A 72,089-nucleotide genomic window follows, 5' to 3' on the forward strand; every position below is an offset into this window, starting at 1 on the left:
GTTTTTATGTCGTACAATTGACAGAAGCAGCTCGATTCGGGCAACCAATGTCACTTTGACGTTAGAAATATCGTAGATACTCGTAGATTTTATTGGGATCACAGCGGAATCGAACGTCAATTTGGACATGACGTTTAGTGATCGATCTTTTAAAGATCTTTCCAAGATCTTAAACGTGTCTTAATCATTCTTCGAATCGGGCCGTTAGTCTAAAGACCCAAAGGCCACAAAACACGTTCCTAGCGTTAAGACTTGACGCTGACCGCATATAGCGACTAGGGACCGTGCGCGTTGGAGGGTCGGCCATCTTGTGGCCCGAATCGGAAACATAAACTGCACGTACATTGACACTTCACGCCAAAGCAAGTGATGCCATCTACCGTTTTCGTACATGTTTAGGGTTCCGTACCCTAAGGATAAAACGGGACTCTATTACTAAGACTCCGCTGTCCGTCCGACCTGTCACCAGGCTGTATCTCACGAACTGTGATGTTAGACAGTTGAAATTTTCACAGATGATGTATTTCTGTTGCCGCTATAACAACAAATACCATAAAGTACGGAACCTTCGTCGGGCGAGTCCGACTCGCACTTGTCCGGCTTTTTTATGATTAGTAGGTTCTGCCATCTTGTAGGCTACATTGGAAGCATAAACTTCACAGTTGCACATCGCGCCAAAAATCTGACGTCTCCTGTGCTGCCTCCTACAGTTTATACACGCTCCCTATAGTCATCCCCTTGCTGGACCATAGTTCAGAGCCGGTAACAGCAACCAACTTTTAATATGTTACTGGGCACCATGCTCAGTACCGTTATTGGGATCCTAAAACTGCCGGTAGATGTCTGTCAAAGACTTTTGTCAATAGCTGTGCAACTGTTGTTTATTTTGGTACACAGTGTATGAAATTAATGTAATATTAAACTCAGTAATTCGCCTTTCGAGATTACACAACTTTTACATGTATTAGCACGAAGATAGTGCTGCCATCGTATAGCACTATCTTCGTGTAATCTCTCAGGCGAATTACCTCGTTTAATAATCATCGAACGTCACTTACAGGTAAGTTATTATTATTTCCTTTATTTCTCTTAATTCTTAGACTGAGGTTTTTTACAATATGGATATAAAAGTAAAATATAAAAATACATTAAAAAAAAATACAAAACACATATAAACACATTGTAAAAAACCTAACCTAGGGTGCCGCCAGCAGCGGGGCTAGGCCCAAGCTGCCGGTGGTCAGGGCCGCAGGGAGAGGAACCGCCGGACTATCCGCGCCGTGCTCAAGATCACCGCCTTCTGCATCTGACCCTTGATCCAACCACCTAGCGAGAGTCTCTCAAGGTGTTGTTCGAGACTCTTCGCTATGAGACCGTTCGCTGAAACAACTATCGGGACAATGATCGTCGAATCAACATCCCACATGGCGGTTATCTCGTGAGCCAAGTCTAGGTACTTACTAGATTTGTCCTTCTCGGCTTTCACGAGATTCTATATTATATTATTATATTATTATTATTATTATTATTTGGTTTAAGACAGGCAGCTGATGCTGGTACGTCTAAATCAGAGTTCACTACACGATTTCACTGCTTAGATAGTCTGTCAAGATTGTTTTTAAATTTGTATTTAGATTTGTATTTGTTTTTAGATTGTTTGTGTTGTTTTTGATTGATTGATTGATTGAGTTCGTTTGATTTTCTATTTAATCTGCTTACATTTGACACCCCACATGTATACATGCAATGCATATGTTTGGGTGCAATATAGAGTTTTCACACTGGGGCGGGAGTTATTTTAATGACGTCATTACGCTGGATTTGATGTTCTGCGTCACTATCTCCCGACAGGTTTGGGGTCCCAATACCACGCCCAACGACATATTAAAATTTTATAGCGATTACCGGCTCAAAGGGACTACCGCAAACCACGTTCCAGGTGTTGTCTCCCTGTCATACTTACGTACGAATTTACAAGTGCGACAGAGAGGCAACACGTCGAACATGGTTCGCGGTAGGCCCCCTGAACTATCTCTTCTACCGTTTGCCGTAAGGTATTTTACTAATACATCTACTTATATTTTAACCCGCTTTGGCGATTCGCCATTTATCGAATTTTAGTGTAAAAATTATCGTACGGATGACAAAAATATTGTACTCCTGTCAAATAGAAAATTGTAATTGGCCCCGCGACTTTCGTCTAAATTGCGCAATAATCAGTTTTACATTTGTGTATTTTTGCGATAGATCTAAACGATTTACAGGAAATTTCGACATTATTTACTTGAACTAAGGAGCCAAACACCCAAAAAGTGCTAATTGTAGCCTGTTTCTGAGGGAAAGTGTAATGTTTAGCTTCAAATACTAAACTTTTTGGGTGGCGTCGTCCAAGGCCTGAAATTCTCGTACTTTTGCGCACGATAATGCTCTTTGGGACGTAAATAGTACCGGACCTCAAATTATCGTACGTGCACGATAATTATCGTATAACGCAGAACATGTACGATACGTACGTGCGCGATCATTATCGTATAACGTAGAACATGTACGATACGTACGTGCGCGATCATTATTGTATAACGTAGAACATGTACGATACGTACGTGTAAGATCATTATCGTATAACGTAGAACATACACGCTCGGAGTGTGCGTTTAGTGGTCGAGGCGTAAAACCCATAGTAGGGTTTCAATTGTGATTTTAAACGAATCCGAAGCAGTCCCATTATCGTCTATATCTTGTTTCTGTCTCCTGAGTAAACTTTCTAACGATTAGTTTGCAAATTGTGCCGATTGAATGAGCATGGAGTTGAATTACTCGTGTATCTGCTTGGGAAGGTATACAGTAATGTTCTAGTATAGGTAGTATTTTATACAATTGTGATATAATATAGAGCTTTTCAGTCGAGTACCTACTGTGCTTAAGAGGCTGTCAATACCTAAAGCGCGCACACTGTCTATTTGTATCGGAGTAAATGAGATAGCACTGTCGCATGTTACTGGGCCTGGGCAAGGGAATAATATGAAAATTATTTAAATAAAACAAAGTGGATTATTAGTGTAATATTTTGCTCGTTAGCGGTTTAGATATAATTGTTTTGAAATTGTGATTTTAATTGCAGACCAGACAAACAATAAAGACATAGAACCGTTTAATTGTGATTTTAAGACCAATCTTTGCAATTATTTTCTATCGAGCCGATTTCGTTCAATCGTGTATCGAGTCGGTCTTTGAAATATAATTAATATGAACATATATTTTTCTTACTTGACTAAAACAAATAGTCTTTCTTAAAAAACTGTTAAAGTAACATCAATTTCAAGGACATTGGGTGTTGACAGCCCCTTAAGCAACGAATCCTGCTGAGTTGCCTAGCCACGTGATTGGTCAATGTTTTTTTATAGTTTACTACAGCGTATTGAAAGGAATATTATAGTTGAATGGGAGCTCATACATACATGGTAAGTATGCAATTATAGTTTCTAATCTTAACGAACCTCAACGAGTCTCAAACTCTCAACGAGTTTGCGGAGTGTTAGGGTCGGCAACGCGTATGTAACAATTCTGGAGTTTCAGGCGTCCATAGGCTACGGAGACTGCTTACCAACAAGCGGGCCGTATGCTTGTTTGCCACCGAAGGTGTGAAAAAGGTTCTTTTATGTCTGGTTTACAAGTCATACAAACTATGCTAGTTTACTTAGTTGTCGGCTTACGTGAGCGAATAACTCGCGAACGCAAAGCGGCGCGGCGCCGGTGAATTCAATCCTTTGATACCTATGGACGTGTCCTACGTGGGCGATCTCGTTGTGAACGCGAATGTCGTTGGGCCGCCGCGCCGCGCCGCTTAGCATCGCGAGTTATTTGCTCACGTAAGCCACTGCGTTAGCTTGCTTAAGATCAGATATCGCAATTTTAGGGGCACAATTTAATGACAGGTATACTCATCTCTACTCGATAGGTCCAAGTTTTATGAGTAGAAATATTATTTTGTTGAAATTATTTATGAAAAGTAAACAATAAGAATAATGATCAACCCCGAAAAAAATACTTACAAATAATATATAGTTTCAAACGAAGGTAGTGACGATCACATACTGTATTAAGGAAAAATATCGATAATTTAATTTATCGATACCTAGGAAGTCCCTAATACGATGTCGGCTAATTCAATTCAATTTAATTCAATTTATTTTTATTTCGGACCATGTCCATAGTGTTAGTATACATTCCCTTAATCCTATGTTAGTTAACTACTATACTAGCTCATAATAAATTATACACCAAGCCTCTGGATCCCATATGTACTCCCTCCCAGTGTTTCCAGAAGGCGCAAGCAGGCGATTCTAACACTAGGCGCAAGAGGCTGCTGGAACTGTCCCGCACGCGACGCATCAGGGAGGCAGTCCTTTTGCGTATTATTGCACCAAAGCAATCAGTGCGCGCCTCCGCGAACATACCTGACGCGCTACAAAAGCGAGGCAGTCCCAACAACATCCTGAACCCATTGTTATACTGGACGCGCAGGGCATTGAGGGCCCTTTTAGTATAATTTGTCCACAGACTGCACGTGTAAAAGGTCTGGCAAAACGCTTTAAATAGCGTTATTTTGACACTCCCATTACATCATGCAAACCTGCGAGACAACATATTACAACGTACCGCCAATGCCCTGCGCTCCCTCTCTCATGATAGTTTTTTTTTTTAATACTGCGTCGGTGACAAGCAAGCATACGGCCCGCCTGATGGTAAGCAGTCTCCGTAGCCTATGTACGCCTGCAACTCCAGAGGAGTAACATGCGCGTTGTCGACCCTAAATCCCCCCCCCCCCCCCGTCGAACTCTGGCAACCTATATATGTCTATATATATATATATATATATATGGTATAGTCGTAGTATGTTGTCTCAGTCAAAATTACCTAGGTATTTTGACACGTAACGGAAAATATCTTTTTTTTTGGATAAAACTATAATAAAGAATACGAATTCTAATGATAATCGATCGTGAATCGATAGTGCTATGCTTTGGTGTTATCATCATACTTGCTCGAAAAAGATCTTATTTCATGCAGGTGTACTGAAGGACAAAGGCCTATTATTGTTCCCGGGGGAGTTATGCATTGTAAAAAAAGCCACAACTCCCAAGGGAGTGATAACTTTTTTTATTGTGTCACTAATTCATACCAAGCAAGTAGGTATAAATGAGTTTGACTTTTAAAACACTGACTTTAAAATTATTATTTTTACAGAATTTTCAATCGTGGCTGAATGCCGACTAGGTCTGGGCCTTAAATGCCTAACCTGACAACAAATGACAATAAGGCGGCCGAATATTTGAAATACGTCACCGTATTTAAGAATTATTTCGCTTAAAATTTAGTTTTATCTTCGCAAGTGTGATGAAAGACATTATGTGTAACTCCGGGGGTAAGAATATTGCAAATTCGAGTCTTTAATACATTCCAGCCTGCAGCTGTCGTGCATTTAAAGACCGCGTTTACAAAATGTCACTAAACCCTATCGTTGCACATTGTACTATTGTCAAAGTAACTTCTCATAATCGACTCCGATACGTTTTTTGCATCCAGAAGCTAAACCGACGTGGCGCCTCTGACAGATTTGCCTCCAATCTGGCGATGTCGTAACTCACCGCTGTTACTGTAATCTGTCAAACGTAAAGGTTGGTACCGTCTGAAAAACTGATGTGCCGTCATAGTTTCCAAAATTGCGAAATTTTTGGAAACTTTTCACGTTTTATAATGGGATTGTACTTAGCATTTCTAAATTGAATGTTACATTGATTTACGGTAAAATTTCCTGAAATTTCCGATAAGTTTCTGGAAATTTCACGCAATTTGCACAAGTGTAGTTGGAAGCATCGTAATAATCCAAGAGTAAGATATTGCTGATCACCGACTAGTCTAAAATCCATCTACGCTTTCATGGGGTTCTTCAAAAAAGGAGTGTACAGGTTTTTAAAGGGTCGGCAACGCGCATGTAATGCCTCTGGTGTTGCAGGCGTCCATAGGCTACGGTGACTGCTTACCATCAGGCGGGCCGTATGCTTGTTTGCCACCGTCGTGGTATAAAAAAAAAAAACGTCGAGTGCTTTGTCAAGTTTGGCGCAGCGCTGCTATAATTTGTTACTGCCAAGTAGGATACATAGGCTACGGAGACTGCTTACCATCAGGCGGGTCGTATGAAAAAAAGGATCTACTGGTCGTGGATTCATATATAAAAGACAAAATAAATAAAAAATAACGATTTTAAAGTAAGGTAGGAAAATCAAAAATTTGAGGGATAGGGATAGGGCGATGGCAGAATGGTTATATTTTTATCGCCTGTCACTTTCACACTTACATACATGTTAGAAAGTGAGAGATATGTGATAGGCGATAAAAATACCACCATGTTGCCATCGCTGGAAACTAGAGTACTTTGATCAAAAACTTTTTGGTACAACTTAAGGTTATGCGACTTAGATACCTGTTGTAAAAGGGAAAAAAAAACTTTTGCCTAATTTCGGACGAATATTACAGCAACAAATATTAAATTTAGGATTTACGGACCGCATCGCCTGATGAAAAAAAAAAACATTACACTCACAACAATACATGTGTAATAACACCTTTTACGAGCACTGCAAGTGTGATGAAATAAATATTTCATCAGTCAACCGCCAACCGTTTTTCTGCGCATGCACATTGATTTACGACTGCGGTCAGTCATGGCAGTTTAAATTTCGAACGTGACGTGATCCGATCCGATAACGATAACGTCACGATTTATTTACGACAGGCAAATGTTTTATTACGAAATTTGGGTTTTATTGGTGCAGTATTTTATTCTGCGCTACTGCCCCTTCTCATATGAAGGTTATTAGGTATTTGTACTAAATTTATCGATCTGGAGACAAAGAGTAGTTCAATTAATTATATTTTTTAAATTCTTACGTAATATTTGAACAACAAAATTAAATAAAAATTGTGCGTGGAGTCCCTCCGCGCGGAAGAAGTGAAACTTCGTAATGTGGAGATGAAAATAATGCTACATTAGTCCGTTGAAAGTGGGAAGATGCCAATGTGTCTACGCAGGTAGCATCCCACACTAACATACGTCCTCAGCTCCAAGGAACTAAGGACACCCCATCAGGCCTCTTGCCATCATCCCTGATAATGCCAGGCGGCTCAAGAAGAGCAGGCACATTGATGGTGGCAAGAGACCGACGGATTATGTCATTAAGCGATTCTTGAAAAACGACCTGCACTTTTTTGATAAGATAATCCATGGTGTCCATTTTCACAGGTAAGAAATTGGTTCTAACAAAACAGCGTATCTTTATTTATTATGCGATTTTTGAACCCATCATAAAAGGTTCATGATATAATACGTTAGTAGATATTTTTTTAAAGGGCAGCTAGTACCTACATCGTGAAAAAAAAAAAATTCCACCACCTCAAAAAACCAACATGACTCATTTTACAACAAACATAAAACATTCCGTGCGTGACGTCATCACAGGGGTAAGCTTACCCATTTGAAACGACTTATGTATCACTTATTAAAAGGCACGTAGGCCTTTTTATAGAACTAGGGTAGTGGCCCTAGGGAGTCGTAAAAAGGACAAGTTTATTGGACTTTGTATTGCATGTCAGCTGTGCTGTTAGTGAAATATGGTGTGTAATTGGTTGAAAGGTGGCGTTGAAACGTCACACAATCATTACATACATTAGAACAGACCCAGCCTAGTTTCCCGAGATCACATCACCATTGACCAGAAAACGGTCCAACTACTCCATAAATGTAAACAGGTTTATATGTAGGGGGGTCAGTGGACTTAAAAATATAATAGCCTCATCTATAGATGCTTTTACCTAATTTCATTTCAATTAGAACCAATGCATTTAATTTATCGCGGAACTAATTAGTAAATGGCTCTATAATTTCCGAATTTCTCCGCTATATTTCTTGCATTATTTTGTGTGAAAAATTGTTTCCTGGCTGTAAAAAATGGTGTTTACCGATTACAATAACATTCGTCATATTTGTATTAACACTTTCGCTACCAACGTTTTCGTAGCGCTACGCACGTAGCCGATCCCAGCTTTTTCCCGCTTTGTACAGGAAAGCGACTACGAACAGAGAACCCGCTGAGCGAGTTCCCGGTACTCAATGTGTTAATATCACTCTTGGAAGGCATAAAATTAAAAAATAAATAAAAAGTAGTTCAGCTCTGGTTTACAGTGTCAATGTTCACTTTTTTATTAATAAGTACAGTTTTTTTTAAAGAAGGTAAGAAATACAAATGTGTTACTTACTAATTGGAAAATAACATTTTAAAGAATACTGATTCAACTGCACTATAAAAGTCAGTTTAGATCATTGTGTAATAATTTTATTGAAAAAATAACACTATCAGGACATTGATAACGAAAATGTTATAATAATTCTAATGGTCAATTATATTTATCGAACTGATTAATCAGTTTACATTTTATTTTCAATCGTAGTCAACGTGCAACGTCCATTTGGTGTATGATTTACTTTTTCAAAACAAAGTCAAATATTTTAGTAATACTAATAGCAAAATGTATAGTGAGAACATAATTTCAGAAGAAGTAACAAATATAAGTGACGTTACAGCGAGTTTAAACTATGCAGTTTACACTATCAATATAGAAACAGCAGAATTTGTCATCAACAAAGATTTCACTGCCACTACCAAGAAGAATATTCCTGCTACTTCCACGGATAACAATGAAGAATTCTGGATCATACTTATCGTTATTACATTCGGTGTTGCTGCTATCACAGCTGCCACTACATTGATTTTTAGTATTGTGTCGTGGATACTGATACCAAAATGGAGACAGTTCAGGAACTTTGTGTTTTTCAACATTAGTTGCGCCAGCGCTACTATTACTTTGTGTCCATTTATTAATTTCGTATTTTATGATATCTTACCCGATTTTGCTCTATTATTATTATTTTCAATCATGACTTCGGCTGTTACCTCTTTTATTTTTTGGCTGTTATTTGCTTCTGTTACTTTTTACATTGATGTTGTAAAAATATTCAATTCATCTCATACACATGTTTATTTGAAGTCTAGTATCTTCGCTTGGGGTATACCTGCGATTGACATATTGATAGAATATTGGTTTAAATTTGACAATTGGGTTTTGCGTGTCACAGTATTTTGTATTAATTTAGCTAATTTATTATTATATTTAAGGGTTTTGTTTGCCTTACTATTTTGGCGGAATTTGAGGAGTAGTTTTAACTTTAGTATCTGGAAAAAGTTGCGTGTGGCAACTGTTATTATTTTGATGAGTGGGTCTGCATCGATGTCGATTTTTTTCTTTGGGGGACTGATGAATGTAACTCATATTTTGATTCTATTTTTTATACAAATTATTATAAGTAATGTTATGTTTTTGATTATGAAGTCACACCGTATGCATTGGAAAGAATATTTGGAACGCAGACGCCAAAGAACTAATTCTCTTTTATAGAACGTATTATGTTCTAAACATCTGTCGTAAAATAATTAACTATTTTAACATTAAAAGGATTTTGGCTTAATTTAATTTCAATTATTTTATGTTCAAGTATGGACAGTCACAAGATTTGTGACCCATTTCATATATAGGTGCGAGCGAGATGTATAGAAAGTAAATTACGTTCTCGATAGCGTATATGTCAGTTTTGAGACTGTCAGTGACTTTTTTTACGGGTACTTGTCCCAGTGACAATAGTATGAGGTCTCTAGCGACTTTCATGTTGTTTGGCACTGTAACAACGTACGAAATGGGTCACAAATTAAAATTTGTACTTACCTACTTTTTAGGGTTCCGTAGCCAAATGGCAAAAAACGGAACCCTTATGGATTTGTCATGTCCGTCTGTCTGTCCGATTATGTCACAGCCACTTTTTTTATACTTACCAGTAGGAACTTGCTAAGGAATTATTATGTGTGTACGAATATTTAAAATTGAATTACGTTTATCCTTTATTGCATTTTCTAGCTTTCGTAATGAATACGAAATATGAACATAAAGATATAATGTAATTGACATTATATGACTTTTCAGTTGGTTATATCTGTAGTTTGGAAAGTTATGTAAAATTATACAAAATAATATCTAAATAATATTTTTTGTTTCCTCAAAATTCAAAATATCAAAGTTTCCTAGTTTAAAACAGAAAATTGTACTGTATCGACAAAATTGTATTTCAGAGTGCTTATTATAAACAGTTTGTTTATTCGTCTTATTAATACTAGTATAATTTCTTGTACATATTTTCACACAGTAGTTTAAGTCAACAATAAACAAGATAAGTATACAATAAACAAAGAACAAATTGAAATACAATGCAATTTAACAAATTAAAATGCAATCACATTTATTTTGTCCTTTCAAAATACCATTACAGCTTTACAATTTCCTTACTAAAAACCCGTACGCCATTTTGACAAACTCAGATAATCCAATCAATGATCCGTTAACCAATCCCATTGCCATCAAAAACTCAAGTCCCATTAACTAAATTGAAAACAAAAAACTCCCAATCCGCCCAAACAAGATGCCGATTTAAAAGAAATAAAAATACATTTTTAATTCGCCGACATCCATTTTCGTAAATCGAACGCGTCATCAATTAAATTACTTACCCTATTGTGACGTACAAAAGTGTACGTTATTACAAACTTACCTGATACATCCATGACAAACAAAAAAGAACCCTAAAGATACTGCTTTAAGAGTTGTATAGAATGCGTTTTTAAGTTTGCATCGAGGGGAGACGAGGGCGAGACGATGAAGAGAAATTCCCCCAAATTCTTGCAGAGGGGAAGTTGGGCTATAAAGAGTGCCTCCTGGGACGTTGTATGCAACCGATGTGTTCTTGCATTTGCCTCGTGTGTTTGTTTTCAAAGGGGAGGCTGGGCCGAAATGTTTTGAAAAATAACAAAATGAGAGCTTTAAATAATAAAATGTTCAGAATAAAACGTGCTGTTTGTTATGGTTTTAAAATTGAAATTGGTAATATATATGTATATATATTTTTAAATTTTTAAATACTTTTGTAGCTACAGATATTGATAAAAAATATTTCAAAAATTCTTAGAGCTCTATGCTCATACGAGTATCTAAAGTCGGTAAAACTTGCGGCACTGAATGGTTTATCTCTCATCATCTTCCTCGCGTTGTCACGGCATTTTGCCACGGCTCATGGGAGCCTGTGGTCCGCTTGGCAACTAATCCCAAAAATTGGCGTAAGCACTAGTTTTTAAGAAAGCGACTGCCATCTGACCTTCCAACCCAGAGGGTACACTAGGCCTTATTGGGATTAGTCCGGTTTCCTCAGGTTTTTCTTCACCGAAAAGCGACTGGTAAATGTCAAATGATATTTCGTGCATAAATTCCGAAAAACTCATTGGTTTGAAGTCATTTGAACTCGCGACCTCCGGATTGCAAGTCGCACGCTCATACCGCTAGGCCTAGCGGTAACCATTTAGTGAAGCGCTGGTGGCCACCAACGCTTCTTATTAAATATAACGGTAAATTAATGTTAAAATATAACTGTAGTATACATTTACCCGGTGATCCTGGTAAATGTATCCTTCTACACGTTTTTTTTAAATTGTAACAAAATTAAAATAGCAAAATTGTGAAAAAATGTCAAGTGCCCTTTCTAAAACTTAAACATCATTACAATGGGCACTTAATCTCAATAAGCCTACCATTGACAGATCACCTGTCGGCCCAACGATGGGCAGATCATGTCCACTTTGCCCCCTAGAGACGCAAAGTGAGCGATAAGTCTTTTATTGCGTTTTTTGAGAGGGGACGCGGAATTTTGCAAAAAAAAACGTATGGCACTTTGCGTAATTGGACGATGGGAGATTTATTTTTATCCTATTCGATGAAGATTGAAGTTTTATAGAGGCGTGTCGAGGCCCATCACCGAAATTATGGTATAAATAACTTTCTATGTTAGATAGATTGAAAAATTCTGATGGAAAAATAAATGTACAATAATTATATACTACAGCTGGATCGAAATGAGTACATAGAGCGCAAAACAGACCAGAATGGCATAAATTTAAGGAGTCCTACAGGTCAAAGATTGAAAAGGGCTAAGAAGATAGAAGAAAACAGATAATTATATAATAAATCATCAATGCGCTAGTTTCCTTCCTTTAGTTTTCCTCCACTTGATGGAGTAGCAAATAATATATATATTGAAAAACTTTAAGAGAAACCCGTTCTCATCTTTAGTGTATCAAAAAAAAACTATTAATATCATTCTTACAACTGAAATCTCCTATTCATCAAACCAAAGCCTTCGTATCCTCAAATGCACGAACTTCCATATTTTGTCCCTTCTTCGTCAGTCAGTTAAAAAAAAAGAGTTTATTCGTGTAGCGTTAAAGAACAACAATAAAAAACTGTATCATCTCACTTTACTACTACGAGTAATTCCATTAAACATAACACTACCACGTCCCATTCATAAATCGTTGCGTATCCGAAATGACTCGCGCCGCGGGCGCCATTAAGAAATACAGCTACAGTACCCAGCCCGCATGCAAACTTCTGCACCCGTGTTCCCTGGGGAGTTCACGGATAAAGGTAATACTGGATAAGACATCACCAAGAATGTTGAGTCAATCAACAAATTTAATTACTTATAAGGTACCCAACCCGCATACAAACATCCGCACCCGTGTACCCTGGGCAGTACACGGGCTTAGAGCAGACTGGATAAGCCATCGTCAAGTATGTGGAGCCAATATTAAAGAAGAGCTAGACGCCTATAGGGCAGTACACAATTCACATGAAAGCGTCTTGCATTCGTGTACCATGAGGAGTAGACGGGTTTTGATCAACTGGATGAGCCATCATTGACGATAAAATATATCCGTAATACGGTACCTTGTCACGGTATTGAAGTCATTGTAATTCGATCCTGACGCGCGCAAATCTCGAAGACGATCGTCAAGATTGTATCAAAACCAAGCATGATAAATTGTAAAATTAGCATCGACTTCACAACTATACAATAAACTATTTTCAATTTCATTTGCATAAAGCTCCAGCTACAGCTACGTTTCAAATGTATGAAAACATAGCATAGCACAGCATAGCACATCTATGGTCGGAAGGCACCCTAAATATCTAAAGAAAAGCTTATCCATGTAACTACATCCGTGTGAGATGCTGCAGTAATAAAACTCACTATGTAGAACATGCTAGAACCTGCATTACTTTAATTTTCCCTCTATATATCAAAGTTTGCTTTTATTATTTTAAATTAATTATTCAGGAAGTAGACTTGACAGGAAAGGTTCAAGTAGACAAATTGCTTAGCTAATTAAGCTATTGGCCTATGATAGTCCGGATGCCCATTTTACCCAAAAGCTTTACTTTTCTATTAATGATTTGCACACACTATACAGCTAAATTTTTAAATTTAAGAAAAATTTAAAAATTCAACGTTTCAGGCAAAATTAAGCCAAAAAAATACTCGAGAAGAGCTACTCAAAAGTAGCTAATCAACAATAACATCGTTATTTACATTAGCTACGTTGGTCGTGCCTACCTACATCGTCTCATCTTATAGTACTAAGTATGTATGTATGTATGTATACACTCTTTATTATACACAGAAAACATAAATATGTCACAGGATAAGCAGTAAAAAGTCGAACTTATCCCTTTAAGGGATTTCTTCTTCAAGGGACAGCTTCTTTAACTGCCCCTTAAGCGATGCTACGGACCGCGATTGCCTTAAGGAGGTAGGCAACTCATTCCAAAGCTGAACCGCTCGTCCCGCAAAAGTTTTAACACACGCACGAGATTTGTGATGAGGTGTTGCCAGTTCAAGATCCACAGTAAGCTCAATAAGGCTTGTATAATATATAAATATTAATAAATACTTAATTACATAGAAAATACCCATGACTCAGGATTCACAGGAACAAATATCTGTGCACATCACAAGTAAACGTTCTTAGCAGGATTTGAATTTTGAACCCGGGACCATCGGCTTCATTGGCAGGGCCTTACCCACTAGGCCTGACAGGTCCTCAAAATAGATATATATATACACACAGACAAATTTAATATATATAAACACACTGTTATTATCACAGTTATAAAATGTGTTTAATCACTTTAAACTCGCCGGCTCAGCAACTTCTACTGCTGTCTGTATAACTTTATTGAATATAAAATATTGCGACCAAAAAGAAATCTGCTACAGCTAACTCCTTTTAATTTGCCGCCATATGTTCCATCAAACAGCAGTATCCGTGAACATGTCCTAATAATTATCAAAATTATTCAAACCACGGGGGATTTCTTTTATACGCTTTTACATTACTCACGCGGGGGGACCTTTTTAACGTTTCTAGGGTCATTTAACTAAATACATTAGCAAGAAAAGGGTGGAGATCTCCCACCTAATTCTCAAAACCTATTAGTTAAAACTAATGTAACTTGAACTCAAGATCTCTAGTAGCTCTTACTTAACGGGGATCGAAATAAAACTGGTTTATAAAAAGCGCTCAAAAGTGATAGAAATTAAAGACCCGATCAAGTGTATACATCTAATGTTTTATTTGGCCCATTTGCGAGGGGACCATAGTGTCGCAAGCTATCAATTTGCACGGAATTACCCCGTTTTTTTTATTGCGATATATAAAGAGGGGTTAATTAATGAGGGTTTGTGTTTAAATGTATTGCGGGGCAAGTTGGGTTTGCGAAAAGTAAAATAAAAAACATTTAAAACGGCCACCCGTTTAATATACACCAGTATATTAGTACCTATATTTATAATATTGAATTAGTATGGAAACTGAACCCGTAAAAAACAGTTGTAAAAAAAGTATTGTTTTCATTGTTTTCAACTGTAATTTAATAGTTATTTAAGATACTAGTGCGGAAAGTAGGAAATTACCTATTCGCGCGTGTATTGTACAACGTTTTACAGTACATATGGCAATTGTCACCGTCAGCTTTTGACAACCAGAGTCGTAGTATATACGTAGCTGTACTGTACCGCATCATTTACATTGGTTCTCAAATTCGAAGCACGAATTTGTTTAAAACTTTACACATCCCATATAATTAAGGGGCTCCCCGTGGTTTTCATCGATTTTTGACAAGTTTTGAGTCGTTAAGCGGTGGTGGCCGAGTGGATATGACGTCCGACTTTCAATCCGGAGGTCGTGAGTTCAAATCCTGGCTCGTACCAATGAGTTTTTCGGAACTTATGTACGAAATGTCATTTGATATTTACCACTAGCTTTTCGGTGAAGGAAAACATCGTGAGGAAACCTGCACACATCTGCGAAGAAATTCAACAAAGGTGTATGTGAAGTCCCCAATCCGCATTGGGCTAGCGTGGGGACTATAGCCCGAGCCCTCTTGCACATGAGAGGAGGCCTGTGCCCAGCAGTGGGACGTATATAGGCTGAATTATTATTATTATATTATATATTTGAGTCGTTACTCCTACATTTGCACTACAGATGGAATTATAAGACAAACGGCTATCGGTTCTTAAATATTTTTATCTTCATTCTAGTCTGCCGGATTTTGAAAGAAATGAACACCTATTTTTTTTTTTTACATTGTCCTTCACAGCAAGCTAGTAACGAAAAAAGTGTTTTTTTACACTTTTTTCGTTACTAGCTTGCTGTGAAGGATTTTGCATGTACGAAATCTACACATTTGGGTTCGTCTCTAAAAACTGGTCAGAGATTTTAATTTTAAACTAATGAACACATAAGTTATGGCCATAAAACCAGTTTTTTGGCCTAAAACTGTTCAACTTTGAAGCCAAATACCTCGAAGACATGAACTTTGAAGTAAATATGTTATAATATTGCTTACAGACGTTGCTGTTAATATGATAAGCTACAAAAAACATTAGAAAATTAAGGGATTCCGATCGAAGGTCATTGGCGTTAGGGACCCCCTTAATAAATCTTTGCCACAAAATATACTTACACATATACACTGCTCAAAAGAAAATAAGGGCCTCTTGGTGTTTTGAACGTTACGTGACTCTTATGATTAGCGTAGGGGTTTTATTTTAAAATATTGAATATTTATATTTTTCTTTTAAGATAAATAACTAAATAACATGAATAAAAGAAAGTCTTAGCCGTGCTCCAATATTTCTACAGAAACAAATAAAGTATCTAAAAATAAGAAATCTCAACCCACAACACTCAATAACCAACACCGATCAGTATGCCGTCCGGCCATCTTTAAGAGGAAAGGGGACCACCGCTTCTCCATACAAACGTAGTCCCCATTTTCCTCCCGCGATATCGACCTTATGGAAAAATTTATTATTAAATTTTATGTTTATTAACTATTGTTATGCCCATTTTTCCATTTTTTGATAACTATAACAATTAGGAACGAAAAACAAATTCCATGCACATTTTTAAATGCTCATAATTCTTATATATCTTATATCTTGGGCTCCACAAGGAGCTCGGGAAGCGATTAAGGGAGGCAACAGGAGACCCTCGCGCATACACCTTTCTCGTGCAAAGACTCGCTATTGCGATACAGCGCGGGAATGCTGCCTGCGTGATGGGCACTCTGCCAAGAGGCCAAGGGTTGGAGGGTAGATTTTAGTTATTTTATTTTTTGAGTTAGGTTTAGTTTTATTAATTTATTTTATAAGTAGTTATAATTTTTGTAACTTAAATTAAGTTTGTATATACATTATTTAATTATAAATATTATTCTAATTTGTCATTTGAAAAATAAACAAACTCTTATATAGGTATGTTATATGGATTCCTTATTGTCCGAATTTTTTTTTTATAAATTAAAACTTTGTAATAAATCTTACAAAGAGGTATAGCTGTGGTTGATATGCATCAAAATGTGTAAAAAAAAAACAATAATGTTAATATCTAGAGAGGAAAATGGGGACTACGTTTGTATGGAAAGCCGGTTTCGCGCAATCGTCTACTGTCGTCTTAAGATTCCACCAGCGTGCTAATACCAGACACTTTAATGGATACTCTGCCTTATTATTCCATTCGTGAACCTGCTGGGTAAATAAAATGCATGCAATTACTTAAAAACGCAGGGCCAAGTTGAATGCAAATATAGCAATACCTCACTTTTCTCCCTTGGGCGATGCGGAAGGGCTAGTGTTGTGAGTAACTAGATTCTTTCATCTAAATTTCAAGAACTCGATTCGTTTTACGAGACTCTGCGCTTAAAAAACTTTCGAGTCTTTTAAGTCCCGAGTCGAGTGATTTCATTTTCATTTCATTTATTTGCCTTAAATTGTATGTTTACACAAGATGGTACATTTTTATAACATGTTGTTTGGCCTCAATACAATTTTACCAGATCGGTTTTTTTTTTTTTTTTTTTTTTTTTTTTTTTTTTTTTTTTTTTTTTTTTATTTATTTATTAACACAAAAAATTTATACATTTTCAAGATAATTCCAGCGAACAAAGCCTCCTAGGGCTTAACTGCCGCTGTAATCGCTCTTACACTCTATAATATTATATAAGTAGGTTTATTATTTACATTTAAAAACCATGGAGTGTTTCATATCACGAAGTCGGCAATCTTGATCCCTATTCTAAGGTGTTAGGATCTCGGTTCCGCTTATACCCGCCTTCGTGAAATGAGATATTCTTATAAGTGTGACATACATTTAATTATCTTACCTAAGATATGCGGCTTTCAATGGTGTGGCATAATTTAAAATAAATAATTTACAATAATAAACTACCTAACAGGATAGTCTTTTTTTTAGCTCAACTCAAAGAAAATCAAGCCTATTTATATGAATAATCTAGAAAAAAGGCGTTATTGTAACTATGATTTTGTGTACCTAACTCATGAATTTAATGGAAGACAATACTTTATGATTTTATTTGTGAAAACATTTAGAGTTCTTTAAAAAGGACTCGAGTCTCTACAAAAGACATGCGGCCCGATTTGAAGAATGAGATACGATAACAATAAGTTCTGGTTTAGATAAGTTCTCATTTAATATCATTTCTATGTCGTATAATTAACAGAAGCAGCTCAATTCGGGCAACCAATGTCACTTTGATGAAAGAAAGATCGTAGATAGATCTTATTGGGATCACTGCGGAATCGAAATAAACGTCAATTTTGACATGTCGATTAGTTATCGATCTTTTAAAGATCTTAAACGTGTCTTAATCATTCTTCGAATCGGGCGGATAGGTCGATAACAAGTTCAAAAGAGCTCAAATTTAGTGATAGATCGACATAGTTATTATTATTATTTGGGGTGTTGCAGGACTTTGAGTGCCACGTCGACCAATTAGTTCTATTGTGACGGCCCTTTAAAGTTCATTACTAATGCCCGTGGAATCCACGAAGTTCCAGATTCTTTGGGCCGGGCCGTAATGTTCTGTACCTCATACGTAGGGTTGCAATACATGCCACCTGAGTAGGTAAAACGGGACCCTATTACTAAGACTCTAACCGTGATAGCTAGACAGTTGAAATTCTCACAGATGATGTATTTCTCTTGCCGCTATAATAACAAATACCTATACCATAGAGTCTGTAAATCTAAGTCGAGTCTTAAAGCAGAGGAACTCAAAGGACTCGAGGGCCAACACTAGGAAGGGCGCCACGGGGCGGAAAAGTGCGGAGATGATTTTGTCCGTCATGCTGTGTCATACTTGCAAATTGAATCATGATTGCCAACAGTTTTATCAAACTGTCATTTAGTACAGGATGACTCAAAAATACATTGACAAATAAAAATTGGAATATTTTTCTTATTACAATGTCTTTTACAAATTTAAACTGCAATTATTTTATTTTAAAAATTGAAAACGTGACTAGGTTGCGTGCACGTTTAAAATAATGTGCGAAAATTGTGTTACTTTAAATAAATTAGTTAACTGAAACCAAACGTCAAAATATTCGGCACAAAAATTTAAAACTACTGTTCAATGGGACTATTAGCTGTACTGTTCTAATATTGATAGTAGAGTTAGAATTTAAATTTTGGATCTAGTGTAAATTCTATGCAATCTTATAAATTACGGGACCAAGTATCGATGTTTCCTTACGAAAGGCGAGCCAATCGTCTCCGTTTCTGCTTCGGCAAACATTTTTTCGTATATTTTTTTAACCAAGGTTTTAGCCAACATGTTAATCTTTAACGCTAAGTAGAGTAGATCAATTATATATCTCTATCACTCTTCCATATTAGTGCGACAGAGATAATTACGCGTTTCGTTCACAACGGAGCGTAAACGATTGGCATGTTGACTATGCACCCTGGTCATGTTATAGGTTCCATTAAATTAAGCATGCAAGTTTTTTGACCATTGAGTTTAGGGAAAGTTTTCACAATGATGGAGCAATAATGTTCGTGAAATACCTATACACGGTCACAGTTACCAGCATCGATCGTTACCGGTATTCTGACTACCGGTTTTAAATTAGGTATAACCGGTTATAGTTGTATTTCGCTATTTACATCACTAAAGTCTGATTGACAGCTTACCTTTCAAGTGCAATGAATAATGGTATTGAATAAAGTATGGAAGGTAGAGGCAAGGAACCAAATCTCCATATACCAAAAAGTGTCTGACAAAAAACCATAAATAGGTGGCGCTACAATACCTACAATAAAAAAATAATCATAGAGAGCGCACTTCACTCCGTCAATAACGCCTAGGTTCTTAGCTACTCTAGCGCTGCTCTGGAGATTTGGAACTATTATTTATAGTTGACAGCTTGACACTTTTGCAACAATTCTGCCTAAGGAGTTTCTGTTCCTTGCCTCTACCTTCCATAGAATAAAGGTATTTAATATTGTAAAAAGTCTATACAGTGTGTCGCCGATCTTGGGGCTTTAAATGTAAGGCTAGATTCTACTCGTCAAATCGATCTAATTTTGTTTTGGGGCATTTAAAAATAAATGAAAATTAGATATTTTATTAGTCCTCAAAGTTTAATGGTTAAGTCAGTGTATTGGATTTTGCGATAATATCGTCATTTCGTTGTACGAGGGTGAGATTACCTTAATACCTTGGTACGGGGGCCTTTCATTGATAATTTTCAATTCCGCTTACAAACTTTTCTTTCTAACATGGAATAAAGAGGACTATCGTTGTGTTTGGCCTTCTTGTAGCCTTACAACTTGCTTAAAAACCTGTTAAAAACAGAAAGTTGACATTGGAAATAAAAAATACCGTTGACGTATTTCTGTCAAATTATTTTATTCAATAAATACAAAATGCCGAATCAACCGTTTACTGCGGCAAAATTAACTGATATGGTGTTGTTGTACGGGGAAACACGAGGAAATGGAGCCGGAGCTCTCAGATTTTTATCGAGAACGGTTTCCCAATCGTAGGCATCCACATAACTCTCGTGTAATAGTGAATGCTGTTCAACGAATAAGAGATGGCCTACCGATTACCGGAAATACGCTGGAAGCAGTGGGCAACAACCCTTTGCCATTACGATTCCACGACAGTTTTAAATTATTTTACTGACCATCCTCTCTCAAGTACAAGAAAAGATCATTGCCAGTTTTCGTAAGATTCGTTTGGCTAGTTTACGATCTGTTCACAGAACAATCTTAAGACGATATGCAACTTGCATGCGACGAGAGGGCAGGCATGTTGAAATTTCAAGCAGAAACCGAGAGTGAGTCTTAGTGTTTAACTGATAAATAGGAGCTGTTCGTTTTAGTGTTAGATTTTTATTGTACTTACTTCTAACAATAAATTAAGTCACTCACAAAAAATGTTGCTTTTACTTTTCTTTTCCTAAAAATTGCCTTCAAAACAATAATAAGAGTAAATTAGATAATCATTTAATTGTTAGATTCTAATGAACTTGACATGACATTCATTTGACATTTGACGTCTCTTAAAGATAAACATGTATTAGTTACGATGTCAAGTTAACATCGGATTACGTACATTGAAAATCACATTTACTTTGTATGAAAATAATTAAATTAACAAATAGCATTTTTTTAAGAAATTGTAAAACAAAAGTTGCTTAGTTTGGTGAGTAGAATCTAGCCTTACATTTAAAGCCCCAAGATCAGCGACACACTGTATATAGCGGTAAAAACAAAAGCGAAATGAAAACAATACCTCTAATAGGAATATAGGTATTCTTTTTATAGCGGTAATATTTTGACAATATATTTACAGGTATTAAATAAAACCGGTTATACAAACCATGGTCACCAGCTTTAATTTATGTATATAAGTTGACTCCTATATTTTCAATACTAAGTGGACGGGTGAATTAAAATTATAATGAATAGAGAGAAATATGCCAGCGCACACCGCATCTCCGGCTTCCATATTTCTTTGAGCTTTTGGAAAGTTTTTACTCCACGCAAATCACACTAAATTAATATAGACGAAGAGTAATCTCCTAAATGTACGTATTTTACAGTTTTTAACTGAAAACATTATTTTAAATTTATAATTTTATTTTATTTTATGGTAGGTAAGTACAATGTTTTTCTTATTTCTTAAATAATGCAAGCAAGTATATTGTTCGTAACTGAGTACATATATCAGTACATCACATAGCCCTGGACAGGTGGGGACAATTTTGACTATTTTCAAACCTAAATTGCCCTAATTTTCACTATTGTGCAATGTAAGTTGAAAATCAAGCGCTTTCTCTACAAGACCTGGAAGATTTCGGTCAAACTAAAATAAAGTTTTATCGTCAGCATATAGAGTAACTTCTGCTCATAGCCCTGTCCTATTTTCACAGACGTTATTGACATAAGATGAGAATAACAAGGGACCCATTATGGATCCCTGTAAGATTCCACATTGAACTGGTATTAGATAACTCTTCTAATTGCCCATTTTAACAATCTGGGTTCTGTTTGATAAGTAAGATTTTAATATATTATATGCTGTACCTGTTATACCCTGATTCTCGAGTTTATGAATGAGTAGTTTTTTATAGTAAGTTGCACTGGGTTACATAAAAAAGTGGAAATTTTGAAAATGGCAAATACCTTTAAAACTAGAAGCACTTTCTAGTGCAGCAACAGTAAGTAAGATGCCTTGGTAAGCGCTGCAGTAGCGATAGATATTTTCAATATTCCCCAGCTTTCGAAATTACCCCAATGCATCTTTGTAAATGTGAATGTATGCAATGTCGATGACAACACTAAATAAATGTCAGTAAATAAGATTTTTAGTAATTAGTAACAAATATCTGTGATGAACATACAATTAAATGCCCTTATCAGGATTTTAATCTGAGAGCTTGCGACCTCCTGCTTCATAGGCAGGGTCACTATCGACTGGTATATAAGAACGTCATAGAAAATATGGTTTTCTTATGATATTACGATTATAAGCGAAGCTATTTAGCTGATATATTGACGTTTTGACTAGATCATAAAAGGAACAAGCCGCATTGTACGGCGTGCAAAACAGTCAATAACTAAACTTTATAAAAAAAATATTTATATAAAATTGTACATATGGGTGCCGACATCCAACTACAATAATACCTAATTAAATTACATGCATTTGTTTTTGACAAAATGAGTTGGTTATTTTTCCTTAATTTACAATGTATTCTTTCTTCCTAATGCAATACATGTAAAATAAATATCAACGCCATATTTCATTTAAAATTGTATCTGTAGGCAAAACCGCAATTCATTATTATTTAATTCTTTCAGATTATCCTTAATATCACTTAAATCTAATCCGTATTTAAAATATTCCTTTTCATGTTTTACAAACATATGACTAGCCAAAAAATGTGCTTCTATAGCATCTTTTTCTTCTAAAATACTTTTTATAACAGCTATAACAAACCTCTCTTTACTATGATCAAAGGATATATAATCAAAATTATTATAAAAATATTCAATTAACACTTCTCTATATATTTCCCTTATGGTTTGAAAATATTTAGCTTGTAGCTCTTCATAACCACGGGCAAGTAATTTTCCAAAAACATTTCCAAACATATCAATACCCTTGTCAAGATTTTGAAGATCACTAGTAAAGTATTCGAGTTTCTGACTAATACAGATTCGAGCCACTTTGTAATAAAGCATTGTTAAATGTAATTTAATGTAAATATCAAACCATTTCTCAATAGTCAATAAACCATGTAACCAAGCAAGAACTCTTTCAAAAACAGGCATGCACGAGACATACTTAACGTCAAAAAATACTTTGTTATACTTCAAGGCTTCTAAAACTGTGTCCAAAAACAAACATTTCGAATTATCATCATCTATTATTTTCCAATATTCTTCCAGTCGTTGCAAAACATGTTCTAAGCTCTTCATTCTCATCTTTTGAGATTCCTCAGAATCGCAAAGCAGTATGTACTTTATGATAAGCCGAATATATAAACACGATTGTTGTTTCAGGAAATGGTCACGATTCAATAACTCAGTATCTACTATTATATTGTTTACAAGATTACAGAAAAATGATTTATTTACATCATAACATATATTTTCTATATTGAAAAGTATGCTAAGTGATGGCTTATATATTGGACATTCGTGTTCGTTTAATTTTGTAAAAGCTTGATATACAAGAACACAATACTCTGGTTTAATTGAAGCTGGCACACATTTAATATTCTTTAAGTTTTCACAAAGTCTGGATCGCTTAGCAAGATCCAGATCAGTAATAAGAGATTTCACAGTATTCCAAATGATTATAAATTCACTGCCAAATTTTCCAACTTTTAAATAGCGCAAAAACATTTTTAAAGCTAAACCTGGTCTTAAATCCACCATTGTTTTATACGCAGTGATCTTAATATCTTCATTATCTGTCAAAGTAATTGCCAATCGAGTAGTACGTCCCCAGGTTAGAAGCTCGTTAACAAAATTATTTAACTGATTTTTAGGACTCACACAAACCAAGTTAGCTATTGCTTTAGCTCCTGCTGCTCGCCAACCGATGGCTTTTAAATCCACCCGTGGTCGGGTGCTATGAGCGTTTGCTCTTAATGCAACCGCTAGACGTCTTTCTGCTGATTTTTTTGGAGCACTATCTAAAGTTTTTAGTAACGTAATGAAATCTTTTCCAACGAACAAACACAAAGGCTTTGCGAGACAGTTATGTGGCTTTGTTTCAGCTAATTGTTTGAAAAATATATGGAACTGCTCTGCCAGTCCTTCAGGTTCCGCGAAATATATTATCAATTTTCTTAAGAAAATCTGATAACTCGAAGAACCTTCCATTTCTACAACTTCTAGAAATTCATCACTATTATCAACATGAATTACTGAAATGTCATGTCGTAGGGCGTTCATGTATGATGCAATATCGTGATGTAAAGAAAAGTTTTCCTTGAAAAATTGTTTCCGAGCAACGCCAGCATTGTATAAGCGGATGAGCAGATATTGAGAAGAATCTCGGTCTTCTTGGACAGCTGTTGCGATAGCTTCTATAACACCAGGATATTTGTCAAAGCGAATATGATACTCACCAAGTGTACTCAGTAATTGCTCCAAAAGTGTCTGTTTTGCAGATCCCGTTTTTGAAACAGCCGCCTCAAGTAGCAATTTGGGTAGGCTAGTTCTTAGTAATCTGCGTTCTGTGGCACTTAATGAGTACTCGTTAAAATATGTAAAGTTATCAAAGAATAATTTTGTAACAACTGGATTATATCCCTGATCGGTGAGAAGATTTCGCAAGACAGTTGCATGCACTCCCTCAGTGCAATTAATTTCTGAGGGGCCTCCATCTAAACCCATTCCATGCGCCCATTGCTGCAAGTTATCCCATAAGTCATCAGGTAAACGCCACACAAAGGCACGTTTCACCAAACTTCGAACAATAGCTGCTCGAAAATGCACAGGCTCATTTTTATACTGTGATAATAGCCCGAACAAAGTTCTAAGACTTTCTTCGCGTCCACCTGACTTGCTGACCAGCACAAGCATCATGAACTCACGGTTTTGTAGATTACTCTCAGCTTTAAGACGTTTTCGAAGATCAGAGAAAGTCGCTTCGAAACTCATAAAACGATAACGATCAAATAAATCATCAAGTAGAGTTCGGCGTACATGTATCTTAATGTTTTCTTGTATTGGGCCTTTTCTTTTTTTTATTACACGTTTTGTTGTTTTAAAGCGAGAAGTGTGTGATAATGCATGTTCTTTGTCCTTAAATAGGCTATACCCAGGAATTTCGTTCATAATAGGTGAGCTAGGCGGAGTGTACGGCCAGTCTTTAAGTTTATCTCCTATATTTTTATCCACAAAAACTAGGTTTTTGAATGTCACTCTTTCGTCTTTGTTCAGCCTTTTGATCAAAGGTTCTACCTTTTGATAAGTAAACCAGTTTCCCAAGTACTCGGCTCTTGCTAATTTTAGAACAACCTCTTTAACTTCCTCGGGGCTTAAATACTTGGCTAAAATATGAATGTTTAGTAACCACGCTGTGTAGAATTCAGGTTTATAAAAGAATCTTTTTCTGTGATAGACCATTATGTGTTTTGTAATGTCTGGCCCAAAGGAATTAAACTTGATAACATTGAAGTATTTTTCAACAACATTGAAAAATGTTTCCGGATCAGATTTCAAGATATGTTTTATGTTAAAAAAGAAAGATTTTTCATCGTCAAGGTAATGTTTCAAAACATTTCGTTTTTGTTCTAAATTTTCGTAAAATATTTTGGTTAGTTGTGGGCATCTTTCACTAAGTACTTTCAAATTTCGTACACCTATTCTGTCCATGATATTTTTGAACTCTTCGAGTAGATATTCGTTGGAGCAATGCCAAAGAAATTTTATAGCTATTTTAAACTGTTTTTCCTTGTAATAAGTGTAAAAATCTTTGCATCGGTCGGGATCACGTAAGTGTTGTTGTAGCCAATGCTGCATTTTACATACGGCGGTTGACATCATCTGTGGAAATAGCTCATTCTCCAAATAGTTTGCGTTTATTTTATCTTTGTATTCAGATTCCAATAGCCAAGTGCATTTTAGAGCTTTAGAAACAAATAGCATGTCTGGATCTTTTAGATTTTTGATTATGTAATCAATGTTTCTGTATTTTGAAGCAAGGGCGATCTTGAAAAGTCTGTCCACTGGTGTGGCTTCGGGAAGATCTTGAATGGACTCAAATGATACTGATGATTGGAAAGCATCTTTAACCCGCGTATTTAACTGACGGTGTCGTACTCCTAAATTGTTTCCTGATAAATTTAGCGGGATGAATTGCGTCATCTGTAAGAAATAAACGATTTATATTTATACATAAAAATTAAATATTTTTAATTATGTATTTCGAACCTACTCACAAGATTTATTTTTTATCATCATCACATTATTCGATTGTCAAAAGTTATCAACTACTTAAATATTTGTTTCTGTGTTTGTTTGGTTGAAATTATTCATAAGTTACAAATCAAAATAAGTAAAAACAAGGCGAATGCAGTAGAAAATAGAGAACAAAATAATAATTTCATCATAGTTAATCCATACATTTAAAACACATCTTCAATTTTACTTTAATTACAACTAACACACAAATAATAAAAATCTTACCTTGGAAAATCTATTCTGAATGTTTTGCTTTTCTATAGTGTTTCACGTACATCACAAATTATTATTTTTAAATATATTATACGCGTTGTGTCTAAAAATACGAGCAGTCTGTGCAAAAATCGCGGATTACTGAATCGACTGCGCTAGAGTGATTCAAGCAGCGCGCTGTAGCTTCAAGGTCGATGGTGTTTTTATGATTATGAGGTCTATTTTAGGATTTTAGATTGCATATTTTCTTTCGTTATGTACAGTTTCGTTATATACACATAAGTCCCACGGTAAGCCAAGAAGGCTTGTGTTATGGGTACTCAGACAACGATATATATAATATACATATACTTAAATAGGTACATAGAAAACGTCCATGACTCAGGAACAAATATCTGAGCTCGTCGCACAAATAAATGCCCTTACCAGGATTCGAACCCAGGACCATCGGCATCATAGGCAGGGTCACTACCCACTAGGCCAGACCGGTCGTCAAAAGCATCACAGCTAAAAACGCGTCTTCACTATGTTATAACAGAAATAAAATAAATGTTCACAAAATTTACACTATCTCTAAAACAAGACCGATTTCAGGAAACTTTGTATGATATTTTAGTCTCTAAATGCAATCAAGAAAACACCTCTAAAATCTTCGTTTAGTTAACCCACGGTGTAGCGGCGCAGGGATGATGACCGATGGGGCCAGCGAGTTTTGTTCTGGAGACCTCGACTGGGAAGCCGAGGTGACGGAAAACCACGAGCCAGATGGTCGGACTATATCAGAAAGACGGCAGGGCCGAGCTGACATAGAACCACCGCATACAGAACAACATGGAAATACACTTAGGAGCAAAACTGTCCCAGTAGCATATTAGTAGAATGTGGAGAAGTTGATGTCGATCAAGGGGAGGGGCACATGGTTAATACATAACAGTACTTCTAGAAATTTTCTAAAAATCGGCCTAACATATGATGTACTTGGCGTTTACGGTTGTTTTGTATTTTTTTTTCAATTTTTCATTTTTTCCAATATTTCTAGTTCCTTCTATGAAAAATCTAAATAGGGAACCATACATAATTAAGCTTTTGCCTCTCTAAAATGAGGTATCAACTGTTTAAATCGTAAATATAGTTTTCTAGTTACGGCAGAATAACAGTTGTCTTTAACATTGAACTAAGAGACACTTTCTATGGCTGTTTTTAATGGTACACTTTTGCACCGAACTATAAGTCACCTAAAAGTAAGTTCAAAAATATGTCCCATTAAAACACCTTTAATGATTATTTTATAGCGGAAGAATTTCTTAATTAATATACGGTTCCCTATTTGGAGTTTCCATAGGAGGAAATATTGGAAAAAATATAAATGTGTTTTTTTCTACTTTTTGATTCGATATTCCAAAATAACCATAAATGCCCCAAGTACATCATACTCGTATGTTAGGCGGATTTGTGAAAATGTTCAAGGAGTACTGTTATGTATTAATCATGTGCCCCTCCCCTTGATCGACATCGACTTCTCCACATTCTACTAATATGCTACTATTGGGACAGTTTTGCTCCTAAGTGTACATGAAAGAGGCATATGTTCAGCAATGGACGCATATATGCTGAGAAGAGAGAGAGAGAGAGAGAGACGGTGTATATGATTAGTATAGTTAGTCTATCATCCTGATAATTTGATAAACACAGGTATAATCCCATTATCTACCCTAATATTAAAAACTCCCCTTATTATTATCGATTCAATTCGTAATCAAGTCCATTACCAACCAATACTATTCACACGGTTTGTCTTTACACCCTCCGTATAAACTATCGCTTCCGCCATTTTACTTGTTCCTAATTGCTGTTTGTATGTCTGTCAATGTGTCTGGAACACGCAAACCTTGTTGTTTTAGAGGGGTACTTTATTGGAAAGGAAGCGATAATAATAAATTGCATTTTGTGTTTTTCATTAATTTTGTAAATGCACCGTGTGGCAATTCAGGCGATTTAAACACTAAGTACCTGGGCGACCGAGCTTTGCTCGGTTATAACTATTTATTGTAATATGGTGGTGTATAGGTGATAATCTTAACTACATTTTTTTACTAAATTAAATTTGTCTAAAACAATAAAAATTAAAAAAATTATATAAACTTGAACATATAAAAAAAAAAACAAAAGTTAGTCACCGGGCGAGATTCGAACCCGTAACACTCGTTTAGCAGTCCGCGTCTTAACCCGCTGGACCAGACGGACAGAGGCCGGCAATATGAAATTAGCGACCATATTCTGCGTCGAAAGAAAAACGCATGAAAACTCGAAAACACGCATTTTCCCAAACATAAGAATAATCTAGATAGATTGTATACCCCCAAAAACCCCCATATACCAAATTTCAGCGAATGAATTATTCCACATACTAATCAATTTCAATATTTTTTAATGATATAGGTGGAAAATCAGAGAAACAAATAGCGTGATAATAAGCAATTACCGTTGCACATGGACACCTGTAACACCAGAGTTTCAAGTGCGTTATCTGCCTTAAGTACGCTTCTCTCTTGAAGATTTGAAGGTCGTATTGGTCCGGAAATACTGTTGGCGACATTTCATTCCACAGTTTAGCTATGGGAGGCAGGATGTTGTTGAAAAAAGGAACATATAGAAGTTTTTAAAAATGATACGTACACAACTTTATTATTAAGAGAGTCATACTCACAATGCATCTATTTGAACACTTGCTCCGACCAATGAACAGAAAGAGCGGTTTTGCACCGCCCGCCATGGCGGTAGTGGAGCGCATAACATATACTAATCTATGGTGGAGCGGTTTGAAATTTTGTATCACCTTGTAGGTAATCCGCCTAGAGCGTACAGACAACGTCAGTCATCCACCGTTACTCGCGATTGCAAAATTTCAAGCCGTTAACCGCGTGCCGCCGTGGCGGGCGGTGCCACACCGCTCCGTATGTCCATTGCCTAATATTGGTCAGCTGTTACTATTAATAAGAAGGCCATTAGAAATCTCACTAGGCTGAGATAAAACACAAATTCTTTTAAACCTATTTATTAAAATAAACGTTACATACAAACTTAATCGGTCCTTATGAAGCCGAGATTCTTATAGAACATAAGTTCCCAGCGCATGAGTTTGGCTATAGGTGCGTCGCCAGCGACCGACTTGCTTCTTTTGTACTTTCTGAAAAACTGCCTGTCGATCTTGATACGCTGGTCTGAGTTATCTCTTGCTCCTATGAGTAAAGATAAACTTTATTATCAGCTAAGATAAAAATAGAAAGGATCAAAATAGACCAAGCATAGGATTGTTTCAGCATAGAATAGTGCTGCCATCTATGGGACGATTTGGCCAAGCATCAACGTGTAAAGTTAAATGCCAATGGAAATGGCACAACCTAATTTCACGTTAAATCATTCTCCATCAAGACACACAGTCTGTCTCAAGAATTTTCAAGTTCTTGCGAAAAATGAAAATTTAACTTTGACCATCTTGTTGTGAAGGTTGATGGAAAACAACCCCGGGAACGCATCTCAATTCGACCAGACCCATAACACCCTTGTGTTATCAACATCTACGAGGCTGTGCATATCGCCCAGCATCGACGCTGTCATTAAAAAGAGAGTGTTCAGTCAACTTTTAACGAACCGACAACCTTCCCAGTCACAGGTTCGCTAGTCGTTGTCGTGGGTGATGGCAAAACAACCATTTCTTACAACCGAGTTCTTCGCTCTTCAGGATCTCGTCGTCAGATAAGAATTCAACTAGACAAAACCCATTTTTTTATGATATAGGAGGCAAACGAGCAGACGAATTCCCTGACGGTAAGCATTTATCGTCGCCCATTGACACCTGCAACACCAAAGGCGTTGCAATCGGCCCGGCTCTTTTTCTTAAAGGTCGTATCGGCTCAGCAGGCAGTTTCTGGAGAAGCGCACAGTTGAGGACTGCCAACTATCTCAGTGGTGAAGATTTTATATACATAATAGTAAAGATGATCACCTGCAACCTTCCCAGTCACAGGTTCACTGGTCGTGGTCGCGGCTCTCGGGTAAAACAGCCATCTCTTCGAACCGAGCCCGTCGGTCTTCAGAATCTCTTCGATGTGATCTTGCCGTTTCTTTGTTGCGAGGTACTTTGATGTGCTTTTTTTAGTTCTGTTGCTGGCTGAAAATAACGTCTTGATTTAATTACCGTAAATGGTATATCGAAGGTACATTTTTTTATTTAAAAAATTTGCTATCAGCAGCCAGCTTGTGGATCGTTGTTGGTTCGGTAGATCAAAACTTTCTAGGGCAGAGGTCTCCAAACCCTGGCCCGCAAGGCGTTTCAATCTGGCCCGCGGACACCTCACGCGACAGCCTGCACAAGTAGACCTTCCCCCTCCCCCGGCCGAAAAACCGATAGTGGCCCGTGCGAAAGTTTCTGAGGTGTTACATGGCCCTCGGGTAAAAAAGTTTGGAAACCCCTGCTTTAGGGTGTCAGAATGTAAATAAAAATCTTCATCATTTCTAAAACAACAAGTAAATTTGTACAATTTTATGTCGTGCAATAAAGTTAAAATAAATACCATTACAGTTGCTGGGTAATATAATTAAATCTTCTTTCTATATTTGGCTACTTAGAGAAGTAGAACCAATTAAAAGGTTTACTAGCTAAGAATTGATCATAAGGCTCATCAAGGAGACTAGTCATATCAAGAAAAAACTAATTTTTATTTCAGCGTGATGTCAGAGCGAAAGTAAAAAAAAATATTAAGATATAAATATCAAAAGAAAACTCACGTGTCAAATACAAAACTCGAAAGGCGTCCAGGAAGCTCGGTTCCCTGAAATTCAGTCCCCGCCGAAGACTCCGAGTACGTGTTGACTGAGAGTGAGATCTCGAAACGGAATGAGATCGAGATCTCGAGTGGGACCGAGACCTCGACGTCCGAGATTTTGAGCGAGATCTAGATCTGCTAGCGCTTCGGGACCGTTTGTCACGACGATTGGCGCGGTGTTTCGGTGAGCTTAAAATATAAACAAAAATATAAGTTCGACCCGGGTACGTCCTTAAACTACGTCCAAAAGAGAGGTATGGGCATTGTGAATGCCATCTCGCTTTGTGTGGTAGGGTACAGCGCAGCGGATGTCATTCCAGATCTAGAGCGGAGCCCAACTGGGGAAGTACCTCCACCTTACAGAAAACCGCAGCCAAATAACACTAGTGTTGTGTTCCTGCCGGTGAGTAAGGTTGCCAGAGCTCAACGAGGGGAGGGGGGAGGGATTAGGGTCGGCAACGCGCATGTAACTCCTTTGGAGTTGCAGGCGTATATAGGCTACGGTGTCTGCTTACCATCAGGCGGGCCGTATGCTTGTTTGCCACCGACGTAGTATAAAAAAAGTTATTTTTTTTACTATTTAGGCATAATTTTGGAATTCTGGAGCGATTATTTCTAAAAGTATTCATGAAATCAAAAATGCTCTTAGCACCTTTCACAATATTTAAAAAACCTAATAAATAACCATATACACACACGTTTACTTTCTGTAAAACAGTACTTGATTAACCCTTTTCCAAACCACACCAATCTACAAGGTTTTCCCAAAAAAAAACAAATTTGTTCCACTAAATCTAGCTTTCATGATTAATTTGAAGACAAGTCATATTTCCCAAAAATAAAATCTAATTTGAACCTTAAATCGAAATGCTTTAGTTGAAATTCTATTGGCACCTATGTGGTCGAAAAAAAAATGCCTGGAAAAGGGTTAAATTAACTTTTTGATGCATGTATGCAGTACCATAATTAACAATGTAAGTATGCTAAGTAAGATACAAATTTAACACACTAATGGCTCAGTTTCATTGGTCAATAACTCTGTCGATATGAAGCGTGCGGCTCCCCGCAGGCTGTATAACGTCTAGTGAAACTCATGACTTCGGTCAATATACAGCATGCGGGTGACTCTCCGCACGGTAAGGTGGTATAACGACTAGTGAAACTCATGACTTCGGTCAATATACAGCATGCGGGTGACTGCCCGCACGGTAAGGTGGTATAACGACTAGTGAAACTCATGACTTCGGTCAATATACGGCATGCGGGTGACTCCCCGCACGGTAAAGTGGTATAACGACTAGTGAAACTCATAATGACATGCGTTTTGGCAATATCCCGCATCGGCTTACGGGCCCTATCGACCAATTAAAACAGTTCCCTGAATGCGGGCCCTATAGCATGCTTTATGGAAATCTCCCGCACCCCGCATACGTGCCCTATCGACCAATGATCCTGAGCCATAGTGACGTACCAGCTCTCAGGCCGTTGCTCCGCTCAGCGTAGCAAATCAGTATGTGAATCGCCTAAATAGAACATGAACAATCAATACTGCCTTTTTTATGATACACATAATTACCGTCGCCCATGGACACCTGCAACACCAGACACACAGACGATACCACGAACACTAGCAAGGCGCTTTTCTTGAAGGTTTGAAGGTTTGGATACAATATGTCTGGGTTCTGGACTTCTGGATATAACGCGGGCGACAGTTCAGTCTACAGTTTAGCTGTGTGAGGCAGGAAGTTTCTAGAGAAACGCACAGTTCAGTAATGCCAATCTAAGAGTTGATGGAAATGTACCTTGTATTATTCATAGGCTGCATGCTATAATAGTCCACATTATCCCCATGCCCCTGGTCTGGTGGCATCATAGGGTAAAGTCCGTACGGGGACCCGTACGTCTCCATTCTTTTTGTACAAAAATTCTTATTTTGATGACAATGAATTTAGCTTGCGGATGACACTGTCAAATTTTGTTTTCTGTAAAGTAAGGAGTTTTAATGTGACAAAAATCGTATAGAGCCCTGACTGATAGGTATTTTAGCTTTGGCCTAATATTTTCGGGTAATCTATAATTATATATTAATCATTTGATGCTAGTAAATTACCTAAAAAAACACCAGTAAACCAATTTTAAAACCCCCCATTATAAATCACATTATGACAATATTATCGTTAAGATTAACGACATCTCGAACTTCGATTCGAGTTCGAAAAAAGTCGCATTAATTTGCCGATTGCAAAAAGAACAATTAAAAAGTAAAGATAAATTAGGAATCGATTCCTGCCTAATGGTTGCCCCCATTAGAGGGTCCTGTAGGACTTTGAAAGGGGAATTTTTTGCCTCCGTCTAAAGTTTAAGGGGAAACTTGGATATAAAAGTGCGACACAATAGTTAACTGGAAGAGGCATACAATAAAAACTAGTCCACACTGGACCATGTAGGACACAAATCTACAATTACGCTTACGCTTAAAGATACTTGGAGTGCGCAAAGAGAAGCCATTATATATTATGAACATTTCATGAGTGCGAATTGCGAAATAAAGTGGCCACTTTTGAGTTTCATAGCGGCCGCTAATGGGCGCTTCTATGTAAGGTTGGCAGACTGGAAAATACGAAAAACTGTATTCAGGAAATACGGTGAGTGACCAGACTACCAGACCAGACAGGCAGGAATTACGGTGGGTGGTTATGTCTTAGAATATACTGTTACAAAAGCATTGTTTTTTAATTCACATCTTTACATCATTCAGATTCTACTTCATTTACTCTTTGGATTTACCTTTTAACTCTACAGTTCTATGCAGCCTTTCTAGATCTATCCCACAAACGCTTGCCCGTTCATAACTTTGCTTTATGCGATCCATTCTTCACTACTCCTTAATATTCCCCAAGATAGCGCTAAGCATGCTTCGCTACTGTTCTATAATAGCAGCGGTGCAAGAAGCGTGCTAATTTTCCCATTCTTTCCTTTTTTGTTTACAAGCTTTAGAGAGGCGCACTATTCACCTCTTGAGGGCTTTGTCACATTTTCTCTAGTATATGACATCTATTTCCGTTTATAAAACCTGTTTATCTTTATCTATTAACTCTGTGGTTCCATTCAGCCTCTCTAGATCTGTCACACAAACGCTTGCCCGTTCTTAACTTTGCTTTGAGTGGTCCATTCTTCACTTTTTAATATTCCCCGAGTTAGCGCCAAGCATACTTCGCTGCTGTACTAAAATAGCAGCTACGGCAGAAGCATGCTAATTTTCCCATTCGTTCCTTTTTTGTTTACAAGCTTTAGGGAGGCACACAATTCACCTCTGGAGAGCTTCGTCACAGTTTCTCTAGTATATGATATCTATTTCCGTTTATAAAACCTGCAGCGGTATCATGATCGCATTTTTATCACCTGTCACGTCATGCGTCACTTTCGCACTTACATACTTGTTAGAACGTGACAATTGGTTACAAATGATAAAGAGCCGACCATATTAGCCCTACTGTTTATCATTATCTATTAACTCTGTGGTTCCATCCAGCTTCTCTAGATCTGTGACACAAACGCTCGTTCTTAACTTTGCTTTGAGTGGTCCATTCTTCACTTCTCCTTAATATTCCCCGAGTTAGCACTAAGCATGCTTTGCTGCTGTGTTTTAAAGTTGCTGCTTAATATTCACACGCTACTTTTTAGTTGTAGAACTGTTGTATTTTAGATGCGATGGTAACGCTTTGTTCTAAAATGACAGCCACAGATAAAAACCTCAGCAGCCTCGTAGTAGGTAGGTTGGAGCAAGACGACCTGTCTAGCCTAGTGGCTAGTGACGCTGCCTATGAAGCCGATGGTTCCGGGTTCAAATCCTGGTAAGAGCATTTATTCGTGTGCTGAGCACGGATTTCCTGAGTCATGGGTGTTTTCTATGTATTTATTATTATTTATTTGCTAGCCTGTTGTGTTCCACTGCTGGGCAAAGGCCTCCTACCTCTTTCTTCCACGCGTCTCAGTCTATGGCAATTTTAAGCCAATCTTTCCGATAGACGTCAAGATCGTGCGGCGGCACCTTCGAGGTCTGCCATGACGCGTCACAATGTTTGGTGTCCACTTGGTAGCTTGCTTGGCCCCCAAGTCGTTTGGCATGCGGCAGATATGTCCGGCCCAGTCCCATTTAAGCTTAGCGGCTGTCAAGGCTACGTCGGCTACTCCTACTACTTCTATGTATTTAAGTATTTTATAAATATTTATATATTATATATATCGGTGCTAAGCACCCTCAACACAAGCCTTATTGAGCTTACCGTGGGACTTATTCAATTTGTGTAATAATGACCTATAAAAAAGTCTCTAAACAACGGCTGAATCCGATCCAATAGCTCTACTATTATTCTCCACAAGGATTTTTTTTCATGCAGGCAGTAGGCACTGGAGCAGACGAATTGCCTGCTGGCAATTTCCATCGCCCATGGACACCTGCAACAACCCTGCCAGAGGGGTTGCAAGATGATTGTCTGCATTTAAAATGGGGGTACGCTCTCTTCTTGAAGTTACTTTTATATTGACCAGAGCGTCGATCTAACTTGTTGGGGTCCTTCCCTTATCGTTAGGTGACAAGCAAAACTCAATAATTACTAAAATAATGCTAAACAAAAATCAACCTTATTTTAGTAGTAGAAGTATCATATTAAATAAACGCCCGAATCTAAAATAACATACATTTACTCCAACCAAAACTACTCCAAATGAAACAAACTTTCAACAGCAGCGTTCAGGTGGGTACTTTTAAAAACTGAAAATTCACGCTAATTAACTGAAAATATAACCTGTCAAAGGCAAGTTACTCGTTACTTAACTACTTGTATACTTTACGTGAAAAAAAGCTCAAAATACAACCATAAATTAATTAATTTACGGTTCAATTTTGTTTGACCAATGTTCTGGGAATATCATATGAGTATTTAAGTGAAATGGCAAATATCAGAATTAATTAACAACTTAACGTGTAGTCGATGTCAAAAACATTTGTGTGCATTTTCAGCCTTATTAAAAGGGATTAAGACGCAAATTTAAACATATATTTTACGTTGACTGTATCACCCGCTACGCTGCTGATAGTACTTGAGTCACGGATACACGAGTAATTTAAATGAGCAAATTCCGGGCCATTTTATTTAGCTATTCTTGTATATTGTATTATTGTTCATTCGTTTGTATTAGAGCTCAACGAGGGTGGGAGGGGGTTAGGGTCGGCAACGCGCATGTAACTCCTCTGGAGTTGCAGGCGTACATAGGCTACGGATACTGCTTACCATCAGGCAGGCCGTATGCTTGTTTGCCACCGACGTAGTATAAAAAAATAAAAAAAAATATTATACCTTAAATAACAAAAAACAATTACATTTTTAAAACATCTGATATAAGGTGAGGAAGCCGGCGATTTCGGCTATTATTAAACGGCGATTTGCTTTCACTTTTATTAATTTTAGCTTTAAAAGCTACATGCATTTTAAGTTTCAAGCTTTTTGCCAGAAAAAAACAATAGATACCTATTAAACAAAAAATAAGGCAAGGCTACTAGACTGTATTGTTGTTGTTGTTGTTTTTAGGCCTAGGGCATCCCGGAGGTGTATAGGGCCTCCACATGGTTCTTCCACGCCTTTCTTGAGCAACCGTCTTGGCCTAGTTCCAGCTCAGTCCTACGGCGGCTCGCGATTCTGCACAATATGAATTCCACACAACTGAGCTTAACCAGAATCAGAAATTTTATTTGTGATAAACTTAAAACTTAAATTCAAATCTAAAAATAAATAAAACTAATCTTAAAATAAATAATTAAAAATAAATATATAAATAGTTTTATTTATTTTTAGATTTAGATTTTAAGTTTTATATGTATTATGTTGTGTATTATTGAAATATGTTAAACTTAAATTCATACAAAAGTATTAATAATGACTCATGACGACCGGTCTGGCCTAGTGGGTACCCTCCTATGAAGCTGATGGTCCCGGGTTCAAATCCCGGTAAGGGCATTTATTTATGTGATGAACACAGATATTTCTTCCTGAGTCATGGGTGTTTTCTTTGTATATAAGTATGTATTTAACTATATAAGTATGTATATCGTTGTAGCCTAGTACCCATAGTACAAGCTTTGCTTAGTTTGGGGCTAGGTCGAATTGTGTAAGATTGTACCCAAATATTTATTTATTTATATATTATTACCTACATACTTTTATTATGGGATACTGAATTCTTCAAATTTAACAAGCCCTTAAATAACTTCTTCCTCACAACTCAAAGGTATCGCCATCATTAAAAATATCCCTATTCAGATCCAAATCACACGAACATCAAACGCAATAACGCGGCGCGAATCGAAAGTTCTTCATTCGAGTGGCAAACTGAATGTTGTTCCCATCGCTCACTTAGCTTGGGCGAGTCAAATTTTATAGGGACCGTGCGTTTGGGATTGCTACCTCGTTTTTTATAATCGCAAACGAGCTGGAGGCAACATAGCCTGATATGCGTTCAGCTACGAGTGCCCGACTCGGAAGAGATGGGACATCCTGGCATCTACAGTGGCATACTGCTAAAGACACAAAAACAGCCGACTGCAGTGATCTCAAGAGCCCACACAACACATAAAAGGCAAGCTGGGATCGGTTTCATTGGAAATTGGAAAAGGCCTATTTGAATAAATAATATATTGACTTGACTTGACATCGTCCTCGAAGAAAAGCACTACAGCCTTTGCGCCTTTTGTTATGGGTTCTTGTTTTGTGTGGGTTCTGGGTTAGATCTGAGGTCACCTAAACACTGGTTTAAAAAAGAACTCAAATTGCCCTCGCTATTTCCATCATTACGAATACCGATCAAACTGAACGAAACTGAGACGCACTTTCGACAATCTTCGAGTGTTTTCGAGCTCGGTACTTTGCCGGGCTAAAAGGGGCCCTTTTCTACTTCCTACTGTTAGAAAAGGACGCAAACGACATTCTGATTCTCGTTAACATATGGCTTTTTGAAAAGGACTTTTGCGGTGCGAATCGATAGAATGGGGAAAAATTGAGATTTTTTTCAAGTGGTTTGGTGGTTAAAGATTTTGCAGTAGGCTCTCTTGTTTTGAATATTACGGACGGGTCAGTATAATAATAATAATAATTTAGCCTATATACGTCCCACTGCTGGGCACAGGCCTCCTCTCATGTGCGAGAGGGCTCGGGCTATAGTCCCCACGCTAGCCCGATGCGGAGTGGGGACTTCACATACACCTTTGAATTTCTTCGCAGATGTATTGCAGGTTTCCTCACGATGTTTTCCTTCACCGAAAAGCTACTCAGTCTCAGTCTTCAGTATACTCGTATAATAATATTTTCATGTTTATGAGACATAAGAGTCCGCAGCAAGCTGGGTTCTCCATACAGGTAAGTTATATTACTTATATATAATTTATACATACACATATGCATGTAATTAGTTTATGTAGCTTCAGACCTGATAGCGTGAGTTGCGTATTTGCCCGCGACTTCATACACCTAGCACGACGTCAAGAATAGACTCGAGTGCGAGAACGCAACTTATGATAGACGGTCAGAGGTAGGTCAGTCATAATTAAAAGATACAGCGATTTTAAGTTTTTCATACAAATCTTGTTTTTTCTCTATTTCGTTTATGTTATAATCTGGAGTTATTTTTGACACGTTTTTGTATTTTATATATAAATAAATAATTAAAGGCATAGATATACCTCGTGTAATGGTATGTGCAAAGTTTCATTACAATCCAACACGTAGTTTTTAAATTAGAACGAAACTCCGTTTGTATGGGAAGGTGAAATTCGGCCAAGCTTACTGCGGATAGATAAGGTGCTTAGAGGTAACTTCGAAAGCGTATTTTTGAAAATCGCTTATATCAACTAAACTAAAAGCACTTTCGCCCCGGACACGGCTACCACAAGAAATACCTAAAAAGAATGAAAATTACCACCGACAATATCTGCCCCTAGGACGGAAACACCCCACTAAAAATAGACCACCTTCTACGATCATGCCCAAAACTCAGCATAGCAAGATTCAACCATGAAATCATCTGTCATAATCTCCAAATTCAACCTTACAGCCTCCAAGACCTCATTAGCAAAGAAAGTACATTAACCTCATTTTGCAAACTATCCAGGACCATAATAACAGTCTATAAAAGCTCAACAACACATAAAAAACCAACTCCACATTACCACCATCACCTTTCATAATAATATAAATTCACCCCAGTGTCACCTAATTCATTAGAGATATAAAACATCCCATAGCCCTTACGGATCCAGCCGCCTGTAAACTTCGCGGGGACTGGACCCAAAATTATAACGCATAATAAAAATAAAAAAGCGGCCAAGTGCTAGTCGGACTCGCGCATGAAGGGTTCCGTACAATTTAAGACGTATTAAAAAAAAATCTTCTTACTAGATCTTGTTCAACATTTTACCACTTTGGACACACATTTTACCACTTTGGAAGTGTCTCTCGCGCAAACTATTCACTTTAGAAAAAAATTATATTAGGAACCTAAATATCATTTTTGAAGACCTATCCATAGATACCCCACACGTATGGGTTTGACGAAAAAAAATTTTTATTTTATTTTATGACGTATTAAAAAAAAACTACTCACTAGATCTCGTTCAAACCAATTTTCGTTAGAAGTTTGCATCGTAATGTATATCATATATTTTTTTTAGATTTTTCATTCTGTTATTTTAGAAGTTACAGGGGGGGGGACACACTTTTTTTCACTTTGGGAGGTTCTCTCGCGCAAACTATTCAGTTTAGAAAAAAATGATATTAGAAACCTTAATATCATTTTTGAAGACCTATCCATAGATACCCCACATGTATGGGTATGTTGAAAAAAAAAAAAATTTTTTAATTTCATGACGTATTAAAAAAAAACTACTTACTAGATCTCGTTCAAACCAATTTTCGGTGGAAGTTTACATGGCAATGTATATCATATATTTTTTTTAGATTTTTCATTCTGTTATTTTAGAAGTTACAGGGGGGGGGACACACTTTTTTTTTTTTTTTTATGGTAGAGGAGGCAAACGAGGAGACGGATCACCTGATGGTAAGCGATTACCGCCGCCCATGAACACCTGCAACACCAGAGGGGTTGTAAGTGCGTTTCCGGCCTTTAAGATGGGAGTACGCTCTTTTCTTGAAGGTTTGAAGGTCGTATCGGTCCGGAAATACCGCAGGCGACAGTTCATTCCACAGTTTAGCTGTGCGAGGCAGAAAGTTCCTGGAAAAACGCACAGTTGAGGACTGCCAACCATCTAAGTGGTGAGGATGGAAATGTTGTCGCGTAGGGCGATGGCGAAAAGAAGCGGCAGGGATTAATCCGAACAATTCCTCGGAGCACTCCCCGTTGTACATGTTTTTTCACTTTGGAAGGTTCTCTCGCGCAAACTATTCAGTTTAGAAAAAAATGATATTAGAAACCTTAATATCATTTTTGAAGACCTATCCATAGATACCCCACACGTATGGGTATGATGAAAAAAAAAAATTTTTTTTTAAATTTCATGACGTATTAAAAAAAAAAACTACTTACTAGATCTCGTTCAAACCAATTTTCGGTGGAAGTTTACATGGCAATGTATATCATATATTTTTTTTAGATTTTTCATTCTGTTATTTTAGAAGTTACGGGGGGGGGGACACACATTTTACCACTTTGGAAGTGTCTCTCGCGCAAACTATTCATTTTAGAAAAAAATGATATTAGAAACCTCAATATTATTTTTGAAGACCTATCCATAGATACCCCACACGTATGGGTTTGATGAAAAAAGATTTTTTGAGTTTCAGTTCTAAGTATGGGGAACCCCCAAAATGTATTGTTTTTTTTCTATTTTTGTGTAAACATCCTAATGCGGTTCATAGAATACATCTACTTACCAAGTTTGAACAGTACAGCTCTTATAGTTTCGGAAAAAAGTGGCTGTGACAGAATCGGACAGACAGACGGACATGACGAATCTATAAGGGTTCCGTTTTTTGCCATTTGGCTACGGAACCCTAAAAAAGACACTTTCTACTATAGCATAGGAACAGTAAGCAAGATGCCTTGGTAAGCGTTCCAGTAGTATACATTATGCCAAAGTATGAAGTGCTTCTGGATTAAAAGATACTCATTAACGATTTTAAATATTGTAGTGGTTCTTCTCGCATGGTTACTCTAAACTATTACTACTACAACAATCGGGATACTTGCAGGTACTCTGATCTAACCAGTTCATTACGATGCGTCCTCTTTGACGGCCTCAACCCAAGTGAACGAGCCTGTCCAACATTTACCGTGTCCCCACCACTTGCTAAAACTACCGTGTTGCCAACTATATAATGTTATTTTCCAACTACCCCGGTATTAATCGGGGTAACATAATAATGTTGTAACAGTATAATTATTATTTAACTGCTATCTTAAATGTAAACAAATAAATCATGACAATATTATCTCGGTATCGAAGTTATACCAAAGCAACTTACAGCATATTTTTTACAGTTAGCGCGGATATTTAAGTCCGAACCACGCCAGATGCATAATGCAAGACGGCCCCATCTCTATGTAATTACCATGTGTGGACATGTCAGTTGCGATGTATATGGATAGTATGACAACATTAGATGGTCTTAACATAAGGAAACGTACTATCCACGGAGCTTCTTGACTCGAGGATAGGTCAACAAATACCTACCTTATACATCTTAGAAGCATACACGAGATTAAAAAAAAACAGTTTACCCCTCTCAACGTTGCCGTTTTCCACATTTCTTTTATGCGGTTACATGGTAAGTTGTGAGTGGTAATAATTGCTACAACTGTTCTAAATTTAAGCTATCTACGTCAAACGGTCTCCTAGAAGAACGCATTTCACCGATTTGAAACCGAAGTGTTCCGTGTATGATAAATGTTCCGTAAACAAAACTTTGTACAGAGAACTAATAACAAAATAAGCTTTTTATAAATTACCCAACCAATACGCAATACTAAACAAATCTCACCTTACGTATTTTTTTTTTCATAACCTCACTCAATATTATCGCGCAGAATCAAACTAACTAACTAACTGCTTTGGCTCAGCGATCCAAAAATAATCTTGGCCTCCGAAACGAGAGAACGCCACCTGTCCCGATCCAGAGCGGTTTCCTGCCATGAATCGGCATTCAGCCGATGCAGGTCCGCCTCCACGACATCACACCAGCGGTACCTGGGGCGCCCGATCGGTCGACGGAACAATCGATCGGTCGGTTCGGTCGGGCGCAGAATCAAAACTGGAAGCAATTTCATGAATCCATTAGAGTACAGTACTCGAACGAAACTCTCCAACTTGCCACTTAGGTACCTACTGGAGGCATTGTGCAGGCAACTTTTTATACAACGGCAGATCACTGCCTAACAGATGGAACATGTTAGAAAACAGACAAGAGAAAAACCTGTCGTCTAGTAATAGTATCCCAAACATTTTTCTTTTCGTATTTGCTTTCATATGAAAGTTTATTTGTGTTAATCGGGAGTTTTCGTGAACGCTACGTAAGATCAGATTCCCACTATGTCGTAATAAGTAATATTAGTCGTCGTATGAACATTTAGGACAGTGTTTTTTGGACCGATTAAATTTCACCAGTTTATATACATTACGACATTGTGAGAATAGCTTAAAATATTTAACCCCGGTCCGATTGTAACTTAATTTAAGATACTTCAAAAATGTCCTAAAGATACGATATATGGGGTCCCAGCGCGCACAAGTTTTTTGGAGAAATCACGAAACATATGGTTGACGTAACTGGTGACCGAAGAGCTGGCGACTTCCTCGCACAACGTTTCAGTATTGCAATACAACGAGGAAATGCCGCCAGCACCCTTGGTACAATGCCTCAAGGGCCTATTTTAGATATAAGCTAGTTATAGTAATCATCTATATATATCCATTATGTATATTGTTATTGTAAATAAATACTTCTAAGATACGATATGGATTGGATATGACGTTCTTGTTTTAAGAAACGTCACTTTTGACACTGACATGTCTAATCCATATCGTATCATTTTGCTAATGATACGATATGGATTAGACATGTTTCACGTATCTTAAAGTTCGAATCGGGCAGAAAATATCTGGGAGACCGAGCTTTGCTCAGAAATACATACGACGACGTTTTCCCAGAGATAAGGTACGACCTAGCTTAATCGATTTTTTGCCCCCCAAGATCTCCATACAGCAAATTTTACCGAAATTGTTAGAGCCGTTCCCGAGATCCCCGAAATATAATAATAATTGTTGATTTAAAGGAATAAAATAAGATTATACTTAGACTTAAGTAACACATCTTTTATAAGCGAAATTTCGCTTAAAGTTTAAATGTCCTTGACAGATTACTGTTGGTCTAAAAGTTGATTTGCTACTACTATGTAAATTGTTTTTTTTCTACACAATGTTTGACAAAGAAGTCAATGCCAATATATACAACAACACAAAATCCTCTCCATTCCTCCCGCCCAATCCGCCCAACAATGGCCGACAGCAAACATTACGACACAATACGACGCGGATCCGACACGACCCATGTCACGCTAACAAAAGAATCGGACCTCTATTTTGCGACAGTCAATTCAATCTGTTGGCTTGATAGAAAAATCTCACGATAACATATATAATTACAAGCTTTTTGACTTGCCCTCAGTATGTTAGTCGTCAGTATGAGTCAGTGTAGTCATTATGTATGTTATTTGTTAGTGTCAAATCTTGGAAGCTTAATATGACCCACTTACTGATTTCCAATTAAGCTGACGTTTTGCAATTTTTGCATACATTATGTAAATCGGATGACAATGCAATCATATGATGAAGATGACATGGAGCTGATCTGATGATGGATACAGGAGGTGGCCATGGGAACTATGTGATAAATCAACGCAAATTATTTGTGTTTGAGGTTTTTAGAATGATCTCGATGAGTATTAGTTGCTCGTGGAAAGAAAAGTACGGTCAACGATAAAAGCTTGTGCCAAAAATGAATTCTTGCCAAAAACTTTTTTTTTTAATTTATTTAGAAAACAAACAGCCTTTTACAAATATGTCTAAAATAAATGAACTAAAAGTAGGCCTAAAGCTTCCTAAGTTACTAAGAAAACTATTACATAGAAATGTAAATTACGCAATTATAAATTACCTGTTTAGTTGTGCTAAAACTATGAAAAAAAATTAATTAAATTAATTATTTTAATTTATTTTCACTTGTATAGGTACCATACTCTGCATAGCAGTATAGCTTTAATATAAAATAGCTAGTAATACACCCGAGGGATGTGATGAGCAAATAGTGTAGTAGTAGTGAATCTCTGGCATTGTTCGTTTAAATCAAAAAGAGACTTGTCTTTCTTCATTTTTTATGATATTAGAGGCAAACAGCAGATGCATCCTCAACCTGTCTTTCTGTCTCTCCGCCTGTCACCAGGCTGTATCTCATGAACCGTGATAGACAATTGAAATTTTCACAGATGATGTATTTCTGTTGCCGCTATAACAAAAAAATCTAAAAAGTACGGAGCCCTCAGTGGGCGAGTCCGACTCGCATTTATCCGGTTTTTTATGATATAAGAGGCAAACAAGCAAATTAATCCTCATATGGTAAGCAAGTACCGTCGCCCATGGACACCTGCAACACCAGAGGTTTCAAGTGCATTGCCGGTTTAAGATGTTCATTATTTTCTAAGATTTAAGGATGACTCACGCTAGACCGGCCCGAGCCCGCGCCGCCAGGCATCCGTCACGTTAATTCTATGAATAAATGAATGAATTTATTGTGTATTTGGAAATTCAGGTTACAAAGTAGCAGATACAATTACAGAAAATGAGTCACACCGAACCCTACCTTTGCAGGTGTACACGCTATGACGGCTTTCCATAGAAAATGAAGCGCCGGAAGCTCCGGCCCGGCCCCGGCCCGTTCTAGCGTGAGTCATCCTTTGAAGTCATATCGGTCCGGCAATACTGCGAGCGACAGTTCATTTCACGGTTAAGCTGTGCGAAGTACGAAGTTTCTGAAGAAACGTAGAGTTCAAAACTGCCAACCATCTAAGTGGTGAAGGTGGAAATGTTGTCGCGTAGAGCGTTGACAGAAAGAAGCAAAGGTTAATCCGAATGATTCCTCTGAGCTCGGAGTACTCCCCATTATACATGCGATAGAAAATGCAGAGGGAGGCTACATCTCTAGTCACCGCCAAGAAGTCAAGCCGATGCCAATCTGAAATATCCTGGCTGTCAACAATTCGAGTCACAAAATTGTGAAAATGTTATCCAATTTTAATTAGGTTTTAGCGACGCGAGAACAGATTCTCGGCCATCGTGACAAATTCTAAGCTTCTTTTGTATTTTTTCTTGCTAATACAAAACTCAATCTAAAATGATCCGTAAAGTCATAGGCATAAAGATTGTGGTGAAAATTGTGAAGCGCAAGTATATATTGGTGTTTTAGTGTCATGCATACCTTAGTTGCAAATGTTTTTTGTTGTTTAAAGATTTATGGTTCGAGGAAATTTATATAGGCACAAAATACTTGTACAACATCAGAGTAAGTAATGTATAATTTTACGGTTCAAACATAAAAACCAAAGTCCGTTTATACACTTGTAAAATTTACTAACGTAAGTAGGAATACAGCTATACTAAAGAATGAGAAATGAATATCATTATCTCATTCTAACAAATAGCTTTGTCTCTACTTACGCAAGTAAAACTTACAAGTGTAGGTATCTTAAGCCTTACAAAACTTACAATAAACACGAAAGGCTTTTGACCAGAAGTATACTAAGCAAATACTTACACACGGAAAATAAAACAGAAAAAAACACATACAATGGCAAACAACGATTTACTAGCAATAGCTAGTATTTTAAACAAGTAATGCCTAGTAGTAATTAAGTATAGTTATACCTACCTACTTTGATAATTCTAACGTCAATCGATTTGTCTTAATTTCCTAAGGCTGCGTCCGCACAGACAGCAGTGTTGGCCGATGGTTAATTTTCAATATTTTCAATTCTAATTAACGTTCGGCCAAAATTGACAGGCAAGGGGCTTGCTTAGCGTCGAAAGCCTAGCTCAGGAGTCACCAACCGTAGTCCGGATCTGGACCGCCGACCTATTAATCTATATTTAACCGACTTCAATTTCGTAGAAGGAGGAGGTTCTGTATTCGGTTTTGGCTATATTTATAATTTTTTTAAATGTATGTTCTACGATTACTCCGACACCCATCGTCCGATTTGAGTAATTCTTTTTGGCAAGCCATGTATATTTGTTACACTCGCTGTTTAACATAAGTTTGTCTCTTCCTCTTGTGGCGTACGCGAGCTCGTTATCACGTGCACATCTCTCGCTTGCCTAAGCGCGACTAAAGACCATTCTGTACAATCGTCACAAGTACTTCAATTTTAGAGCGCGTATAACCTATAGTTACAGTTTTCAGTTGAGATGGTTCTAAGGTTAATTCACTTTATGTCTTTGTTTTAATTTTGTCAGGGGTGTTTTATGTTCGGTAAATAAAATAGAAATCTAATTACATTTTCCTATTAACATTCCCGTTAATTCTCCTGTCATTTGAGACGGACTTGCTTCTCGCGTGACCATACAAATTATTTTCCTCATTAGAAAAGTATTTCTAAGACCCTGTGAATGATAACATAATAACATTATAATGGATCGGATTAGGTAAGCGCAATATGATTTATCATGCCCGAATTGCTTCTGTCGTCCGGTAAATTAAAATGATAGAAACAAGGCTCGCGAACGGTTTTTATCATACAAAAAATACCAGTTATATTATTATTTATTTTTAATGAAACAATAGTGTTCGGTTGTTGTAGTCCATGTTCGTATTATTATACGAAGTTGTTACCTACTTATATACATGATTCAGTCCTACGTAAAGAGCATAAAATAATTAAAAATATTGGACTATATGGGGGTTTATTCATTAAAAAACCGGTTCAGAGCCCTGCATATAAGTTACTAAACGTAGTGTAAGAGTCAGTATGGATGGGGCGTTCTTAGAAATCAGAAATAGTTTATTTTCAAACTTGGTAACAGTGCGCAAAAAAGGTAACACAGTTCGTGTAATTGTGTAGACTCCCCCACAAAAGTATGCAGGAGTACCACCGCCTATGATACTTAGTAAATCAGTCTCCGAGTATCTCTAGTAAGAAAGTACACAGGGTAGCGAAATACTTCACCAATTGGATCCAATAATCTTCAATAAACACAATAAAACTTAGAACCTAACTATTCTATGGAAGACAAACGCTTGCGCGTTCTATCTCGACGCCACCGCCATCTAGCGAACGATTTGCATACTAATGTGTAATACATGCAATGAAATTGTAAAAGACTACCGCTTGCGCGATCTAACTCGACGCTAGCGCCATCTAGCGAGCAATTAGGTAAACTTTTCGTATTGGAAGTGGTGCTATGTTACAGTAGCTTAATATTTCATAGTATAACAGTTTAGTTTGTATATCTGTGTTGTATAATTTTCATAGGTGCAATATATTGTCAGTGTCTGTGTGTGTGTGCCTGTCGGCCGCAAATCAATTCACACCGGTTTCGACGGCTAGCAGGCCAATTCGAACATACACCGACATCAAACCGATATTAAAATGATATAGGACTCATATTAGTACGGCCAATACAGGTCCCATACATACCATCATTGTATCACTAGGTTGTCCCGTAAGGCGTACAATTTTTCATGTATGGACTGTGGCTGCATGCTGTCACAAAATAAAAAATAAACAGAAGGTCCGTTCCCGCCATTCTTGATAATACACACCTAAACTTGCCCGACTCACTAGGGTTGCTTCTGTATTAATTTCGAATTTTAAAATCGAGGAGGTAATATAAGTTTTACAGACATACATACATCGATTCGTTTAAACATGCATTTTATCATGTTTACATTCCTTAGAGACTGCATTTTGACGTACATGACAGTAGGTACCTACGTAGCGGTGGGGACGTCAAGTGAGCAACGCGCGCACAGCCCGACTAATCTCTGCCCGAGAGTGCCCGAGAACGCCTGTAAATGTAATGTCTGTGTGCGTAAATGTCACGTCTGTGTGTGTGCGGCGAAAATGGCACTTTGTACTGAGCGGACTCTCTGCTCCGGCGCGCGCCGCAGCTATTTACTTTGTGATGCTGTTCACAGTTACCATTAATAATCATCTACTTAACAAAAATTCACTTACAGTATAATATGCTTTGTCGACAATTTTTTTAAATAATTTACTTTTAAAACTAATCATGTCATTCGGATTTTTTTTTGGATCCATGCTGCAATAACGCTGTTTCGAAATATATGCACTATACTAGAGGTATAATCTTAAACTGTTGGAATACCTGCGATTTGCCTTGAACAAAATTACAATTTCAAAAATATATAAACACAGTTAAAGTTAATATTGGTAACTTTTTAAAGTATGGTTTCAATGAATCAAGTTGCTGTGTTCCACATAATAATCTAATATAAATATAAATATTGGCATAGAGAAATAAGAAGTAATAGAGTGCTCACTCCATACATCACTTTTGGTACCAAAATGCTTATTATACACGCAGTCGACATCTAGCATCGAGTAGCGGAACTCTCAGTACTGCGAATGTAATAATCATTTTGGTACCAAAACTAATGTATGGAGTGAGCACTCTATTACTTCTTATTTCTCTATGATATTGGGGACTATCTTACTCAAATCAACTTAGCCCCAAAGTATGGGTACTCTAGGTGACGCTATACATACGTATATATATAAATACATGCTTATATACATAGAAAATACCCATGACTCGGGAACTATCTGTGTTTATCACACAAAATGCATCTTTTTTGTGCTGTAAATACCACCTGTCTGTCAGATGAATTGCAGAATATAATGCAATGCATGCTGTTTAAACAACCGCTTGCACTGTGAGTGCTATCAAAATCGTTGCAGATTTGTCTTGGTCTGTCTGTATCTTTATTGCTACATCTAATATAGTCATTGAATTGCTCAACTTAAGGTTCAATTGCAATCGCTATTACATTACATTACTATTACATTATGCGACGTTATAGCGAAATGGGCACCAATCTGTTATTCTAGTTGTATTTGCTGTTCGTCGTTAATCATAGCGGTAATAATGTGATTAATATTAATTTAGCGAAGGAGGCGTGGGGTGGCCACGTCGGCGCCTTAGTGCAGGACAAAAGTCCTTGGGTAGTTAATCATTACGTCCGGTTATCCTGAAAAGCCGCTAGACGTGTGGGTAGGTTTGATTGGGGGTTACTTCAGATGAAAGGCCACGAAAGGGGCGTCGTATGAAAAAGTCTTATTGTTAATGGAACAATAACAGAACAATGGAAGAGTGATTTCTTCATATAATGTTAGAAATACGTACAATGTGGTAAAGCATGGTACACCAAAAGTAATAAAATACTAAAATATTCTGAGCTATTAGGAATGATAACACGATGTGTAATAACATTATAAATAAATATAATAAAATGATAATAAATATTATAGGAAACATTTACACAGATAGATCTAGCCCCACAGAAAGCTCAATAAGGCTTGTGTTAGTTATGAGTACTAGACGACGATAAACATAATACACAGAAAACAGCCTTAACTCAGGAAGAAATATTTCTGATGAACACACAAATAAATGCTTTTACCGGGATTCGAACCCAGGGCCTTCAGCTTCGTAGGCAGGGACACTAGTATTACTACCGACTAAGTTACGTACATTTAACGCTGTTTAATTGACGTAATTGTACTCAGTAAAAAAATATAGCGAACGAAGAAAAAGGGATTTTTTTCTCAAAGTTAAGCAATTACTATTGCATATCCTTGTCAATTATTTTATTTTAGTTTATGCTCTAAATTATAAGAGTTAATATTGAGTAAGTAGGAATGTCAGCTTAATCTAGCCAGAAACATCTTAGCAAACCCACAAAAAACATTACAAATCGACATATCACAAACACACCTACCAATCCAGAAAACTATTAATACAAAACTGCGACATGACAGCGAACCATTTGGTCATTTATCACAGGACAAGTCCCGCGATATTTCAAGCCGTGTGGTCACCCTAGTGCCTATGATGGATAACCGCCATATTGCCCAATGCTGGTGGGCAATAAATCAAGAGCCGTGGACAGAGGAGGGCGAAAAATTTTGTGGGAATTTTTGTGTCATGTGATTTTTAATGAAAATGTAAAACACCTTGGGAGCTTTTAATAAAGTCTCAGGGGATAATTTATGGGACAAGTCAATGATAAACGTCACCTGATAGGATGGGAAACGTATTGGATTCAAGCGGTAAGAAATGATTATGCGGATTATTTCGAATTCATACCCTATGAATTCGAAATAATCCGTTTATTTTATTTATTATATGAACGAATCTTGGTAACCTAAAGTACACAGTACTTTTCATGATCTCATATCTGTATTAAATATGTTGAAATGAACATCAGGTCAATAAATAACCTATAATAAACTAAACTAAAACTACTATAAAACTAAAAAACTAAATTTAAAATGTGCAATTAGAACCAGAGATGTCAGGAATGTCACATTCTTCACATTCGCGAATGTCCAGGATGCGAATATCCGAATGCGACTGCGAAATTGAATGTTAGGGAATATAATTATAGTTGTTGCAGGAATGATATGTAAAAAAAAAACTGTTAGTACATAAAACATAGTTAAGTTAGAACGGGATGTTATAAAGTATTGAAAAATGCTGTCTACTGGTCAAAATGCATTACTTGAAACAGTTTGCGCGCACTGCCTCGAGTCCACGCGCATCAATCGAGTCGAGTCGCATTCGAAAAAACATGACTTCATTTAAAGCGATGCGAATATTCGTATACCTATACGAATGCGAATGCGATTATTCGTGACATCCCTAATAGAGTTGTTTCCATCTACAAATCTTAGGGCAGAATAGTATCCCAATAAATTATTGTGGCTTATAAGAACATGTTAAACTACCTTTAGTGGACCTCTAATGAGCATATTTAGTAAATATTGAATTTAAAATATCTTTTAACACACGTCACGTGACCCAAATCGAAACGACATTGATGATTCTGATGACGTCACAACTCACGGTTTAACACTGGGCTATAACCGCGAAAATCGAAGTTCGTCATTGCGGGTATTTTTCTCTGTCATTCTAATTACGTCTTAGTAAGAGTAAAAGAGAATGATCCCCACAATATGCGATTTTCGGTTTTCCCGGTAAGCCCCCCATTGTCTATTCTCAGTACAAAATTTAATATTTAAGCCTTACCCATTTTGATGGTGGGCAATTAATTGAAGCTTCGATATCTGCACTAAAAATTAACATCATAGAAATGCTAATGGATGATGAATACTTTATGATAAATAACTCAATTTTTACAGAAAACATATTTTATTAGTTGATTAAAAACCCACACGCACGCATACACAGCTTGCCCACCACCTAAATGGCTACAGCTTGAGTATCAAATTTTGTACTGAGAACAGACAACGGGGGGCCTTAGTGTTACGTGTGTATGTACTTACTTTACAAAGAGTAAATAGTTATGTGTCAAACCGTAAACTGTGACGTCATACAATTTTCAAAGAGCGTTTTGGGCGCGAAAGCATGGGTCAAAATATATTTTGTTAATTTAACATATTTAAAGCCGTTTTTAGGGTAAAAGTTAAATTTTAGGGCAACGTTTGGTTAATATAGCAAGCATTTCAAAAAATTGGAAACAACCCTATTAGAACGTACACTCACATTAGAATGGTATTTGACTCATGTCATGTTTCGTCATTCGTCGTTGTGCGTGCATCAGTTACATGTCATTATGATCTCATGCAGTGCCCGTTCGAATTGTCCTACATGTTGAAATTACTTTAAATAAGGTTTACATCCTGTGAACTTCTATCAAGTTACCAGCTAGTTACGAACTTTACCGCCAGGTAGAACCTGCGATCTTAAAATTGAAAGTCGTACAAATTATAATCTACCAGCACAGGCTCAGTAAGCATCCTATCGCGGTTGTACCATCTGCGCTAATTTATATCGGGTAGTTTATTGGAGTGTCTTGGGTTAAATTAATAGTTTAATTTGTGGACCTATTTATTAGTCTATTTGCTATTTAGTAGATATTTGTGCTGAGAAATTGGGTACTTGACACATGTTGAATGTTGAATATTATAACAAAATTTAGCTAAATTGATAGAAAACGAGCCATCCATTATAAAAAAGTGGAATTTAAAAAGACATATTGAGATTTAAAAAAATACATGTCTGCAGTCTTTTCTTCGTCTTTTCAGAAAAAGAAAAAGAAAATAGTACCATTCGATTCTTTACATAAACGCAATATTTCAGGATCAAATTAGCGATTTTCTTGTATTTCCATACATTTAGGACAGACTAATGTAATGTGACGTCACATTACAATATCATTTTGTTAGAGGCGTTTCAATCGAGTGCGAGCGTCAGACTTTAACTCTCATTTCTGACCTTTGTGTTGCGTAAATGCCATGAGTCCTATAAATGTAGACATTTGATCGTCAGGAAAATTAAGATCGATGGACATTATTTACAAAAAACTGTGAAGTAGCCAATTACTTTTGTTGAAACTACATAACATTTTGGTAATGTTTTAGTTAGGTACACATTACCCGCTTAAAAAATATTGATAGGTTGTCTGGAAAGACAAAAACATCATTCATAATTTTCGGTTCAAATGTTTTTGTTTGGTTGCATTAAGTGTAAAAAAATAATATAATAAATAAATATATGGGAACAATCGTCCACAAAACGACCTGGCCCCAAACTAAGCAAAGCTTGTACCGAAGTAGGCGACGGTATACATACGTATATAGATAAATACATATTATATGGGTACATAGAAAACACCCATGACTCAGGAACAAATATCTGTGTTCATCAAACAAATAAAGGGCCTTACCGGGATTCGAACACATCAGCTTTATTCCCACTAGGCCAGATCGATCGTCAGGTAGGTATTTAAGATAGGTACTGAAATACTTGGACTTTAAATAAAAATTAAAAACTGATCGGCGATTGGCTCTAGTCACACCTGATGGAAAGTGAAGAAGAGCTCACCGGTTCAGTAGTAGACTTAACTTTAAATTTTCTCTACATTTCGACATGACACGCCAACCGTCACTAAGATAAATGTAACGAAATAGGTACTCTTCAACAATGGACAGTCAGAACTACAAGTAGCTATGCTTAGGCCCTCTGGCCAGGCGTTAAAAGTGATTTAAACATTAATTTTCACTAAAATGACCGTGTTCAGATTTAATAATTGGACTTAACTTTAAGTTTTCCCTACATTTCGACATGACACGCCAACCGTCACTAAGATAAATGTAACGAAATAGGTACTCTTCAACAATGGACAGTCAGAACTACAAGTAGCTATGCTTAGGCCCTCTGGCCAGGCGTTAAAAGTGATTTAAACATTAATTTTCACTAAGAATGACCATGTTCAGATTTAATAATTGGACTTAAGTTTAAGTTTTCCCTACATTTCGACATGACACGCCAACCGTCACTAAGATAAACGTAATGAAATAGGTACTCTTCAACAATTGACAGTCAGAACTCCAAGTTGCTATGCTTAGGCCCTCTGGCCAGGCGTTAAAGTGATTTAAACATTAATTTTCACTAAGAATGACCATGTTCAGATTTAATAATTGGACTTAACTTTAAGTTTTCCCTACATTTCGACATGACACGCCAACCGTCACTAAGATAAACGTAATGAAATAGGTACTGCAGTAAAACAAGAACTTTTGCAGATTACGTATAATTTTTAAAACATTTTTTCAAAAAAATCAAAGTTTGTTTTCACCCTGTATAAAAAATTAAAATTTACAAAATTTATAAAATCACTTTAAAATAGTGGAACTAAAAGTCTGCCTTCCGCATAAGGGGAAAGGTGGGGTAAAACTGCAAGGAAAATAAAAAAATACGGCTGAAAATTTAGAGAAGAAAATGAATTAATGTGATGAATAATTATGGACTATGAGGGTTGATACGATGGCGCATGATACCTAAATTTTTAACCGGTTAATTAAACAGCCCAACAAAAGAGGCTTTTAGAATTTTTAGGAAAATTTAGTATGGCGGATCACAGAACTTTAGCAAATGGATAAATTAAAAATATAACACAAAAATGCACAAGAAATAATTAGAACTAGATAATACTGTTAAAATTTAAAAACAAAAAATATTTCAGTGGAAACAGGGTAAAGGGGATGAATGTGGCACACGCCAAGGTACCGGCAGCTGGATTCAGGTTTACTCGTGTAGAATGGATGGCGCACAAGTTGGCGACTTTAAACAAGCCGACGAGGTAAGCCTTACTCGCTTTCTGGCGAGCACGTATGACAGCAGACCGGGCGATAACGATGAGATTTCTTCACTTCACCACTGCTTAGCGCCGACCTGCGCACGGCTTTGGAGACCTGTCGCTTCCTGGCTAGCGCGTATGGCAACAGACCGGGCGATAACGATGAGGTTTCTTCACTTCACCACTGCTTAGCGCCGACCTGCGCACGGCTTTGGATACCAACTGTTTATGAGAGGCCTCTCCTCTTCGAACGCCGATTTATGCGCGCCTTTGGTAGTCAACTGTTACCAGGAGCTTCTCCACCCGTGGATTTATGCGCACTTAAAAAGACTTCGTGTTAACTATTAAACTGGCTATAAATTGCAAAACTGGTTTAAAACGACCCGGGAACACAAACGACTTCTCCACTCCAAATTCACCAAACCATCTGCCGAAAAACAACTTCAATCTTCTCTTTTTCGAATATTCCATAAAAATTTAAATTCAAAATAAGCGCAAATAAGCACTTAATTTATTAGAAACGGCCAGGAATTATACGAAAAAAGGTCGGCGCTTTCTTTTTCTTTTTTTTTGCTAAAAGCGCCATCTAACCATCAACGCCTGAATTATGAAACCGCATAGAGAGACAACAGAAAGAGAACTGAGCCAGCTGACAACTAGAAGAAGAAGTTTAAAAATAAACCGACAGATGTTGATTATGTAGCAATTTTGCTACAGTACTCTTCAACAATTGACAGTCAGAACTACAAGTTGCTATGCTTAGGCCCTCTGGCCAGGCGTTAAAAGTGATTTAAACATTAATTTTCACTAAGAATGACCGTGTTCAGATTTAATAATTGGACTTAACTTTAAATTTTCTCTACATTTCGACATGACACGCCAACCGTCACTAAGATAAATGTAACGAAATAGGTACTCTTCAACAATGGACAGTCAGAACTACAAGTAGCTATGCTTAGGCCCTCTGGCCAGGAGTGAAAAGTGATTTAAACATTAAATTTTCACTAATAATGACCGTGTTCAGATCCTTTTGAACACCTGACCTGCTTAGGTATTTCTGTTGATTGGATTTTGACTCTAGCGTGCAAAAGATGTTTCGTGTTCTTTACTGCACCTGCGTTTCAGTTAAAACCTACCCGTTTTTTATTTGAGTTAAGTAGCAATTTATAATCACTATATAGCATTTAATAGTCTGATATTCAGAATGAAGATTCAGCCATAAATCTCCGGTTGAAGCGACTTGAAATGGCTTAAAGTTTTTCGAACAACAATCTATTAAGGGCACGATAACGCGATTCACTTTAAAATAAATTGATTTTATTCAAATTTCTATTAGGGCTGTGTTCCTGAAGATTGCTATGGAAAGATTTGGATAAAAATTAAGATTTGGATGCGGTAGTTTATTTAATAAGTTTTGTATATTCCCTTATGGATTAGACCAATTTAAATTTATGTAAATGCGCTGCACTGCGTCGGGTTAGCAGAGGCGCGCACTGATGGCTTTCACGCCGTCAGAAGGAAGAGAGTAACGTTGCTGTAATTGCTGGACAGAGTACGCGGCAGTTCCAACACTATCCTGAGCATGTTCGCTGAGCGCTTGGACTGCCCCACGACAAAACACTGGATAGAAATCACCACTGACCATACAAAGTAATGATATCTACCTAGTTCCGCTAATAATTATTTAATTTATTTGGATAATAATCTATTATTTTATGTTTGTAGCTGTTATTTAATGTATTTATTTATTTTAATATTATTTTGTAATGTATCATTTTTTTTTTTTTTTTATTTATCCCAAATATATCGATAACTTTGGGTTTAATTGTCATATAACTGTTAATATTTGTAAACCTTCTTACTTACTCAACAAAATGTTATTAAAAATAATAACTACAATCAATAAACTTACACGAAACTTATCTTCAAAATATTATTCATTGGTTGTGATGTACAGACGCAGGTTTCTGAAAATTTTATTTATTTATTTTAACTTTATTGCACAAAATACAAAAGATATATACAAATGGCGGACTTTTTATGCCCAAATGCATTCTCTATCGTCAACCACAGGGCTAAACAAAAATTTAAAAATGTTGCAGGAAGAAAGTAAGAGAAATAAAAAAAATTTTTTTTTACAATACGCAATATGCATAGTAAGAAAATCTATGTCAACATATTGGTAACTTACGGTTCAATTGTCGTAAAGGACGTTTTAATAAAAATATTCTTAATACTTTTATTGAACGTATTTTAAATCATGAACATTAGGCTTAAAATGCACTTGAAAATTTTGTAGCAAAGTGTACACAAAAGCTAAGAATACGAAAATTGCTTCAAAAAATTGGCAATATTAATAATGTCCTATAATATTTATTTATTTATATATTTTTTGCTTATTTAAACGTACAAAACATTAAAAAAAAATATCCACGCTGAGGGCACGTATTTGCGTCTCGCTCACGCTTACTGAGTGTAACATATTAAGTCATACCGCTACGTTGTAGCCGATAACGGGTTTCCCGGTATGTAGCGAAAATGCTTCGTAGGGGGAAAACGAAAAACGAGTCGTGATTAGCGCTGAATGGGTTAAATAACGCCATAAATGTTCAGTTCTACTCACACACGGACCAATTCGAGTACTAGTTATTTGATCTGCTTCCGATGTGATACTGATTTGTCAGCGTCAAAAGTGACATTTCTTACAGATGTGTATCATATTGGAAATAGATCGAATAACTTAAACTCGAATTGGCCTCACAGTAACACAACACACATAAGGACACACATTAAATGTCACTACCAATTACGTTACCGGTAAAGTTAGGCTGTTACGCCCTTATGCTAGGGTAATCGCTTACCATTAAACTTACCCTTCCCGTAGTTTGGTAAAAGTAAGTTTTGCCAAGTTTTGGTACAATTTTTTATCGCTGACTGTGTTTTCTTACCACAGGCAACATTATAAGTAGTTGCCCTTTTCGAGACAATTCGAAGATCACAGAGTTCCTATGGCCATCTCCTCCTCCTGCTTCTATCTCCTTCATCAGATCAGCTCGATGGTACCATAATATTGCATTATCATCCGACTTACATATGTATGCAAATTTTCAGCTCAACCGAAAATCAGAAAGTGGGTCAAATTTAGCTAACTAACACACTAACTAACATATTGACAGGACAAGTTAAATAAAAGCCTGTAATAAAACATACCGCATCCAGAAAACATGATACAATGTTCTGTAAAATCTCCACTCGATGTTTGTAATTGAAAAGTTTGCGCGCAATGTAAAGCGATTTATAAGACAGACGGCCTACGAACTGCGGCCTAGGGTTCCACAGTTCATCTAATTTGACAGGTTGAACCCTATATTGAATGCTGTATACAGGTGATTCGTGAGACGTGAGCTGGACTAAGCCTACACAATCAGTAAATGTTAATGAATCGTTCACCATCATAATTAAGTAAAACAATCACGCTTTTTATCTGTTATTTAACTTTTTCTTAAGGACAAATTTGATTATCTACAATCATGGACACCCTACAACACTTAATTAAGAAAGATAAAACCTCTTTAACCGTTATGACAGCACTTTGATTATGAAGAAAATAAAATGTCACACTTGAGTGAGATACGATTTTATAAAAGTAACCACACTCCGATGACACTCAATTTGTCACTTATTATGAATAAAACAAAGAGGGTGACCATAAATATCGTAAATAAAATAAAACTCTTTTTTTTGAATAGTAAAAATTAAATTAACGTTAATCTCACAAATACTTGTACGAAACAGTTGCTGATAATTTACCGAATATGCAGGCTTGATCCTGCTCACGTCTCCTGAATCACGTTTTCTGCCGCCAACCGGCAGATACAAAATAAATGACAGTCTCGAATTACGTGTGTTTCATTCGCCGTCCTTCTAAAGTATCTCCCCGTATATACCACTTACAATTAGTTATCTTCCTTGAATTTAAACTGTTGTTAGTCATACGTTTGATGACCGGTTTGGTCTAGTGGGTAGTGACACTGCCTACGAAGCTGATGGTCCCGGGTTCAAATCCTGGTAAGGGCATTTATTCGTGTGATGAGCATGGATATTTTGTTCCTGAGTCATGGGTGTTTTCTATGTATTTAAGTATTTATAAATATTTATATATTATATATATCGTTGTCTAAGTACCCTCAACACAAGCCTTATTGAGCTTACTGTGGGACTTAGTCAATTTGTGTAATAATGTCATAAATAAATAAATATTATAGACTAACATTAAATTATAGACAAAGAAATATACCACGTGCTCGTCAATACAAAAAGAGAAAACGTTTTTCCACTTCTAAATAATTTCCATTCTCCATGATTTCTCAGTATGTTATTGACACAATGAAAAACTAGGTTTATATGTTTTTTTCAAATTTTTTAATATAAAAATAATAATAATGCAAAACTTATATACCTAGAATATATTATGCTGAAGCGATCAACATCAAAATCAAAGTTATTTGTTAAGATTTAGTTAGTGGAAACCGCTTTCTCCCGAAATGGAATTTCATAGAAAAAGTCGTCTCTCGTTAGGATCGCAAACCTATTCTTCCCTCTTACATCACTCGCACGACATGTTTCAGAGAACCTAGGTCTCAATTTTCGTTCACGAATAATGCTGAGCACCGAGTCACTGTTCACTTTGGCCCCACGCCAATATTACGGCCACACTATGCTCCTCCCGCTGCTGGGGAGCAGTGGGAGGAGCATAGCGGGGGCTCTGCTTCTCACTCTGCTCCCCGCGCTGCCGTGATGTTTCCCGCTCCGGCCACACACGGCCCTACTCGCGCGATTAAACGCAACGCTCCATACTTCATATTGCCGGTCCTTTGACTCGCGCCAAAAAACCGACAAAATAGGGAGCGGTGGGCATGACGAGTAACGTGCCCACACTACCTCTCTGCCTATTTCCCTCGCTACTTCCATGCCACTCGTCGAGTATACATGTGGTCGCGGTAATACACAAAACTAGCCCACACCACACTCGGATCCAGCACGCCACACACGCCAGCTAAGCTGCCGGTCGCCTTCACCGCGGCTCCATAACCTGGCCCCGCTCAAACGGTATCACCAGGTTAGGGGCCGTGGGGTTGGATAACGATCGGTAGCGAAGAGCTGGCCTACACCAGCTACCCACACCGTGCCCAAAACGACGGCCATATGACCACCCCACCAGTCGGTGGGGAAGCGACCCGCGACAGCCGCCGCAGCCGTGAGGCGGTAGCGGCCCCTCATACCCCCCTGACGGGGGGTATCGACAGATCACTCACACACACAAAACTAGCCCACATCACACTCGGATCCAGCACGCCACACACGCCAGCTAAGCTGCCGGTCGCCTTCACCGCGGCTCCATAACCTGGCCCCGCTCAAACGGTATCACCAGGTTAGGGGCCGTGGGGTTGGATAACGATCGGTAGCGAAGAGCTGGCCTACACCAGCTACCCACACCGTCCCCAAAATGACGGCCATACGACCACCCCACCAGTCGGTGGGGAAGCGACCCGCGACAGCCGCCGCAGCCGTGAGGCGGTAGCGGCCCCTCATACCCCCCTGACGGGGGGTATCGACAGATCACTCACTCTCACAAAACTAGGTACAGTCAAGGTATTAAATATCGACATGGACGAAGTCCCAAAAATATGTACACATTACTTTAATGTATGAGAAATAAGGTCGTGTATAAAGAAGCTCCTTATACTCCTAGTATTTCGTTTTTTCTTTGGCCCATCTTCACTGGCGGTTTCAGAGAAATTCCTTTCCACGAACGCTTCGTCTATAGAAAGTACCTACCCGAGCTAAAGGTACAAGCACCATGCGCTTCAGTTACCGCTTATAATCAGACAGGTTGTATACTTGTTCACCAACGTGGTATATAAATGCTACAGATCGTGTCATTCACGTCGCACGCATTGACTCGTATTGCCATGTAAATAAAGGTTAGATTTGACAAATCTGCGCGTCATCGTGGATGACACGTACTGTACTGTATTAGTCGAATCTTATTGACGGAACCCTGAACATTTTTAAAGATTTTCGTGATCTTACCATAGTTAAGCAAAGGACAACTTGAACAATTATTCTGCCTGACATGACAGCCGGCTTAGCTGAGATATATAGACTGGGGTCAAGCCATCTTTACAGGCTGAAGGGGACCTTTATTTGACTACTTTTTTTAAATAGAAACAGACAGATATTTTTTTTATATAGGACAGACGACTGGTCTGGCCTAGTGGATACTGCCTACGAAGTCCATGGTTCTGGGTTCGAGTACCGGTAAGGGCTTTTTTTTGTATGATGAGCATAGATTCCTGTTCCTGAGTCATTGATGTTTTCTATGTATTTAAGTATTTCTTCTTCCTCGCGTTGTCCCGGCATTTGCCACGGCTCATGGGAGCCTGGGGTCCGCTTGACAACTAATCCCAAGATTTGGCGTAGGCACTAGTTTTTACGAAAGCGACTGCCATCAGACCTTCCAACCCAGAGGATAAACTAGGCCTTGTTGGGATTAGTCCGGTTTCCTCACGATGTTTTCCTTCACCGAAAAGCGACTGGTAAATATCAAATGATATTTCGTACATAAGTTCCGAAAAACTCATTGGTACGAGCCGGGGTTTGAACCCGCGACCTCCGGATTGCAAGTCGCACGCTCTTACCGCTAGGCCACCAGCGCTTATTTAAGTATTTGCATGTTATATATATCGTTGTCTGAGTACCCACAACACGAGCCTTCTTGGCTTACCGTGGGACTTAGTTAATTTGTGTAAGAATGGCCCCAAGGAGTGGTTCAGTAAAAAAAGTGGCAGTGAATTATCTAGTATATTTTTTTATTTTTACTAAATATGAAGCAGTTTATTTTTTTCAGTAATCTGTAGATAAAATACTGTATAATAACAATAAAGTTCCTGAACATCATTGAGAGCTTGTAATATGTGTGTAGATAAACCAATGTAACTACGTAATTATGGGGGTGATGTTTTTATAAAACTTGCTATGAGCTGGTTTCATAATCTCACTCGTATTTAAATGCCTTTCATTATGCAACAGTCACATAAAGTACTACAGACTTTCTACCTTAATTTACTTAGGGCCAGTTTCGCAATGTCCAAGTAAAGTCTTGAATAAGCTACTTGCTTTTACTTACTTGACGAATAGTCATCGTTGGCGTTTCACAATCTTCCAATCAGCTTAAATGCTTTATCAAATTATACAAATAAGTTTTATCTGCCAGTTAATTTATTTGTTAATTATCCCTATGAGAGTTTTTTTTGTATGGAGTAACTGTCAATGTCAAATGTTTTGGTTTTTTAGGGTTCCGTAGCCAAATGGCAAAAACGGAACCCTAATGGATTCGTCATGTCCGTCTGTCTGTCCGATTATTTTTGGTACTTTAACAAATTTTTTATTGAAAAATGTACTTAACAAATTAGTAATAAAAATACGGTAAAAGCCCATTATTTCAATTATTTCTTAAATTAAGTCTATCCATTTGTGAAATCGAGAAACTGTCATACGGATCATCATTAGCCGCGTCAAGTATAGCTATCTAATTAATACTTTACTTGGTCATTGTGAAACAGGCACTATTCGCTAGTAAAAGCGGCGTGCTTCATGAGTGAATGTAAATATCATCATCATCATCTCAGCCATAAGACGTCCACTGCTGAACATAGGCCTCCCCCTCCACCTGTATCGGTTGGAAGCGACCCACATCCAGCGTCTTCCGGCGACCTTAATAAGGTCGTCTGTCCATCTTGTGGGTGGTCATCCTACGCTGCGCTTGCTAGTCCGTGGTCTCCACTCGAGCACTTTTCGACCCCATCGGCCATCTTCTCTGCGTGCAATGTGGCCTGCCCATTGCCACTGCACTGCCCATTGCACTGAATGTAAATATAGGTAGGTATATTTAGGCAATTTTCACCCATCTAAAACTCAGAAACGTTAAGCGTTCATATAGATATTAGAAACGCATTTCACGCGCAGAGCCAAACAAAGCCGCCCTAACACTTAAACACATACCATTCAACCACAATTTCGTACTTACGGGACCCTATATGAGCTAAGGAGTAATAAAGGTCCCCTACATAATCCATAATTCTTTCTAGAGGGCAAGGGCTAAGGGCTGATCATAATTCTCCAATAACACAAATTGCATTTATGACACTGGAAACGTTTGCTATAGAATGAGGAATGGAAAGGAATAAACCATATGGGGTGTAAGTGAGGCATTTTGTACTGTTTAAACCGAGAAAAATTAGAACTTTACCCAATTTTTTAGGGTTCCGTACCCCCAAAGGGTAATACGGGACCCTATTACTAAGACTGCTGTCCGTCCGTCCGTCCGTCTGTCACCATGAACCGTGATAGCTAGACAGTTGACATTTTCACACATGATGTATTTCTGTTGCCGCTATAACAACAAATTTTAAAAAGTATGGAACCCCCGGTGGGCGAGTCCGACTCGAACTTGTCCGATTTTTTTAAAAATTGTAGAATGGTTGTATTAAGTTGACATGCATTTATTTACATAGATATATAATGAGGTATTACAGTAATTGTATAAATACTAATCCAAATTAATAACTAGCTTAAATCTAAAATAGGACGTGGACCGACTGGGGCACCATGGTTCAAGAAAGTGCAGGTCGTTTTACAAGATACGCGTTGCTTAAGGACATAATCCTTCGGTCTCTTGCCATTATCAGTGTGCCTGCTCTTCTTGAGCCGACTGGCATTATCAGGGAAGATGGCAGCAAGGCATGGCTAATGGGGTGTCCTTAGTTCCTTGGAGCTTGGGACGGATGTTGGTGTAGGTTGCTACCTGCGTAGACACACTGGCACCGTCCCACCTCCAACAGACTAATGTAAAAGCGGGCGCAGCGGCGGAAAGCGCCGAAATTTTGAAACCTAATAAATAGATTACCATTTATACCATTTGGCGTTGAAACTCTAGGTCCCTGGAGTCCCAGCGCGCACAAGTTTTTTGCAGAAATCGCGAAGCTACTGGTTGACGTAACTGGTAATCGAAGAGCTAGCGGCTTCCTCGTACAACGTATCAGCATTGCGATACAACGCGGAACTGCCGCCAGCATCCTTCGTACAATGCTTCAAGGGTCTAATTTAGACTTAAACTAGTTATAGTAATACCACTGTATACATCCATAAATTATACTGTTGAGGTATATGTAGATATACGTTTCTGAGAACCTAGTATTCACGCTTATACAATGTAATATTTTCCTCATTCTAAAAATATACTTAAAATACTAACCATAAGCTCAATTTTCTCACAATATCCCAGCCTTATGCGCACCTAACCACATGCCCGCAGCCGTCTTTTAGTGAAAAAACCGGAAACTGGGTTAATCCCAAAATCCTTTATACTAAATGATATACGCCGCATCCGTACAATCGTACCAATTTCAATTTACGAGTGGCTACGCTATAAAATTGGCACGTGATCGCCGAGACAAATAAGTGGATCGCTTATGTGTATTACTAACACTGGCCGGTTGTGGGGGAGGGTGATGAGCGGAGCAAGAGCGGTGCGGGAGCGGATTATAAATAAATATTTTCACCACACCAACTGGTAAAGGATTATATGATTATTTGTATAGATTTGATTTTTTTGATTTGACCAACCTTTGATTATATGATTATTTGTATAGATTTGATTTTTTTGGTATTTCATAGGTAGTAGTTTCCTCACGTCGGTGTGGTGAAAACTTTTGTGTTTCACTCGGAAGCAAAGTTTGTTTAACCTTCGTGCCTTGAAACCCTCGCAACGCTCAAGATTCCACTTCTCGAACCACTCGCTACGCTCGTGGTTCCATTTTGGAATCTTTCGCTTACTCGGGTATCAATTTTAGCACGAGTGGTTAAACAACAACTTTGCCCCCTTGTAAAACAACTCCAATAGTAATATAATCATTAATTCATGCATTCGTTCTAAGAGTTTTAACGCTTGCACCGTTCTCGACGGCCGGGCAATCTGTCGCCATGTTAAGTACATATATTTCTGTGCTGTTAATAAATAAATATAATGTGACCATTAAGACGGCTTTCTGTTCTTCGCCCATCTGCTGAATCAGCCACTAGATCTCCGCTGAACAATCTTACACAGATCGATCAAGCATCAAATTAGAGGCAAAGCTTGTAATATTATTAGGGGACAATATATATTTATATAGATAAATACATACTTAGATACATCCTGTATGTAACAAAACTAGTGTGGATCCGTTTAAGGGTATATTTGGGAAAATATTCCGGTTAAGAAATTTGTTTTTTTCGATTTTTGAACATATAAGAAAACACACTATACATGCCCTAAGGAAATCTCTAACAATATTTGGGCAAAGCAGATAAGTTGTCGACGGGGTGTTAAATCTGATTCGTGGTCAAATATTCATACGCTTTTCTTACTGCAATGTAGTCTCGTCCGAAAGCACATGTGGGTATCAAATTGGACCGCAAATGACAAACGGGTGTTGCCAACTGACACGAACATACATTTGCCGAATTACTGTCCAGTTTCAATTACATTATCATTTTATTTAATTGTATTATATGACTTATGTCAGATTATTTGACATTCTGTCAATTATTCTTCGGTGTATGAAAATCATTGTAAAATTCATCTGCAAAGATATTGACCAGTCTGGTCTAGTGGGTAGCGATCCTGCCTATGACGCCGATGGTCTTGGATTTGTATCCCGGGAAGTGCATTTGTTTGTGTGATGAGCACAGATATTTGTGCTCGAGTCTTGGGTTTTTCTATGTATTTGTATATTATATACTTATATCGTTGTTGGAGTGTCTATAGCACAAGCCTTTGAGCTTACTGTGGGACTTGGTCAATTTGTGCAAGAATATTTTATTATAATAATATTTATTTATTTAAATGTGACGTTTGGATGCCGACTGCAAATACATTACTGTTGCGACATTACTACAGCGGCCATGGGCATAGACAGAAACAGGCAGATGCCCCTCTCCGGTCATTGCCCCCCTCCCCCCTCCCTAGTTCACTATCTGGTTACGCCCTTGGCTGCGGCCTTAAAACGAGCTCTGTATCTGTCAATATAGATAGATAGTATGCGTCAAAATTATTTACATATCTTATTTTTATACACTAACATATAAGTATGTTTATCATATAATAAACATACTTATATCTTATATATGATAAACATAATTATACATATGTATAATTATGTTTTTGGCAAAAATTTAATTTTTGGTACAAGCTTGTGACGCTGACTGTACTTTTCTTTCCACAGGCAACTACTCATCAAGACAATTCTGAAACCCCAACACACAATTAGGTTGCGTTGTTTCATCACAGTACCTATGGCCACCTCCTGTATCCATCATCAGATCAGCTCGATGGTACCATAATATTGCACTGTCACCCGATTTACATATGTAGGTACGCAATTTTCAGCTCAATCGGAAATCGGAAAGTGGGTCATATTTAGCTTCCAAAATTTGACTCTAACAGGGCAAGTTAAATAAAAGCTTGTAAATATTTAGCTTCTAAGATTTGACACTAATAAAAAAACGTATGTAAGTTTTTTTTATAAAAACAATGGGAGGATTCGGCTGATATGTATTTCAATCCGATCCTATTGGTGCCTTTGTCTTCTACTTTGTCGTTGTACTATTTGCAGTGTCGTGGTCAACTGCCGCCATCAGTCCAAGATGTTGCTTGCCGTACAATTACTCGGCATTTTTCGCGGTTGGAGGTCATTCTGGTCAATGTGTTCAGGGTTTCCTCCAATGCAGATTTGATTTGATCAGTCCATCGCATAGGTGAAAAGTGGCGCTGTCTTGTGTCTGAGGCCAAGTCTCATTTTGGGTCGCTGAGCCAACGGAGTAAGTAAGTAAGTATCGCATAGGTGGCCTTTTACACGGTATTTTTCCGCTTGCAATTAAGTACCTAAATAAAAAATACTTATAGCGCTTGTTCGACGAGTCCAGTGGCATTCAAAATTACATTTACCTATAGCCTATTCATAACGATTAAATATTACGACTCAATCAAACGAACACTATATAATTAAGGGCACACTCGACCAACAGTTCAAGTTAACCCCCCAACTGCCCGCGGCGTCAATAGTGCCCTAATTGCGTTGCCATTTATTTACTCTAACGATTATCCAAACTGCGTTAACAGCATCTGGCCGTTCGCGTGCGAATTGACAGTTGTGCAAGGTTTGGCTAGAGTAGAAATGGAGAGGCATTTTTAGGGTTCCGTAGCCAATGGCAAAAAACGGAACCCTTATGGATTCGTCATGTCTGTCTGTCTGTCTGTCCATGCGTATGTCACAGCCAATTTTTTCCGAAACTATAACAACTATACTGTTGAAACTTAGTAAGTAGATGTATTCTGTGAACCGCATTAAGATTTTCACACAAAAATAGAAAAAAAATTTTTTTTTGAAGGTTCCCCATACTTAGAACTGACACTCAAATTTTTTTTTATCAATCGATATGAGGTTGCCAATATCATTTTTTCTAAACTTAATAGTTTGCGCAAGAGACACTTCCAAAGTGGTAAAATGTGCCCCCCCCCCCCCCCCCCCCCGGGCCGTAACTTCTAAAATAAGAGAATGATACAACTAAAAAAAATATATGATGTACATTACCATGCAAACTTCCACCGAAAATTGGTTTGAACGAGATCTAGTAAGTAGTTTTTTTTTAATACGTCATAAATGGTACGGATCCCTTCATGGGCGAGTCGGACTCGCACTCGGCCGCTTTTTTTTATTGTTTTACAGGACTTTACTATTGTACATATCGGACCTATCAAGTCCGTTTCTTATAGCATGATGAGGCATGGAAAGACATAATTCTATGGTAAATTTTTAACTCTTTGTAGACTAATAAAAGTAGATACATAAGTGTATTCGGATAATTTCGAATCTCGGGAACCGTAGGATAATGCCGAAAAGGGACTCTTATTATGATTGAACTTTGGATGGCTATATACTACCCAAAGAAACTAAAACCAAAGATTAATTTTTAGGGTTCCGTAACTCAAAAGGAAAAAACGGAACCCTTATAGGACCGACCACTTGTGCGTCTGTCACAGCCTATTTGCTCCAAAACTACTGGACTAATTAAGTTAAAATTTGGTACACCTATGTAAGTGATGATGACTATGACCCAAAGACGGATATGCAACGCAAACAAATGAATTTCAAATATAGGGGCCCCTTTTGAGGGGTAAATGAGACAGTTAAAAAATAAAGTTTTGCAAACAAATGATAGTATATGTTATACAAATGAAAAGGATTTTTGTGATAATTTCGAATATATATCTTTTATAATTTTATAGTAATTAGTTCAGAAGTAATTCAACATTTTATTTACAATAACAAAATACAGAATGGATATATACAGAGGATTCCTATAACTACGAGTAGTTTAAATCTAAAATAGACTCTTGAGGAATTGTACCAAGGATGCTGGCGGCATTTTCTCATTGTGTCGCAATACTGATAAACTCAACTCAACTAGACTCTGAAAAAACTTTTGCCCGCTGGAACCCCATGGACCTAGAGTTTCAACGCCAGAAGTTATTAAAGAATACAGGCAAAAAATTACCATTCCCCCAATTTATCTCTGACTTGAAGAATGCTTATATTCTTGGTGTTATGGGAACAACAACTGACATCTCCAAGAACCTGTCAATGAAAAGCTAGGAAACAATAAACCGTAACATTACTAAATAGGCAATGTTCTTGCTAATCTTGACCCGAACGGATTCGAACCGGCGACCGCGGCAGTCATTTATTAGACGTCGGCAGCAGCCGTCGCCGATAGAAAGATGACGATATCGTATCGATTGTTGAAGATGGATGGAATCTTAGATGCGAGAGGTGGGTAAACACTTATTTTATCAGACCTAGCATGAATTGTGTTCTCGCGACTCCATATATCTAGCGTGATTTCAAGTATGGACTCGCGCGCGAGAACGCAGCTCATGCTAGGCGGTCTGGTCATAAATATTGTGGTCCTGGTTTAAAAGTAATTAAATTTATTTTCTGTATAACATCTAACACTTACGCGGTTTGAACCATTATAACCAATAAACAAATTCGCTATTTATAATATTATTATCTATTATTTAAAATGATTTAAATAAAAAACAATTCAACCTAACATTTTCAGTAGTAAAAAGAGTGGTGTTCAATATCGATTATGATGAACAGCGCAAGATTTAGGTTATGGAGGGACCATGCACATAACAATATGTTCGTGTTATTTTAAATACAGAATTCTAAACTCCATACCAATTAGAATTATTTAGACCTGTATGTGTAATTTGGCGTCTCTAAATGGCGATACCTACCTACTGTCACTAGCAATTTGTCAAAGAGAATTAAAAAAAATGGCAAAGTTCCTATGAAATGTTCTCGGTATTTTTTTTGCGCATTTATTGATTATCTCATATACTGATAGCACCCTGAACTGAAACTAAATGGAAATTTGCAGGAGATTTTTTTCATTAAAGTTTCCAGAAGTTTTGAAATTTCGAAAATGGTTTGGAACTGGCACATTGCTTATCATCACACATCAGCGCATATTTAATACTCAGCATCAAGTTTTTGTAACAGATTCAGCAGACTGATTGACTTGGGCGTTCTGAAAAACCCAGTTCCTAAAACTCATTCCCAATACTGACGAATCTATCTGAGCATCTAAGCCCTTAATGCCTCAGGGTGTCGCATCGCAATAAATTACCAACCGCCGTAACTTAACGGCAAATTAAACAACAATCCCCACGTTTCCCGGCCGGGGTGAATAATTTTACAACTCACAGTATTGCTGGCCTGATTCGAAAATAATTTTAGTTTGATGTAGAATTTGATAGTTTATTTGGAAGTTTGGGAATAGTGATGAGACCTTTTTGTTCAAGTGATTTTAATTTAAAACGTTGTTTTAGCTCACTATAGTAGTTTATGTAATTGCTGCATAATTAAAGGCATTAAAATACGAGTGCGCGAGTTTCGTAAAAGAGTTTTAATGCCTAATTATGTAGGTAAAGTTACATGCAGAGGGCTTATGATATGTGCGTAAATAAAGTACTCGTGGTAGTATATCACAGAAGTAGGTATATTATTTTCATATTAATTGAGATAAATGGTAAAAACCGGTGACCATATCTTCTGTCGCATGTTTTTGGGCGGTGCGCCGTATTTTTTTGTTTTTGTCTAATTTCCTAAGTCTTCCTGATGTTTTCCCTTACCAAAAAGCAAAAGCAAAATCATTGATCCCGTGACCCCCGATTTGAAAGTCGCATCGTTGAAAGGGTAAAACAGGACCTTGTTACTAAGACTCCGCTGTGCGTCCGTCTATCTGTCTGTCCGTCTGTCAGCAGGCTGTATCTCATCAATCGTGATAGACAGTTGAAATGTTCACAGATGATGTATCTATGTTGTCGCTATAACAACAAATACTAAAAAGTACAGAAATCTCGGTGGGCGAGTCCGACTCGCACTTGTCCGGTTTTTTCCTCTACACATCACGCAGATTCATTAATCGCCAGACATGAGTACGCATAATCCCACACTACAGATTTGCATTTTTATTTGATTTTTTGACGAGCCAAAACATGCGTGCGACGGAAAATGGCTTATTTCGAGTAATATTATGGAAAAATGGGTGGCTTCGGATAATATGGTTGTTTGTGTAGAGTCCATTATAGACTTTAGTTTATGCAATCACTTTTAAAATATAGATTTAATTTACATGCTGTGCAATACTGGTTCGAACTTAAAACTATTAATTATGTCGATTTGTTGTTCGCCAAACAGTTTTTTTTTGTTTAGGATTATTGCTACTTAAATTCACCTATCGAAAACCATCCAACATTGCCCTGAAGACCATTATATTTATCAATGCCAAAATCGGACTAATACTAATAATAATAAAGGTATTTATACCTACTAATTAGACCAAAAGTGATTATAAAAAACTTATTCTTTATAATCTGGAATTAACTTAAATATTTTTGACATAATTTTTAATGACCACATAAATCAATACAAGTTAATTCAAGTTTTATTTATTCGATCTAATTCCAATATGATACGTGACGTTATTGGTTGAAGAAATGTCCCTTTTCACACTAACAGATCACTATCACAACGGAAATAGATCGAATAACTAAAACTCGAATTGGCTTGTAAGTAAAATAGATAATTCAACGGCATCCAACGGAAGGTGTTTTGAAGGTGAATTACTCAAACTTGCAATAAAGTGTGGACATGACTTACTTCAAATTAGGTCCGGAAATACTACGTATAGATAACATGTAAAGGCATTTCATATACAGCCTTACACACCTAGGCCTGTAAGGGAAACCTTCTCTTGTTTTTAAACGTCAAATTGCGACACAACGTCTTATCATTCAACTATCAAATAGTAATAGATTGTAATTTGTTTTTAACTGTATAAACCTACAAATAAAACTACAAACAAATTCATTGCAAGTTTGAGAAAAGCACTGTAAAAATCTCGACAAGATACGGGGTTACCGGCCGCGTATCACACTATATCTATGTATTTGGCCTGCAAGTCCTACAAGCCCTCGATCGTTTCCCGGCCTCTATAGTATTGTACTATTACATAATACCTAATCATCCAGTCACATTAACTGACCGCAAAAAGCGAACTCAACTACGATGTCACAAGGCAGTGAAAAACTACATTATTTCCTTGTGCACACAATAATTCTACGACAGTTTATTTCCGAGTCCTGTGGATTTATAGCAGTGCGGAAATTGACTGGCGACCATCCTTTATCATCTGTGTACGTTGTTGCAGTAATGTTTCCTCTAAACATGACCGGCTTGAACGTATTCACTTTGTCCAATCCGATGTTGGAGAAAAACTGGTGTTAGAAAATGCCCTATGGCATCAAGTACATATACAGTACATATACAAATGTGCAAAGTTGTTGAACGTTTAAAAAAAGTTTGAAAAGTTCTTGTAAATTTCATAGGAAATTGAGAAAATTTTCATTTTGGAAACTGAGCATTTGGATTCCCCATACAAAAATATGAGATATTTTCGATTTTTTTAAAGTGAAAATTGCTTTTTTTGAAACTTTTTGTATATATGTAATAAAATCCTTTTATTTTGCGCATTACTTAACGCTTTTCTGTGAAATGCAAACA

The 72,089-nt window shown here is 37.3% G+C and overlaps 2 protein-coding genes across 2 annotated transcripts; both read right to left on the minus strand.

Moving 5' to 3' along the window:
• Positions 1-22,086: 22,086 nt before the first annotated feature.
• Positions 22,087-27,617, minus strand: LOC133518123 (uncharacterized). Its single transcript, XM_061851707.1, has 2 exons — positions 26,580-27,617; positions 22,087-26,258 (listed from the first exon to the last, which is right to left on the minus strand). The coding sequence occupies exon 2, from the start codon at positions 26,256-26,258 to the stop codon at positions 22,680-22,682; it is 3,579 nt and encodes a 1,192-aa protein (XP_061707691.1). The 5' UTR covers positions 26,580-27,617; the 3' UTR covers positions 22,087-22,679.
• A 1,989-nt stretch (positions 27,618-29,606) lies between these two features.
• LOC133518333 (serine/arginine-rich splicing factor 4-like) lies at positions 29,607-33,397 on the minus strand. Its single transcript, XM_061852003.1, has 4 exons — positions 33,196-33,397; positions 31,356-31,582; positions 30,574-30,738; positions 29,607-29,806 (listed from the first exon to the last, which is right to left on the minus strand). Exons 1-4 carry the CDS (start codon positions 33,300-33,302, stop codon positions 29,649-29,651), a joined length of 657 nt encoding a protein of 218 aa, XP_061707987.1. The 5' UTR covers positions 33,303-33,397; the 3' UTR covers positions 29,607-29,648.
• Positions 33,398-72,089: the final 38,692 nt, after the last annotated feature.

The sequence above is a fragment of the Cydia pomonella genome, chromosome 5 (assembly GCF_033807575.1).
Source record: "Cydia pomonella isolate Wapato2018A chromosome 5, ilCydPomo1, whole genome shotgun sequence".
NCBI classification, from domain to species: Eukaryota; Metazoa; Arthropoda; class Insecta; order Lepidoptera; family Tortricidae; genus Cydia; species Cydia pomonella.

Coding starts and splice junctions, on each gene's coding strand:
- LOC133518333 (XM_061852003.1), bottom strand. CDS start 33,302: ATGGAGACGTACGGGTCCCCGTACGGACTTTACCCTATGATGCCACCA. Junction 31,583..33,195: donor CAGCCTATGAATAATACAAG/GTACATTTCCAT, acceptor TTATATTTTAAG/CTCACCGAAACACCGCGCCA. Junction 29,807..30,573: donor TGTGACTGGGAAGGTTGCAG/GTGATCATCTTT, acceptor CTTTACTCATAG/GAGCAAGAGATAACTCAGAC.
- LOC133518123 (XM_061851707.1), bottom strand. CDS start 26,258: ATGACGCAATTCATCCCGCTAAATTTATCAGGAAACAATTTAGGAGTA.